General features: G+C 34.1%; 3 protein-coding genes and 2 long non-coding RNA genes across 7 annotated transcripts in view; 3 read left to right on the top strand and 2 right to left on the bottom strand.

Moving 5' to 3' along the window:
• Positions 1-679: 679 nt before the first annotated feature.
• LOC121234129 (protein TORNADO 2-like) lies at positions 680-2,764 on the bottom strand. The gene is made up of 2 exons (XM_041129947.1): positions 2,090-2,764; positions 680-1,348 (listed from the first exon to the last, which is right to left on the bottom strand). Exons 1-2 carry the CDS (start codon positions 2,585-2,587, stop codon positions 1,037-1,039), a joined length of 810 nt encoding a protein of 269 aa, XP_040985881.1. The 5' UTR covers positions 2,588-2,764; the 3' UTR covers positions 680-1,036.
• A 23,473-nt stretch (positions 2,765-26,237) lies between these two features.
• LOC121234130 lies at positions 26,238-50,132 on the bottom strand. Of its 3 annotated transcripts, none has more exons than XR_005934311.1 (5): positions 49,790-50,132; positions 48,008-48,111; positions 35,502-35,582; positions 31,369-31,425; positions 26,238-26,278 (listed from the first exon to the last, which is right to left on the bottom strand). It is a non-coding gene; the product is annotated as an uncharacterized LOC121234130 (long non-coding RNA). The 3 variants fall into 3 exon arrangements; XR_005934310.1 differs by lacking the exon at positions 26,238-26,278 and adding an exon at positions 30,042-30,366; XR_005934309.1 differs by lacking the exons at positions 26,238-26,278; positions 31,369-31,425 and having other exon boundaries at positions 35,327-35,582.
• On the top strand, positions 31,342-32,836 carry LOC121234131. The gene is made up of 3 exons (XR_005934312.1): positions 31,342-31,441; positions 32,148-32,152; positions 32,765-32,836. It is a non-coding gene; the product is annotated as an uncharacterized LOC121234131 (long non-coding RNA).
• A 9,785-nt stretch (positions 50,133-59,917) lies between the features above and the next one.
• Positions 59,918-65,381, top strand: LOC121235475 (28 kDa ribonucleoprotein, chloroplastic-like; the record flags this gene model as incomplete). Its single annotated transcript, XM_041131826.1, has 4 exons — positions 59,918-60,367; positions 60,504-60,602; positions 62,668-62,958; positions 64,950-65,381. Coding segments are annotated over 4 exons (948 nt in total), but the record flags the coding sequence as incomplete, so codon positions are not given.
• Positions 65,382-71,969: 6,588 nt separating this feature from the next.
• LOC121234132 (E3 ubiquitin-protein ligase Os04g0590900-like) overlaps positions 71,970-72,089 on the top strand; it is a 1,881-nt gene continuing 1,761 nt past the window's right edge. The window contains exon 1 of the mRNA XM_041129949.1: positions 71,970-72,089. This exon is cut by the window's right edge and continues 218 nt beyond it. The gene's annotated coding sequence lies outside the window, so the exon portion shown is untranslated.

The following is a 72,089-nucleotide window of genomic DNA, read 5'->3' on the forward strand; positions in this document are numbered from 1 at the left end:
TAATGGAACCTTGGAAAATCAAGATATTTTTTCCTTCCCTGTTTTTTCCGTCAACCCACCTTCAGCAGTGCTAGGTTTTAAAGCTAAAGGTACTAATGAGAGTATTAGTAGTGATTTATACATCTTTATATACAAAATCATCTTTTTTAAAGAATAATTTTGCATATAAAAAAAAATTCTTACATTAGTCTATACATCTTAGAATCAAATAATAATAAAATATTATTATTTTTTATTTGTTTCTTAAAATTATTTTTTTATATATATTTTACAATTAACATCCACTTTTATTATCAACTTAATACAAATTTTATGTATTAAAATCATCTTAATATAAATTCTACAAAGTTAATTTTAATGGGTAGGAAAGAGAAAAAAATAAAAAAATAATATTTCAAGAATAAATAGTATTTCTTTAAATTTAAAGAAGTACTATTTATAGTTATGCAAAAATTTAGAGATATATAGGTTAATGTAAATAAATTTAAAGACATTTTTTAAATTTAAAGATGAAGAAATCTGGTTGAAGTACTAATTCCTTGATAATGCCTCATGATCATGTTTTATGGACATCCAGCTCATGCGCGCTTAGTAAGCATGCATGATCCATCGCTTTATCTAGTTGTGTCACTCAGGTGATAACATGGTTTTCTTCTCTTTTTTTTGTGGCAAATTGTAATTGGAAATGGGAAAAGTTGAGAAATAAAAAGGAGTACTCCTGAAAAGTGAAAACCATCCATAAAAAGGATCGCCTCGCCCTTCCAACAGTAACCACGTTTGTACTTTTAACTTCAACAAAGCCATCTACTTTCAGCTTTCGGTGCCCTCCGCAAATCACGCACAGCTCTTGACAACTTTGTTCATTTTTCAACACTAATCATATCATCAAACCCAAGACAAGAAATGCAGCTAAATGACAAGAAAAGACGGAAAAAAATAAAATAAAATAAAATCGTGAAAACATCGAAAATGCCATTCAAGTAGTCGAGCTAATTAATTTATCAGTGCTACTCATCCATATTGTATTCGTCTGATCTCACACATAACCTTGCTTGTATCTGCGAAAGAGGTCCTCAGTTTTGGCGTTCCTGAAAGCACAACACCCTATCAAATACACACATATCAAAGCCACTAGAGTTATGAGCAATATAATATTTGCTCTCCTCCACTCTTTCCTTAGATTAGCCAATAATCCGGCTTTGCATGAATCACAGTTGTAGCAAAGTTGGGTCTGGTCGTTGTTCCATTGCACGCAATCCATGTCCGCTGCCATGGCAATGGGACTTATCCAGTAGGTTGGATTCACGAATGTGTACCCGCATTGGGTCGGTGGCTTACAGCATCCCGACTGTAAAGATCAAAAAGCAAAGGGGAATATAATAGAAGAGATAAAGATGAAGAATATTTTTGAAGAAAAACATAGTTTACACATGGTGCTTGACGTATCTCAACTGTTTAACTCTTTCAAGAAGTTAAGTAATATTCTCTGCTTATAAACCTAGCTAGTTTAAGATGGAGGTTAATTACCTTAATTAAGAATAATTTGATTAGGTAAATAAGACTATAAGAGGCCTTAATTGAAGGCAAATTTAAGGAGTAATGCCACAGTTTGGATATTAAAACCATCCAAATTCAACTCATTTCATCTCATCTTATCATTACAATTTTCATAAATTTTAACATAAAATATAATAAAAAATTCAACTTTTTCAAATCTTAAAATAATAATAATATTAAAAAAAATATTCTAATAATATTTTATTCAATTTTCAATTTTCTCATCTTATTATCCAAATCTCATCTTACTCCTCAAGGATCAAAATATTCAGAGTTTTCCAAATTATTGCGGAATTAATTTCATGAAGCATCGTTTAATTGCTAACAAAAACAGAAAAATACAAATTTATAGTCATTTGATCACATTCATTGTACATTAATTTTTCATTGAGCAACAACTTATAACTACGTACATCAATAACAAGTTCTATTAGATTTCAGCTTATTTCAATTTTACTACAAATTGTTCAAAGTTCTTTGGATTATAATTTATTCTAGTAGTAATTAGTATAAGAAGAGAGCTCAGTTTTACCTGTAATGGGTTAAGATGTGCATTAAAGAAATCCTGAGCCATGCTGTAACTCTGGTTCAACTCAGCACACATAGGTGTTGAACTAAGACAGTTCCTTATGCCTTCCCATTTATAAGAACTCCTAACCCTTCGACGAAGCCATCCTGAAAAGTCCTCGAGATGATATTCCAAGTAAGCCCGACTCGGTTCGAGGTGGCCGGAGCCCCTCATGGTGACCATGTAGATGAAAACCACCAAACAGGCAAGCAATATTATCAGAATAAGCATGGCGACGAGGTAGAATATAAGGAGCCATGGGACTCTCCAGACCCCTCCAACAAAGCCTGCTAGTGCCACAACCAAGATCAATATCCCGAGAATGATGACGGGCCATTGCAAGATTTTCACACAGGAATTGTCGGGTTCTGTGGCGAGCCAGATTCCCGCTCCAATGACTGGGATTGAAAGGAGCACGGCAACGAAGTTGATGGCTCCGATGACATTATTGCTTAATGCCATATTGGTCGGAGATTCCTTGCTTATTAGGAGATATTAATGTGAGTTTTGATTCTTTGTTGAAGATCTACTGATAAGGAACATGAAAGGACAGGGAAGAGAGAGAGAGAGAACCTAGCTTTATAATAAAGCTTCTGTCATCCACGCCCACCGCCACAGCTTTTTGTTGCTCTCACCTTGGATTCGTGAAAGCTACTCAGAGCACTCCTAACGAATCTTTTATAATATATTTTTCTTTAAAATATAAAGAAAGGCTCTTAAAATTGCCTTCTATTGAATCTTCTATTTTAAAAAAATTTTACATTTTGCTACAGGAACGCCGAGGAAGCTGTTCATGCTCGTAAACTTTTTTTATTCATTTCCCACAAATCTAGAGGAAGCCGCAAGTGTTGGAATATGCTTACCTGTTGATAATTTCACATATCGTCATATTGCTCTAGGCAAGTACTGTTGGAATGGTGATATTTGTAATAATGTGGATATCAATTATTTGTGGTGATATTTAATAATTTTTTTTTTGATAAGTGATATTTAATAAAATTGAGTCTTACATATCACTTATTTAATAAAATGACAATTATCAAGAATAGATATTCTCATAATATACTTTGAAGATATTTTCATGATATAATCTCATCTTTTATTTTTTGAATTAATTTATATTTTGGTTTAGCTTTTAAATTTAGATTAATTTAAAATAGTACATAATTATATGACATTGTATATAAAGAGATATTGTAAATATCAAAAGATATGAGGATATTATTAGTAGTTAGATAAAATATTTGAAATGAATAAAAAAGATTAAAAAGTATAATATTTAAATGATATGAAGAAAAAATAGATACGTTGATGTATGGTATGTTGTAAAAGTCAGTATGTAAAATAGAAAAAGTAGATTTTGGTAATATATTTTAAAGGATAGGATGAAGAAACCATTGGGAGTGCTCTTAGCAAAAACTGAAAATTTCAAAAGCATTGTGTTTAGAGGTGTAACCGGTCCGGTCTGGTCCGGTTTTGGATACAATTTAGGACCAAACCGGTATGTACCGGTTTTGTATTTTTCAAAACCGATTACGCTCCGGTTACTCTCATAAACTGGTACCTCTGGTTTTACCGGTTTCCTGTCTGGTCCGGTCTGATTTTTTCATTTTTTTGAAATGTAAAAAAAATATAATAAAGTATTACTTCTTATGATAAAATGTTATTAATAATTTAATATATATTATGTTTAAAGCATATGATCAATTAAATTTTCATCTTTAGATTAAACTTTTATTTTATAAATTATAATAATATTATCTTATATATAATTATATTAATAACATATAATCAAACAAATTACAAATGTTTATATTTAAGATTAAAATTTTTTGTTATAATTTATAAATTATAATATGAAATTATTTCATATGTGATATATAATTATATATTATATATAAAAATTTAATATATAATTACATATTATATATAAAACTTATATATATAAATATTTTGTATAATATATAACATTAATTTTTATATATATATTTTTTTCCAACCGGTCCGATCTGGTTGCGAGAACTATGGAACCCAAACCGGACCGGATTCGACCGGTTTTCATAATATAAGAACCGGTTTCGAACCGTACTGGTTCAAAATCGGACCAATCGATCCGGTTTGATCCGGGCCGGGCCGGTTTTCAGGTTTAAATTTACACCCCTAATTGTGTTCTTTAAATTATGAAAAATGCTCCTCTTGAGCCTACAGTTGAGTCCCAATTGGCTTCTGATATATTTTTTTTATTTTACTTAATGAGTAAGAAAGTATGTTTTTTAATGATATTGTGATTAGTTTTTTAAAAAATATTTAGGAGTATAAAAAAAATGAATGAAGAAAAATTTAAAAAAAAAAGGAACTTTTCTACCCTTATCAAAACCGGTCTCATGCTACACCCTACTGTTAAATTATATCTTCTACACATTGTTTTCTATGCACATCCTCGTCTGTTTGGTTAATAATAATATAATAGTTTTATTTGTTAATTTGATGCAAAAGAAATATATATATATATATTTATATATATATAATTGTTTCCATTTTAATTTATAAAGGGTATTATGATTCTTTATCTAGTGACTTTTCTTTCTGAAAAGCAATGCCTTGTAGGGCATGGAGGACGACAAAAGTGTTGGATTATATGTGGAGCCTGATTTTGTGAGCAAAAAATTGAGAGACAGAGAGTTTGCTTGACTGTCGCTCGATTATCGCTTGACCTAGCCCTCGAGCGAAGCTCAACATATGAGTTCGCTTGAGGTGTGCTTGACAGTGGACTCAAGCCAGACCCTAACAGTAGTGTTTGTTTGAGCTGCGCTCGACACACCGCTCGAGCCAATATTGATTGGTTGTTCGCTTGAGGCACTCTTGACAAGCCGCTCGAGCGAAGGACCCCATTTTTGTCAGATTAGAGTTTTCAGCACCGTTTACTATAAATATATAATATTTGACTTATTGTGTATGGTTTTCAACATATTTTCAGAGTGAACAATAATTAAGTGAGTGCATATTGTGTGAGATATAAAAAGTCCTAGATAGAGTGAGTTGAGATTGAGTGATTGCAATCTCATTTGATTGATAAGATTTATGCATATTTGTGGAAGTAAGCAAGTTGCCGAACCACGTAAATTGTGTGTTGTGTTTGCTTGATCGTGTGCTTATTTACTTTGGTTGTTATTGTTGGTGTGTGTATTTTGCACGACAAAAAAAGGGAAATGAAACTGCTTGCCAGTTAAAAATGTCATAAACAGAGAAGTTAGACGAAAACATGCATGAGTTATCCTATGAGTCAAAAGGAAAAAAAAATAATGACAATTGAGATAACCATGATGAAGCTAATGCGGATAGATATTGATTAAAAATGATAACAATGTGACACGGGGCAGAACTAGAATTATTTTGACGGCTAATTAATCTATAGAAACTAGGGATTGAGATTGAGAAAAGATGCAAAATAGATAAAACTCTAAAAAATGTTGATTAATGGTAAAATTAGAAATTATTTTTTAATCTCACAAGTCATGCTTAAATAGCTCCAAAATTTGAAATTAGGAGAATTTTTCAAAAATGAAAAATCTAAATTATTGCCTAAAAATTAAATACATAATTAAACAATAATCATGCCAAAAATTTGCCCAGAATTGAAATCAGAATCATTTCCAAAAATTTAAGCGAAATATTTTTTAAAATGACAAAAATGAATGTAACGAGATGATATTTGGGGGAAAAACAATCGGGATTGCAGAAATCCAAAAAAGATTTGGCGGGTTTTGCCATATTTGCACGAATTTATTTTTTTAAAAATAGTTCAACGCTAATAACGTAGATACTAGATTCAGATATCCCATATCAGTTTGGATTTTCATCACAATAATGATGCGATTATAAAAAAAAATGAAAAAAGAAAAAAAGAAAAGATGTTGACGAGATAATGATAATGATGAGATGATGATAATGGGTAGTGACATTTGATAAATATGAGTAAGATGATGAGATCGTAATGTTTGTGACATTGAAGATATGATGAAAATGATGTTGAAATTATGATGATTATAACAATGATAATAAGATGATGGAGGAGGAAAAATAGAAAGAAGGGGAGAGAAAGTAGTGTCGAAAGAGGAGATAATAGAGGAGGAAAATGAGGAGGAGAAAGAATAAGAGCAGAAGGAGTTGGTGGAGCAGACAATATGAGAAAGTGATAAGAGGAGGAGGAAACAAAGCAAGACAAAGAAATAGCAGGAGACGGGTAGATGTATGGGTGACCCGACACCTTGGTCTACTATGTGACGTAGAGTGTACTCCTTGCAAGATGATAGTAAAAGCCCTCGTGCCCTTTTCCCTCACTACTTTTTGTGCAATAATAAAAAAGTAAAATAAATTAATATATTTTTAAGGTGTAAAGGGGAAGGTTTACAAATAAACCTGAACGTAAGAGAGCACAGTCTATCTATACTCTACAGTAGAATAATGAGTAAAATAAACCTGTCATATCATAACAACTTCGATATAACTTCATCTTATAACATGTCATCCAATATCTTTATAAATAGTAAGAAAAACATCTAAGAAAAATAATATTATACAAAAGCAACTCATATCGCTAATAATAATTAAAAAAATTAATATAATATCAATAATAAATAGAAACAATCTAAAAATTTCACTAGCAAAGTTAGAGTAAATTCATTTCTGCATTACTCTAGCTTAATTGCGATCATAAAACTACATCTTCTACCTAACATGCAAGTTTAATTTATAGAGATTTTTAAGGCTACAATTTCTAAGGGTTATCCTATGACTAAAAGGAAAAACATAATGATAATGATAACAATAATGATGAAGCTAATGCACATGGTTTCGATGATTACGGCGTTGCTAAATAATAACAATGATGATGATGTGATGATAGTGAAAGCACGATAGCAAAATAATGATAATGAGTTATGAATATAATGATGAGATGAATATGATAAAAATATGTGACATGAACCATTAACCCAACAGGACAAGACACGACACGAAATTAACGGGCTGGGGTTTGATGTTAATGGGTCTGGATTAAAACGGGTTGACTCATTAAGATACGATTGCTTAACAGATTGCTAACGGGTCAACCCGCTTTGACCCATTATGACCTATTTATGAAGCAAAAATTACACTTATAACCTTATACCTAAAATCTAAAAAAATCCTAACACACACTTCAGTCTTTAGATTCATGCCGCCCCCTCACTCTTGGGCTCTCCCACCTCCCTCACCCCTCGATGACTCGGTCTCCCTCACTGACGCTAGACATAATTTAGATTAATTCTAGAAGCTAGTTTTAATAGATGATCAACACGGAAAATACAAGAGATTCGCCCAAAAATACAGTGACAACTCTGAAAATTATTGATTAATATTAAAATTCAAAATTATTTTATGAAGTCTACAAGTCGAACTTAAATAGCTGCAAAATTTGAAATTATGAAGATTTTTTCAAAAATAGAAAATCTAAATTATTTTATGACATAAATGAACAAATAAACAAGATTCTTACAAAAAATTTGGCCAAAATTGAAATCAGAATCACTTCCAAAACTTAAAACCTAATATTTACTAACAAGGTAAAAATGATCATAAATATATGATTTGATGAAAAATAACTAATATTGCCTTAGTCTAGGAAAATATTAAGCTTTTCATTCCATATTTGTACAAATTCATCTTCTTAAGGTAGTATTTCAATACAATCAACGTACAATTTGGATCTAGATGCCCCATATCAATTTGGGTTTGCACCACTCTCTCTCCTCTCTCTGTCTCAAACTCTCCAATCAAAACCCTATGTTAGGGATACAACAAAGGAAGTAAAACCTAAGGGAAAGATGAAGAACAAAGGCGAACTGAACTGGAGATAGCGATCGTGCAAAGTGAAGTGAAGTGAAGTAAAAAAAGGTTTAAGAAGAAATGGCACCGTATGATTCAATGAAGGGCAGCTGAGGAAGTGTCAATAAAACGTACTGTTTAGGCATGTAGTAGAGTATGTCGTTTATTACTAAGCGCTGCTACGCACCATTTTATTAAGTTGCTATCTATTGTTTTGGGTAAATGTTGTAATACGTAGTGTTTGGGATATACCAAGCGATGCGCTCTAGGTCAATCATTTACTTTCAGTGTTCTATAGGTCAATTTATCATTTCTACGTAGTCTATTACAAAGGGTGTGCGTCAACCTTAAGGGGAGGAAAAGGTACATAGGAGAATCTCTAAAATTTGTCAAGGTTTTGAATCTGTAAGGAGGTTGGGAATCCCTCGAAGCATTCCTATTATCAATATACGTGTGACCCTCTTAAGCTTTTCCACAAACACCTTCCATACATGACAATCACAGTAGGTTTCTAATAGTTGGTATCAATATCCACTGATCTTATGGTAGAAAATACAAGATCCAAACACCAACAGAACAAGGCATTTCAACAGTAGCTAGAGCATTAACAACAAGCTATACACAAAATGAAGGCTAATATGGAGCAATTAAATGATATGATGCGGACAATCATAGTATCTCAAAATCCTCATCAAAGGGAGGCTCACTATGAAGTTAATATGGATCAACAACCACCAAACCACGAAGGACCAATCTCAGAGGGGTGAGACTCGAGTTTCCTCACTTCCAAGGAGACAACCTAGCTACTTGGATCTTCAAGATGAACCAATACTTCAAATTCCATCAGATTCCCATGCCTCAATGCATGCTCATGGCCTCCTATTACAGGGACGAGGAGGCTCTTGTGTGGTACCAAGAATCTTTGGAGAGGGGCCATTTTCATGACTGGGACACCTTCTCCAGATCAATGCTTGTTCGTTTTGGACTAATGACTTATGACAATCCCATGGAAGCACTAACTTAATTGAAATAGAGAGTTTTGTCACTATGTACAAGGCACGGTTTGAGGCTCTTTCCAATCGGTTAAGAGGACTCTCAGATGTGCACAAGTGAGTTGCTTCCTCAGTGGGTGAAAATACAAAATTTGTCTTCCCATTAGAATGTTCAGTCCTGTCAATTTGAAAGACACATATGGGTTAGCAAAAATACAAGAGGAATACCTCAGTATAAAAAAATCCAGCAAGCCTATAATAGAGAAGACTAGTGAAGTAGTTTGAGGAAACTATTCTCATGGATCCTATTTAGGACAGGGAAACATCAACAAGTGGCAGAAATCTTAGGGACCTACAAGGAAGGTAATCTCCACTCAAATGGACGAGAAGCACAAGAAAGGGTTGTGCTAGCACTGTGAAGAAAAGTGGAGTCCCACCCATACATGCAAAAATTCTAGAATTTACCTTTTACAAGGTAGTGGAGACCTGTCTAAAGAGGAAGAAGGCAAACCAGGAGGAGATAATGCAAAACATGAGGTAGTGGCAGTGCTTATTGAACATGTAGAGGAACCAGAGATACCTTTGCTGCCATAGCAGGAATTCCCATTGTTAGAACCATGCAGCTAGTGGAAAACATTATGACTTGTGGCACGGGACTTGGAGTTGTGTTAATGCAATCGGGACAACCAAATTTCTATTTGAGCTAGGCACTATTGTTATCTACTTATGAGAATAAGCATTAAACTCTTGTGACAGTTGTACAAAAGTGGAGAACATATTTACTTGGCCAATTCTTTGTAGTATAGATAGACCAAAAAGCACTTAAGTTCCTACTGGAGCAATGGGTAGGCACTGAGGCTCAACAAAAATGGGTGTTCAAGTTAATGGGCTACAATTTCTCTATCGAATACAAAAGGGGGAAGGAGAATAGAGTGGCTGATGCACTCTCCCAAAAAGATGAAAGGTTACAAGGGGCTGCATGTTCTGCTATGATCTCATTTCCTACTCCTTTATGTGTTGAGGAGCGGAAACAGAGTTATCAAAATTCGAGTAAGCTAACTGAGCTGTTAGACTAACTCCAGCCCAACCAGGACAGTTCAAGGGGTTTCTCATTGAAACAAGGGTTGATTTAAAAAAAAAAAGGCGGATTGTGTTGGCTGAAGATTTTGACTTTAAGGGAAAAATGTTGTTGTATGTTTATAATAACCCTCAAGTTAGTCATTATGGGTACTTGAAGACATATTAGAGAGCTAAACGTGATTTCTAATGGAGGGGAATAAAGAGGGACATCAAACGATTGGTGAAGGAATGTGATACGTGTCAGGCCATGAAATATGAAACTACACATCCAACGGGGCTGCTCCAGCCCCTACCTATTCCCAATCACCTAATATATTACTTGATTTTGTGAAAGGGTTACCAGTATCAAAGGGATTTAGAGTAATTTTTGTGGTAATCGATCGTCTTACCAAGTATGGTCATTTCATGACCTCCATCCCTATGCTGCCTAGGTTTGTGTTGTCAGATAAGGACCCAATTTGTCGAATACAATTTGGAAGGCCATATTCCACTCTCAAGGATCCTCCCTTGACTTCAATTAAGCTTATCATCTCCGATCGGATGGCCAAACTGAAGCCCTAAGTAAGTGTGTGGAAGGTTATTTAAGGTGCTACACAGGGTCTAAGCTTAAGGTCTGGTCTCAGTGGCTCCCTATAGCCGAGTGGTGGTATAAAACTACCTATCACAGGACCACTAAGATGACCCCCTTCGAAGCTGTCTACAGCTACCCACCACCCACCCTCCTATCATATATTCTTGGTATAATTTCTAATGAGGCAGCAGACCAAGTCCTATGCAACAAGGATCAAATAATTTACTTACTAAACAAAGTTTGATAAAGGGTCAACATAGAATGAAACATTATGTAAATAAGCAGTGAACAAAGAGAGTTTGAGAAATGAGACTTGGTTTACCTGAAACTCCGGTCTTACTGACAAAAATGCCTAGCTCTGAACGCAATCTGAAGCTATCCCCAGGTACTACAAACCTTTCCAAGTTGAAGAGAGAATTGGATCAATTGCTTATCGCTTGAAGAGACAGGGCACTAACTGATGTGCTCGTGAAATGGTGTGGAATTCCTAAGGAAGAGAGTAGCCGGGAGATACCATGGAGACTTCAAGCCCTTTATCATCACCTTATGGGCAATGTGCTTTGAAGAGAGGGTGTTTGTTAGGGATCTAGTAGAGGAAGTAAAACCTATGGGGAAGATGAAGAACAGAGGTGAACTAAACTGGAGATAGGGATAGTGCAAAGTGAAGTGAAGTAAAGAAAGGTTGAAGAAGAAACGACATCGTATGATTCAGTGAAGGGCAGCTGAGCAAGTGTTAATAAAACGTACCGTTTAGGCATGTAATGGAGTCTATCGTTTCGTCCTAAGTGGTGCTACGCACCGTTTTATTAAGCTGCCATCTATTGTTTTGGGTAAATGTTGTAATATGAAGCATTTGATATTGAATATACCAAATGATGTGTTTTGGGTCAGTCATTTACTTTCAGTGTTTTGTAGGTCAGTTTATCGTTTCTACGTTCTCTGTTATAAAGGGTGTGCGTCAACCTTAAGGGGAGGAAAAGGTATAAAGGAGAATCTTTGGAATTTGTCAAGGTTTCGAATCTGTAAGGTGGTTGGGAATCTCTCATTTCTCTTCTTCTCCTCCTCCTCTAAGCCAACTTGTGAGTTCTCTCTATTGTCGTGGGTCACCATTCATGGCCAAGGCATGGTCTACGACGGTAAGATTTGGGCATGGGTGTCTTCGACCCAAGACCACGGTTGTTGCCATGGATCTGTAAGTTAGAGACTGTGCACATGGGCCATAAAGATCTACCCACATATGTTTGAAGATCTGTGCACACTCTTTATAACCCATGACCTCGTCCGTGGCCCATGAGTCTATGGATTTGCGCGATTGTTATTTGGTTTTGTTTATATGTTTGGTTTGATATGTAATTTTGTAAGTTCGTCTTTATTTTTTGTTGGATTTGTGACATTTTCCTTATTTGTAAGTTTGTTTTGTTTTTTGTTTGGATTTGTAAGATCTAACTTTGCTTTGTATGATTTTGTTAGACCTTTTTTTTAAATGTAATGTTTGACAGGACCATCGGATGGTGATGGCGCCAATCCACTACTCGACATCCGGAATTGGGGGTGGCGTTGGGGCCTAAGGGCCCATCTCACCAACTCCCCCCTCCTCGATACATGTGGGGATGGCAGTCAGGGACGAATTTCACCTGTTTGGGTGGTGTGGGTAGCACCGTAATGAGAGTGGATGCTTTTGTAAAATGATAGTAAAAGCCTCTATGCCTATTTCTCTCTCTAATTTTTATGCAACAAAATAAAAACAAACATAATTGTATTGTTGTTAGGATGCAAATGACTCTTACATTACATTTAGAAGGGAATAATTAACACTACAATGTCTACGTGTTATCCTATTAATAAAAGGATAAGAAAACTTAATGAAATTGATGAAACTAATGAGGAAGGCCTCCATGATAAGCATATGAGAAAATGATGATCTTATAAAAAGACAATTCGATGATAATGATTATGGTTAATAATGTAATGAAATGGATAATGATGATTATGAAGATGATGTGATGAGATCATGCTGATATGAAGAGGTGATAAGATGATGGTGATATGAAATGATTATCAAACGATGGTGATATGAAATGATGAGCTAAGCTGGGCAAAGAGCTATAGATGACCTGATACCATGGCATACTATGCAGTCAAGAGTAGGGCTGTTGGGGGGCCTACATTTGACCCTCTTGACCCTAAATAACTGTGTGCATATATATATATATATAAATATAGTATCATATACATATATAATATATATGTAAATATATATATAATATATAATATAAATCATAGTATCATATATAATAATAAAGCAAATCCTAACTATAAAAATCACATTTTCTCTCTCTGTAACGCTCGTCCTTGTGGTGAAACTTTTTATAAAATGATTTGAGAAAAGATGACGGGAATTACCGTTCAATTTAAAACTTTTTGTTTCCATACCCAGGATGCAAGACTCTACGTTATAAAATAAATGTGCTTTGAGAATAAAATAGATTTACAGCGGAAATAATTAATCTTACAATAAAATAAAAGGTCTCTCATGCAATTAAAACTCTCATGCCTAGACTTCTGTGCTCTTCCCCATGAACCGTGTCCATCCTGATGCGTCCTGCTCATTCAGTCCCTGTGGGGGAGGGGCATACATAAAAACTAAAATAAGTCGATGACTTGTAAGCATTACTTCATACAGTTAAAATATAATGACATAGGTTTTCATTCATGTGTTCATCATACCATACATACTATACGTACATGCATGTGTACGTTCGTTTGAAAACATCACTGGACGGAGTTTTTCTTTAAAAATGGACTTTCTCTTCGTAAAACGTTTCTCCTGTCAGTGCTTTCATTTCTTAAAGAATGCTAAGCATTCATACATTTATATATTCTTTCTTATCACTTTCATTAGCCAGTACACACTGTTACGCCCCGTGTGTTGGGGTTAGTGGTCTTTCTTTAGACCTGGACTCCGCCCTTGGCCACGGGTTGGGAATCCCTTTTCAGTCAGGGGCAGCAATGGGTGCACTACCAATAGTACTTACCTAGCATTGCAATCTGCCCATTCATTAGTACCATTTTCATTCATTCATGTGGTCATTATGTATTTTCATACATTAAACGTTTAGTCCTTTCTTTCAGTTTAGTCCTTTCTTTTTCAGTCCTTTTCATTTAACAGTTCATTTATGAAAAAATGTCATTTAAAAGCATGGGCTTAAACATCGTCTTTCATGGCATCCATAAAAATCAGTTCATAGGAAACCTTTAAAACACTTTCTTCCCGTCTTTCAAAGCATCAGTTAAAGCTGGAGGCATATGCCTCGACATGTCTTTTCTTTTCTTAGAAAATACATACAATAGATACTGCGAATAGTCATCCATTCACATGCATACAATTAATACTTTTGGGTGCGCAAAAAGGGGCTGCCAAGGAGGGGCCTTACATACATATACCTTTGAATACTTATACTTAGCATATTTTTCATGAAACATCTTTCGTGTCGTTTCGTAAGGGAAAAGCATTTCATTTTCATTTCTTGTATTTTAGAAAACTCTAGAAGAGTATGAGCATAATACTTACTTGGACTTCATGCTGCTTTCATATCATGCAGTCCATTCATGTGCGTGTCAGATGGCAACTTACATGCATACACACAACCTTGGCGTCATTCTTTTTCTAATGCATAAGCAACTTAAACTAGAAATAGAGCTACACATCACTTGGACCACTCTCCTTCTATCCTGTGCTCTTACGTGCCCTTTGCTATGCTAAAATTTTTGGGATCTACTTACGGTTACTACCTCTTCCAAACTCGACATTCTACTTCGAGTGCTCATCCCTTAAGGTGAACCCATAATTTACTTTAGGATTAAGACACTAAAACCTTCGTCTTACTCTTCCTGTTGACCACATTTCGATATATAATTCCGACCAACGGAATCACGCATCCTAATTCTGGACAATACACCCGTCACTGCCTCATGCACCTTAGCTTACATCAATCCTCATTTCCATCCATACACACCACACGGCTCTAAGCCAACTCCGAGGCTTAAGCACCGTGTAACCGTACTTATGACAGATTACCCATTATATATAGTGAATCCGTTCGGCACATGTATCTTACCTGATTACACATGTATATTACCCCTTCATCACCTAAGACCAACATATAACACGTTGATCACCTACTTGTGTAAACAGGCACCATACCCGGATACCAACCTTCTCTTAACCCAGCTCGCATGACTCTTCATGCTACCTGTCCCTTTTGACAGTTCATCCCAACACTCAACATGACAAGACTTTGTTCACAACCATGCCTTATGTCACATCATATAGCTCGAGATTACTCCCAAGCTACACCGTGACCGTGTCATGTCACCTGACGTTCCACTATGCCATCTCTACACCAACTCTTAACTCATCGTGAGTACGGTCCCTCGTGTACTCCTGTCACATCGTGACATCTCGTCACGTTCCTGCTACGCCATTCATACACTAACTCCTCACCCATCACAAGCACGACTGTTAGTAACCATGTCACTTCGTGACATTCCCTAGTCATGCTTCCGCTGCGCACTCTTACACTTGTTTTGCTACTTCACACATACTCCCAGCTGTAAGTCAATCATGGTGAAACTTGTCACCTCAGACTACAGGCCATATCATAGCTACTTCGAGATACTATTCCACAGTTCCTAACACTACACACCACGCTCTACGCCCATCAACTACACAACTATCCTTATCTTTGTGACAGGCCACACGATGTGTTGCTGCACCTCATGGAGTACACTCCATATGTACTCCCTTCACATTACACTACACCATACAGAGTATACTCTGCTTGTACTCTTCCCATTCCACAATATACCAGGAATGTATATTTTACATATACTCTCCTTATGTCACACTACGCCACGAGAGTACACACTCTCTTCCTAATCCACACAACGCCACGCCACCATTACAGTACAATCCACAACACTACACAGCACACTTCTCAACTACGCCCGACACTTCACCACACAGAATCCCAACACTTCATTACATAGCACATCATAATACAGTGAACTCCACAATATTAACAGCATAGTCCACAACCTAACCAACCACCAACTAATAGATAACATAAATAACAAGGGAGAGAGGGTTATACCATCATCGGGGTTAACCCGTGCATTGTTCACTTACTGTCACGGTTGATGACATTGGAAGGGTCGTATGTGGTGGCTAAACTGCTATGCGTGGGGTTCACGGATGGAGGGAAGGAGCTCGTCAGCATGAGGGGACGCCGGTGGTGGTGGCGGTGAGGCCAGGCGGCGCGTTGGGCTGGAGGAGGGAAGAATCGGGTGAGAGGGAGAACGGGAGGAGAGAGAGAGAGGAGGGAAAAGTGAGGGAGAAAGAGAGAGGGTCTGGATTTTAATCCTGATCCATTCGTCTTGAGATCTTCAAAACGATCTAACGGTGGGCTTTAAAACACTGATTTGAAAATGCATAAACATTAACTTATTTAAAAGCACTGAGGGGAATTAAAGTAAAATATTATTTAAACTAAACTTTAATTTATAAAATAATATTCCTTCATCATTAATAAAATGATGAAGTCTTATTTAATATATTTAAAAGAATAAACCATTTAATTAATTAAAACTTTCAACATAATTTAAATCTCATAATATTTTAAATAATTGAAATCATTTTAATAATAATATTACAATGATTTCTTACAGTTATAATATTTTTGGAGCTCTTCAAAAATATTATAATTGTCTTATTTAAAATCAAGTTTAGTTCAGTAACATTGAAAATATCTCATATAAGTATTTTTAGTGCATTTAAAATACTAGGTGTACTTTAGAAATTGCATAATATCTTTGAAAACACGCCATCGAAGTTCAACACGCATAACGAGACTCGCAGTCTCTAGAGAGAATGGGGGACTGTTACATAATTTTCGTCCTCGAAATTTGCTTACGTCAGAAAGAATGAGCATACGTAAGAAGGAAGGAGCGGGGTGTTACACTCTTTCCCCCTCTCTCTCTCCTCTCATTTCTCTCCTTCCCAATTGTCCCCTTCCTCTTCTCTTAGCTTTTCCCCTACCCTTCTAGGTTTCACATATCTATGGCCACATCCTATCTTCTTTCTCATTTTCTCTTCTCCTCTAAGCCGATTTTTGAGTTCTCTCTGTTGTCATGGGTCACGACTCACTATCCATCCACAATCTACAACAATAAGACAAGGTCATGGGTCTCTATGCCTCAAGATCACAATCGCCACACCGTGAGTGACTTGTCTGTGAGTTTAATAATTCACAGTCACAACCATGGCGACTTTAGTCCATAAAGATCTACCCACAGATCTCTAGAGATCAACTTATCTCTTTATGACCCATGACCACGTCCCTGGCCCATGGGTCTGTGCAGAGATGGTCTATGTACAGGTCGTCACAAATTTGTGTAATTATTACTTGGTTTTGTTTATACGTTTGGTTGATCTATAATTTTGTAAGTTTGTTTTGCTTTTTTGTTGGATTTATGAGATTGTTTTGATATGATGTTTGTTTAGTTTTTGTTTGTAACTTTATTTTGGTTTTTGTTTGTATTTGTAAAATCTGTGAATTTGCTTTGTGCGATTTTGTTAAACTTTTTGTAAAAAATATTGTGTTGGACAATGTGACTAGACTGTGGTGGCACCAATCGACCGCATGACATTTGGACTGGGAGACTTGCCGAAGGAGGTGGGGCTCGAGGCTCGAGAGGCCAACTCATCTCTTGTCCCAGTCCATGCAGGGAAAGGGGTAGGGCCTGAATGCCACCCATCAAGATGGTGTGAGTAACACCACTAATGGAGAGTGGATGCTTTTTCAAAATAATAGTAAAAACCCTTATACTTATTTCTCTCTCTAATTTTTGTGCAATAACAATAAAATAAACATAATCATATTGTTTTTAGTCTATAAAGAAGTAGTAGGTTTTCATACTTTGCGACGTGCTTCAATTGCAAACAATTAGAAGGAAGGTATTTAGCATATCCCATCTGCACAAAAATGTAAGAGAGAACTTAGTCTATGCATACTTTTGGTTAGCCAGGATAAAACCACCAAGAATGATAATTATAGAGAATCCGAATAACAATACAAATATTTTACGATACTTGTTTTAATTTTTTAAAAAATGGATATCTATTGGAAAATGCAATGAAGAGTAGATCAAACCTGTCATTTCATAACCACCTCGAGATAACTTTATCTCTTTTGCAATAAATTAAGAATAAATTAATGAAAACAATAATATACAACAAAAAAAAAATATCACTACCAACAACAATATAAAAATAAAAAATGAATACGGTATTTCAAACAAATTAAAACAGGGCACAAATATCATTGTCAAATTTTGAAAAATATATTCATTTGTTCATTGTAATCCTATGTACTACATTTTTTTTTTTCTAAAGACTCAAGTTTTTTATAAGGGCATTATAATGACAATGATGAAACTAATGAGAATGGTCTCGATAATAATGATATGAGATGGTAATGATTATGGATAATGATGTAACGCGAATGATGGTCATTAAGATGGGGATGTGATGAGATCGTGATGACATAAAAAGATGATGAAATGATAAATAATGAGCTAAGCCCAAGCAAACTGGTAGGGATTACACGACACCTTGATCGATGGAGAGTAGGGCCTTGGGTCGGCTTGAGTGAAAGTCGGGCCTAAAATTTAAATACATATATATTTAAATATATAATAATAATAATAATAATAATAATAATAATAATAATATAAATCATAATATCATCATATATACTAAAAACGATATCCTAACTATAAAAACCATTTTCTCTCTTCTCATTTCTATTCTTCCCAACCGCCATCCTCCCTTCATTTTCTCCTCTTCTCCCCCATCTCCAGTTTGCCCAACCTTCCAAGCTTTCCACACCTTAGTTGCAACCATCCTCTCTTCTCTCTCATTTCTCATCTCCTATTCTCCTCCTCTAAGTCGACTTCTTAGTTCTCTCCGTTGTCGTAGGTCTCTACCCCAAGACCTTTGTTGTTGCTTTGGATATGTAGATTAAAGACCAACAACTACGATCATGGGTGACAGGTCTACAAGTTTAATGTCCAATTGATGCGACCATGGGCCATAAAGATCTACTGTTGATCTCTTTATGACCCAAGTCCGCATCCGTGGCCCGTGGGTCTGTGCGGAGATGGTCTGTGCTATTCACATCAGTGTGATTATTATTCGATTTTGTTTGTTTGTTTGTTTAGTTTGATATGTTAATTTGTTTTAGGCTTTGTTTGCATTTATAAAATCTATAACTTTACTTTGTACACTTTGTTAGACTTTTTTTTTTTTTTTTTTATGTAAAAAATGTTGGGTTGGACAGCATGGTGGGATGGTGGTGGCGCCAATACGCCGCCCGGTAAACCACCTGTATAAGGTTTTCATACTTTGTTAAGAATGTAAGTGCTTACATTGCAAAAAGTGAGAATGCAAGTATTTAGCTTCTCACAAGAATGTAAAAGGCAACATTGCCCATATACACTTGTGGTTAGCAAGGTAAATCACTAATAATTATAATAATAGAGAAAGTGAATAACAATACAAATATTTTACAATACTTATTCTAATTTTTTAAAAATAGATCAATTAGATTGAAGCAATAAATAGCAGATCGAACCTATAATTTTATAACTTCCAGAAAACTTCATCTCACAACCTGTCAAGCTGTCATCACAAAATCTTTTGCAAACACACATTAAGAATAAATTAACAAAATAAATACTCAAGTTTTTTTTATAGGCGCATTATAATGACAATGATAAAACTAAAGAGGATGGCCTCGAAAATACTGATATGAGATGATAATGATTATAGATAATGACGAAACGAGATTGATCATAATGGTCATGAAGATGGGGATGTGATCAGATCATGATAATATGAAAAGATTATGAGATGATAAATGATGAGTTAAGTCGAGCAAACCGGTAAGGATGACACAACAACTTGCCCAAGTAAGGCCTTGAGTCGACTTAGTTGAAAGTCGGGCCCTAAATATAAATAAATAAATATATAAATGTAAATATATAATAATAATAATAATAATAATAATATAAATCATAGTATCATTATATGTACCAAAAAAAGATATCCTAACTACAAAAACCACTCCCTCTCTCTCTTCTTATTTCTATCCTTTCGACCGCCATCCTACCTTCATTTTCTCCTCTTACCCCCATCCTCACTTTCCCCTACCTTCAAAGCTTTCCACACCTCAGTTGCCACTATCCTCTCTTCTCTCTCCTTTCACATCTCTTATTATCCTCCTCCTCAAAGTCGACTTCTTACTTCTCTTCGTTATCGTGGGTCTCTACGACTCAAGACCTTTGTTGTTACTTTGGATCTATAAGTTAGAGACCAGCAACCGCAATCATGGGTGACGGGTCTACAAGTTTAATGCCCAATAGATGTGACCATGGGCCATAAAGATCTACCGCATATCTCTTTATGAACCAGGTCCACGTCTGTGGCATGTGGGTCTGTGCTATTCACATATCAGTGCGATTATTACTTGATTTCGTTTGTTTGTTTAGTTTGATCAGTAATTTTGTATGTTTGTTTTTGGCTTTTATTCGATTTGCGATATTTTTAAGATTTGTAAGTTTGTTTAGTTTGATCTATTACTTTGTTTTAGCTTTTGTTTGCATTTATAAAATCTATAACTTTACTTTGTGTGATTTGTTAGATTTTTTTTTTCTTTTTGTTTGTAAAAAATGTTGGGTTGGAAAGGGTGGTCAGACGGTGGTGGTGCCAATTCGCCGCCCAATAAAGAACTACTATAAGGTTTCCATACTTTGTTAAGAATGTAAGTGATTCTATTGAAAAAAGTAAAAATGCAGGTATTTAGCCTCTCACATGAATGTAAAAGGTAACATTGCCCATATATACTTGTGGTTAGCAGGGTAAACAACTAATAATTATAATAATAGAGCATGTGAGAATAACAATACAAATATTTTACAACACTTATTCTATTTAAAAAAAATAGATCTAGTAGATTAAAGCAATAAATAGTAGATCGAACTTCCAATTTTATAAGAACTTCGAGATAACTTCATCGGACAACCTGTCATCACAAAATCTTTTGCAAACACACATTAAGAATAAATTTACAAAAACAATAATATACAACACCAACAACAAAAAATTTCACTAACAATACCTAGATAGATAATCATGGTTATAAAGATGGGGATGTGATGAAATCATGATATATGAAAAGATGATGAGATCATAAATTATATGCTAAACCGAGCAAACCAGTAGGTATGACATGACACCTTGAACTATGGAGAGTAGGGCCTTGGGTCGGCTCAAGTGAAAGTCGGGGCCTAAATATAAATAAATATATATGTAACTATATAATAAAAATAACAGTAATATAAATCAAAGTATCATCATTTATACTAAAAAACGATATGCTAACTATAAAAACGATTTTCACTCCCTCATCCCATTTCTATCATTCTTAGCCGCCATCCTCCTTTCATTTTCTCATTTTCTCCCCCATCTTCACTTTCCCCTACCTTCGAAACTTTCCACACCTCAGTTGTCACCATCCTCTCTTCCCTCTCCTTTCTCATCTCCTATTCTCTTCCTCCTATAAGTCGACTTCTTAGTTCTCTCCGTTGTCGTTGCTTTGGATTTGTAAGTTAGAGACCAACAACTGCAATCATGGGTGACGGGTCTACAAGTTTAATGTCCAATAGATGCGACCAAGGGCTATAAAGATCTACTGCTGATCTCTTTATGACCCAAGTCTGCGTCTGTGGCCTAGGGGTATGCGCAGAGATGGTCTGTGCTATTCACAGATCGGTGCGATTATTACTTGATTTTGTTTGTTATCTAGTTTGATCAGTAATTTTGTAAGTTTGTTTTGGCTTTTATTGGATTTGTGACATTTTTTTAATCTGTAAGTTTGTTTAGTTTGATCTGTTACTTTGTTTTTGCTTTTAATTGCATTTATAAAATCTATAACTTTACTTTGAGTGATTTATTGGTCGCTTTTATTTTATTTTTTGTAAAATGTTGGGTTGGATAAGGTGACAGACGGTGGTGGCACCAATCCACCATCGGTAAACCACAGCTTAAGGTTTTCATACTTTGTTAAGAAAGTGAGTACTTCCATTGCAAAAAGTGAGAATGCAAGTATTTAGCCTCTCATATGCACAAGAATGTAAAAGGCAACATTGCCCATTTATACTTGTGGTTAGCAGGGTAAACAACTAATAATTATAATAATAGAGAATGTGAAAATAACAATACAAATATTTTACAGCACTTTTATTTTTTTAAAAATAGATCTAGTAGATTAAAGGAATAAATAGTAGATCGAACCTGTAATTTTATAAGAACTTCGAGATAACTTCATCACACAACCTGTCATCACAAAATCTTTTGCAAACACACATTAAGAATAAATTTACAAAAACAATAATATACAACACCAACAACAAAAAATTTCACTAACAATACCTAGATAGATAATGATGGTTATGAAGATGAGGATGTGATGCGATCATAATGATATATGAAAGGATGATGAGATCATAAATGATAAGCTAAACTGAGCAAACCAATTGGTATGACACGACACCTTAACTGATGGAGAGTAGGGCCTTGGTTCAGCTTAGGTGAAAGTCGGGGCCTAAATTTAAATAAATATATATGTAAATATGTAATAAAAATAACAGTAATATAAATCATAGTATCATCATATATACTATAAAACGATATCCTAACCATAAAAACCATTTTCACTCTCTCTTCTCATCTTTATCCTTCTGAGCCACCATCCTCCATTCATTCTCTCATTTTCTCCCCTATCTTCACTTTTCCCTACCTTCCAAGCATTCCACACCTCAGTTGCCACCTTCATCTCTTCTCTCTCCTTTCTCATATCCTATTCTCCTCCTCCTCTAAGTCAACTTCTTAGGTCTCTCTGTTGCCGTGGGTTGTAGTTAGAGACCAACTACATCGATCATGGGCAACGTGTCTACAAGTTTAATGTCCAATAGATGCGACCATGCGCCATAAAGATCTACCGCTAATCTCTTTATAACCCAAGTTTGTGTACATGGCCCATGGGTCTGTGCTACTCACAGATTGGTGAGAATATTGAATGATTTTGTTTGTTTGTTTGGGTTGATCAGTAATTTTGCATGTTTGTTTTGGCTTTTATTGGATTTGTGACATTTTTCTGATATGTAAGTTTGTTTAGTTTGATCTGTTACTTTGTTTTATTTTTTGGTTGCATTTATAAAATCGATAACTTTACTTTGTGTGATTTGTTAGATTTTTTTTTTTTTTGTTTGTAAAAAAAGTTGGGTTGGACAGGGTGGTCGAATGTTGGTGGCACCAATCCGCTGCCTGGTAAACCACCAGTTTAAAGCTTTTGTACTTTGTTAAGTATTGCAAAAGGTGAGAATGCAGGTATTTAGCCTCTCATTTGCACAAAAATATAAAAGGCAACATTGCCGATATATACTTGTGGTTAGTAGGGTAAACCACTAATAATTATAATAATAAAGAATGTGAATAACAAAAAAAAATTTTACAATACTTAATTTTTTTAAAAATAGATCTATTGGATTGAGGCAATAAATAGAAAGATCGAACCAGTAATTTTATAAAAACTTCGAGATAACTGCATCTCACAACCTATCATCACAAAATCTTTTGCAAACACACATTACGAATAAATTAACAAAAACAATGATATACAACACCAAACAAAAGTATCACTAACAATACCAAGATGGACCACGATGGTTATGAAAATGGGGATGTGATAAGATCATGATGACATGAAAAGATAATGAGATGATAAATAATGAGCTAAGCCGAGCAAAGTAGTATCGATGGCACGAAACCTTGACCAATGGAGAGTGGGGCCTTGGGTCGGCTCAGGTGAAAATCAGGCCTTAAATATAGACAAATAAATATATATATATATATGTAAATATGCAATAATAATAACAATAATATAAATCATAGTATCATCATATATACTAAAAAATGATATTATAACTAGAAAAATGATTCTATCTCTGTTCTCATCTCTATCCTTCCGAGCCACCATCTTCACTTTCCCCTACCTTCCAAGCTTTCCACACCTTAGTTTCCACCATCCTCTCTTCTCTCTCCATTCTCATCTCCTATTTTTCTCATCTAAGTCAACTTCGTAGTTCTCTCTGTTATCATGGGTCTCTACGACCCAAGACCTTTGCTGTTCCTTTGGATCTATAAGTTAGAGACTGTCAACTTCGATCATGGGTGACGGGTCTACAAGTTTAATGTCCAATAAATGCAACCATGCGCCATAAAGATCTACCGCTGATCTCTTTATGACCTAGGTTCGCGTCCGTGGCCCTTGGGTCTATGCAGAGATGGTATGTGCTATTCACAAATCGATGCGATTATTACTTGATTTTGTTTGTTGTTTAGTTTGATCAGTAATTTTGTATTTTTTTTTTGGCTTTTGTTGGATTTGTGACAGTTTTTTTATTTGTAAATTTGTTTAGATTGATATCTTACTTTGTTTTAGCTTTTGATTGCATTTATAAAATCTATAACTTTACTTTGTGTGATTTATTGGTCTTCTTATTTTTTTTTCTTTTAAATGTTGAGTTGGAGAAGGTGGACAGACGGTGGTGGCGCCAATCCACACGGGTAAACCATAGTTTAAGGTTTTCATACTTTGTTAAGAAAGTGAGTGCTTCCAATGCAAAAAGTGAGAATGAAAGCATTTAGCCTCTCATCTGCACAAGATTGTAAAAGGCAATATTGCCCATATATAGTTGCGGTTAGCACGATAAACTACTAATAATTATAATAAAAGAGAAAGTGAATAATAATACAAATATTTTACAATACTTATTTTATTTTTTTTAAGAATAGATCTATAAGATTGAAGCACTAAATAGTAGATCGGACCAATAATTTTACAATGATTTCAAGACAACTTCATCTCACAACCTATTATCACAAAATCATTTGCAAACACATATTAAGAATAAATTAACAAAAACAATAATATAAAACACCAACAACAAAAAATTTCATTAACAATACCAAGATAGATCATCATACTTATGAAGATGGGGATGAGATGAGATCATGATGATATAAAAAAATGATGAGATGATAAATGATGAGCTAACCCGAGCAAACCAATAGGTATGACACGACACCTTGACTGATAGAGAGTAGGGCCATGGGCCGGCTCAGGTGAATGTCGGGACCTAAATATAAATATATATACATATATATGTAAATATATAATAATAATAACAACAATATAAATCATAGTATCATCATAATTACTAAAAAAATGATATCCTAACTATAAAAACCATTTTCACTCCCTCGTCTCATTTCTATCCTTCCAAGCCACCATCCTCCATTCATTCTCTCCTTTTCTTCTTCAGTTTCCCCCACCTTCCAAGCTTTCCACACCTCAGTTGCCACTACTCTCTCATCTCTCTCCTATTCTCCTCCTCCTCTAAGTTGGCTTTTTAGTTCTCTCCGTTCTTGTGGGTCCTTACGACCCAAGACCTTTGATGTTGCTTTGGATTGATAAGTTAGAGGCCAACAACTGCAACCCAAGACCTTTGTTGTTGCTTTAAAGTCTAATAGATACGACCATGGGTCGTAAAGATCTACCGCTCATCTCTTCTTGAACCAAGTCTGCATCCATGGCTCGTGGGTCTATGCAGAGATGATCTGTGCCATTCACAAATCGGTGCGATTATTACGTTATTTTGTTTGTTGTCTAGTTTGATCAATAACTTTGTATGTTTGTTTTGGCTTTTATAGGATTTGTGACATTTTTTTTATCTGCAAGTTTGTTTAGTTTGATTTGTTACTTTGTTTTAGCTTTTGTTTGCATTTATCAAATCTATATCTTTACTTTGTGTGATTAGTTGGACCTTTTTTTTTTTTTTTGTAAAAAATGTTGGGTTGGACAAGGTGGTTGGACGGTAGTGGCGATAATCTGCCATCGATAAACCACCAGTATAAGGTTTTCGTACTTTGCTAAGAAAGTGACAGCTTCCATTGCAAAAAATGAGATATTTAGCCTCTCATTTGCACAAGAATGTAAAAGTAAACATTAACCATATATACTTGTGGATAGCAGGATAAGCCACTAATAATTATAATAATAGAGAAAGTGTATAACAACACAAATATTTTACAATACTTATTTTAATTTTTTAAAAATAGATCTATAAGATTGAAGCACTAAATATTAGATCGAACCTATAATTTTATAACGACTTCAAGGTAACTTCATCTCACAACCTGTCATAACAAAATCTTTTGCAACCACACAATAAGAATAAATTAACAAAAACAATAACATAAAACACCGACAACAAAAAATTTCACTAACAAAACTGAGATAGATCATGATGGTCATGAAGATGGGGATGTGATGAGATCATGATGATATAAAAGGATGATGAAATGATAAATGATGAGCTAACCCGAGCAAAGCAGTAGGGATGACACGAAACCTTGGCCGAGGGAGAGTAGGGCCACGGGTCGGCTCGGGTGAAAGTCGGGACCTAAATATAAATAAATATATATATATGTAATATTTAATAATAATAACAACAATATAAATCATAGTATCATCATATATACAAAAACAAACGATATACTAACTATAAAAACCACTTTCACTCCCTCATCTCATTTCTATACTTCCGAACCGCCATCCTCCCTTCATTTTCTCCTTTTCTCCCCTTTCATCACTTTCCCCTACCTTCCAAGCATTCCACACCTCAGTTGCCACCATCCTCTCTTCTCTCTCCTTTCTCATCTCCTATTCTACTCCTCCTCTGTGTCGACTTCTTAGTTCTCTCCGTTGTCCTCCCTCATTTTCTCCAAACTGCCCTCCCTTCATTTTCTCCTTTTCTCCCCTTTCATCATTTTTCCCAACCTTCCAAGCTTTCCACACCTCAATTGCCACTACCCTCCCATCTCTCTCTCTAAGTTGGCTTTTTAGTTCTCTCTGTTGTCGTGGGTCTTTACGACCCAAGACCTTTGCCGTTGCATTTGATCGATAAGTTTGAGGCCAACAACTGCGACCCAAGACCTTTGTTGTTGCTTTAAAGTCCAATAGATGTAACCATGGGTTGTAAAGATCTACCGCTCATCTCTTCCTGACCCAAGTCTGCATCTGTGGCCCGTGGGTCTATACAAAGATGATCTGTGCCATTCATAGATCGGTGTGTTATTACGTTATTTTGTTTGTTGTCTAGTTTGATCAGTAATTTTGTATTTTTGTTTTGGCTTTTATAGGATTTGTGACATTTTTTTGATCTGTAAGTTTGTTTAGTTTGATCTGTTACTTTGTTTTAGCTTTTGTTTGCATTTATCAAATCCATATCTTTACTTTGTGTGATTAGTTGGACATTTTTTTTTTTTGTAAAAACTGTTGGGTTGGACAAGGTGGTCGGGCGATGGTGGTGACAATCCACCATCAATAAACCACCAGTATAAGGTTTTCATACTTTGCTAAGAAAGTGATAGCTTCCATTGCAAAAAAATGAGATATTTAGCCTCTCATCTGCACAAGAATGTAAAAGGCAACATTAACCATATATGCTTGTGGATAGCAAGATAAACCACTAATAATTATAATAATAGAGAAAGTAAATAACAATACAAATATTTTACAATACTTATTTTAATTTTTGAAAAATAGATCTATAAGATTGAAACGCTAAATAGTAGATCGAACCTATAAATTTACAACGATTTCGAGATAACTTCATCTCACAACCTGTCATCAAAAAATCTTTTGCAACCACGCATGGAGAATAAATTAACAAAAACAATAATATAAAACACCAAAAAAAAAAAAACATTCACTAAAAACATCGAGATAGATCATGATGGTTATCAAGATGGGGAAGTTATGAGATCATGATGATAAGAAAAGATGATAAATGATGAGCTAACCCTGGCAAACCAATAGGTATGGCACGACATGTTGATCGATGGAGAGTAGGGCCATGGGTAGGCTCAGGCGAAAGTCGGGACCTAAATATAAATAAACATATATATATATGTAAATTTTTACTAATAATAACAACTATATAAATCATAGTATCATCATATATACTAAAAAACGATATCCTAACTATAAAAACTAATTTCACTCCCTCGTCTCATTTCTATCCTTTCGAGCCACCAACCTCCCTTCATTTTCTCCTTTTCTCCCCTATCTTTACTTTCCCCTACCTTCCAAGCTTTCCACACTTCAGTTGCCACCGTCCTCTCTTCTCTCTCCTTGCTCATCTCTTATTCTCCTCCTCTAAGTCGGCTTCATAGTTCTCTCCGTTGTTGTGGGTCTCAACGACCCAAGACCTTTGATGTTGCTTTGGATCTACAAGTTAGAGACCAACAATTGCGATGATGGGTGACGAGTCTACAAGTTTAAACCATGGGTGATAAAGATCTACCGCTCATCTCTTTTTGACCCAGGTCCGCATTGGTGTCCCATTGGTCTATGTAGAGATGGTCAGTGCTATTCACAAATCGGTGCTTTTATTACTTGATTTTGTCTGTTGTCTAGTTTGATCTGTAATTTTGTACGTTTGTATTGGCTTTTATTGGATTTGTGACATATTTTTAGCTTTTGATTTGTTACAATGTTTTAGCTTTTGTTTGCATTTATAAAATCAATAACTTTACTTTGTGTGATCTGTTGGATATTTTTTTTTGTAAAAATTGTTGGGTTGGAAAAGGTGCTCAGACAGTGGTGGCGCCAATCCACCGTCTGTAAACCACCAGTACAAGGTTTTCATACTTTGTTAAGAAGGTCTTCAATTACAAAAAATGAGATATTTAGCCTCTCATTTGCACAAAAATGTAAAAGGCAACATTGCCCCATATACTTGTGGATAGGATAAACCACTAATAATTATAATAATAGAGAGAGCGAATAACAATACAAATATTTTACAATACTTATTTAATTTTTTAAAAATAGATTTATAAGATTGAAGCACTAAATAGTAGATCGAACCTGTAATTTTATAACGACATCGAGATAACTTCATCTCACAACCTGTCATCACAAAATCTTTTGCAACCACACAATAAGAATAAATTAACAATAACAATAATATAACTGCCTACAACAAAAAATTTCACAAACAATACCGAAATAGATCATGATGGTTATGAAGATGGAGATGTGACGAGATCATGATGATATGGAAAGATGATGAGATGATAAATGATGACCTAACCCGAGCAAAGCAGTAGGAATGACACGAAACCTTGACCGATGGAGAGTAAGGCCATGGGTCAGCTCGGGTGAAAGTCGGATCCTAAATATAAATAAATTTACATATATATGTAAATATTTAAAAATAATAACAACAATATAAATCATAGTATCATCATATATACTACAAAATGATATCTCACTATAAAAATCATTTTCACTCCCTCGTCACATTTCTATCCTTCCGAGCCGCCATCCTCCCTTCATTTTCTCCTTTTCTCCCATATCTTCTCTTTCCCCTACCTTACAAGCTCTCCACACCTCAGTTGCCACCATCCTCTCTTCCCTCTCCTATCTCCTATTCTCCTCATCCTCTACGTCGGCTTCTTAGTTCTCACCGTTGTCGTGAGTCTCAACGACCCAAGACCTTTCATGTTACTTTGGATCTATAAGTTAGAGACCAACAACTACAATCATGGGTGATGGATCTACAAGATTATTGTCCAATAGATGCGACCATGGGCCAAAAAGATCTACCCTCATCTCTTTTTGACCCGTATCTGCATCCGTGGCAAGTGGGTCAATACAGAGATAGTCGGTGCGATTATTACTTGATTTTGTTTGATATCTAATTTTATCATTAATTCTGTATGTTTGTTTTGGCTTTTATTGGATTTGTGACATTTTTTTTATCTGTAAGTAGTTTGATCTGTTACTTTGTTTTAGCTTTTGTTTGCATTTATAAAATCTATAACTTTACTTTGTGAGATTTGTTGGACATTTTTTTTTTCGTAAAAAATGTTGGGTTGGACAAGGTGGTTGGATGGTGGTGGCGCCAATCCGCCGTCAGTAAACCACCAGTAATAGGTTTTCATACTTTGTTAAGAAAGTGAGTGCTTCCATTGCAAAAAGTTAGATATTTAGCCTTCATCTGCACAAGAATGTAAAAGGCAACATTGCCTATATAAACTTGTGGATAGCAGGATTAACCACTAATAATTTTAATAATAGAGAAAGTGAATAACAATACAAATATTTTACAATACTTATTTAATTTTTTTTTAAAATAGATTTATAAGATTGAAGCACTAAATAGTAGATCGAACCTGTAATTTTATAACGACATCGAGATAACTTCATCTCACAACCTGTCATCACAAAATCTTTTGCAACCACACAATAAGAATAAATTAACAATAACAATAATATAAACGTCTACAACAAAAAATGTAACAAACAATACCGAGATAGATCATGATGGTTATGAAGATGGAGATGTAATGAGATCATGATGATATGAAAATATGATGAGATGATAAATGATGACCTAACCCGAGCAAAGCACTAGGGATGACACGAAACCTTGACCGATGGAGAGTAGGGCCATGGGTCAGCTCGGGTGAAAGTCGGGTCCTAAATATAAATAAATTTACATATATATGTAAATATTTAAAAATAATAACAATAATATAAATCATAGTATCATCATATATACTACAAAATGATATCTCACTATAAAAACCATTTTCACTCCCTCGTCTCATTTCTATCCTTCCGAGCCGCCATACTCCATTTTCTCCTTTTCTCACCTGTCTTCTCTTTCCCCTACCTTACAAGCTTTCCACACCTCAGTTGCCACCGTCCTCTCTTCCCTCTCCTTTCTCATCTCTTATTCTCCTCCTCCTCTACATCGGCTTCTTATTTCTCTCCGTTGTCGTGAGTCTCAACAACCCAAGACCTTTCATGTTGCTTTGGATCTATAAGTTAGAGACCAACAACTACGATCATGGGTGACGGGTCTACAAGTTTATTGTCCAATAGATGCGACCATGGGCCAAAAAGATCTACCGCTCATCTCTTTTTGACCAATGTGCATCTGTGGCCAGTGGGTCAATACAGAGATAGTCGGTGCGATTATTACTTGATTTTATTTGATTTCTAGTTTTATCAGTAATTTTGTATGTTTGTTTTGGCTTTTATTGGATTTGTGACGTTTTTTTCTCTGTAAGTAGTTTGATCTGTTACTTTGTTTTAGTTTTTGCTTGCATTTATAAAATCTATAACTCTACTTTGTGAGATTTGTTGGACATTTTTTTTCGTAAAAAATGTTGGGTTGGACAAGCTGGTTGGATGGTGGTGGCGCCAATCCGCCGACAATAAACCACCAGTATAAGATTTTCATACTTTGTTAAGAAGGTGAGTGCTTCCATTGCAAAAAATGAGATATTTAGCCTGTCATTTGTACAAGAATGTAAAAGGCAACATTGCCCATACATACTTGTGGATAGCAGGATAAACCACTAATAATTATAATAATAGAGAGAGTGAATAACAATACAAATATTTTACAATACCTATTGTAATTTTTTGTAAAAATAGATTTATAAGATTGAAGCACTAAATAGTAGATCGAACCTGTAATTTTATAACGACATCGAGATAACTTCATCTCACAACCTGTCATCACAAAATCTTTTGCAACCACACAGTAAGAATAAATTAACAATAACAATAATATAAATGCCTACAACAAAACATTTCACAAACAATACCGAGATAGATCATGATGATGTTTAAAGATAATGAGTTGATAAATGATGAAACCTAAGCAAATCAGTAGGTATGACACGACAAGTTGACCGATGGAGAGTAAGGCCATGGGTTCGGCTCAGGTGATTGTCGGGACCTATATATAATTATATATATGTAAATATAAAATAATAATAACAACAATATAAATCATAGTATCATCATATATACTAAAAAAGGATATCCGAACTATAAAAACCATTTTCACTCCATCGTCTAATTTCTATCCACTCCATCGTATAATTTCTATCCTTCCGAGCAGCTATCATCCCTTCATTTTCACCATTTCTCCCTTATCTTCACTTTCCCCAACATTCCAAGCTTTCCACACCTCAGTTGCCACCATCCTCGCTTCACTCTCCCTTCTCATCTCCTATTCTCCTCCTCCTCTAAGTCGTCTTCTTAGTTCTCTCTGTTGTCGTGGGTCTCTACGACCCAAGACCTTTGATGTTGCTTTGGATCTATAAGTTAGAGACCAACAACTACGATCATGGGTGACGGGTCTACAAGTTTAATGTCCAATAGATGCGACCATGGGGCATAAAGATATACCGCTCTACTCTTTATGACCCAGGTTTGCATTCGTGGCTAGTGGGTTTATACAGAGATGGTCTGTGCTATTCACAGATCGGAGCAATTATTACTTGATTTTGTTTGTTGTCTAGTTTGATCAGTAATTTTGTATGTTTGTTTGGGCTTTTACTAGATTTGTGACATTTTTTTTAATCTGTAAGTTTGTTTAGTTTGATCTGTTACTTTGTTTTAGCTTTTGTTTCCTTTCATAAAATCTGTAACTTTACTATGTGTGATTTGATGGACATTTTTTCTTTTGTATAAAATGTTTGGTTGGACATGGTGGTCAAACGGTGGTGGCGCCAATCCGCCATCGGTAAACCACCAGTATAAGATTTTCCTACTTTGTTAAGAAAGTGAGTGCTTCCATTGCAAAAAGTTAGATATTTAGCCTCTTATCTGCACAAGAATGTAAAAGTCAACATTGCCTATATATACTTGTGGATAGCAAGATAAATCACTAATAATTATAATAATAGAGAAAGTGAATAACATTACAAATATTTTACAATACTTATTTTAATTTTTTAAGAATAGATCTATAAGATTGAAGCACTAAATGGTAAGATTGAACCTGTAATTTTTGAACCACTTCGAGATAACTTCATACAACCTGTCATCACAAAATCTTCTACAACCACACATTAAGAATAAATTAACAAAAACAATAATATAAAACACCAACAACAAAAAAATTCACTAACAATGCCAAGATAGATCAAGATGATATGAAAAGATGATGAGATGATAAATGATGAACTAACCTGAGCAAACTAGTAGGTATGACGCAACATCTTGACCGATGGAGAGTAGGGCCATGGGTCAACTCGGGTGAAAGTCGGGACCTAAGTATAAATAAATATATATATTTAAATATATAATAATAAAAACAACAATATAGATCATAGTATCATCATATATACTAAAAACCGATATCCTAACTATAAAAGCCATTTTCACTCCCTCGACTCATTTCTATCCTTTCAAGCCGTCATTTTCTCATTTTCTCCCATATCTTCACTTTCCCCTACCTTCCAAGCTTTCCACGCCCAGTTGCCACTGTCCTCTCTTCTCCTTCCTTTTTCACCTCCTATTCCCTCCTCCTGTAAGTTGGCTTCTTACTTATATCCATTGTCGTGGGTCTCTACATCCCAAGATCTTTGATGTTGCTTTGGATCTGTAAGTTAGAGACCAACAACTGCAATCAGGGGTGACAAGTTTACAAGTTTAATGTCCAATAGATGCGACCATTGGCCATAAAAATCTTCCACTCATCACTTTTTGAACTAGGTCTGCTGCATCTGTGGCCCGTGTGTCTATACAAGGATGATATGTGTTATTCACAGATTGGTACTATTATTACTTGACTTTGTTTGTTGTCTATTTTGATCAGTAATTTTGTATGTTTGTTTTGACTTTTATTGGATCTGTGACATTTTTTTTTATCTGTAAGTTTGTTTAGTTTGATTTGTTACATTGTTTTAACTTTTGTTTGCTTTTAAAAAATCTATAACTTTACTTTGTGTGATTTGATGCACATTTTTTTATTTTTGTATAAAATGTTGGATTAGACATAGGGGTCGGACGCTTGTGGCGAATCCGCCGTCGGTAAACCACCAGTATAAGGTTTTCATACTTTGTTAAGAAAGTGAGTGCTTCCATTGTAAAAGGTCAAATATTTAGCCTCTCATCTGCGCAAGAATGTAAAAGGCAACATTGCCCATATAACTTGTGGAAAGTAGGATAAACCACTAATAATTATAATAATAGAGAAAGTGCATAACAATTCAAATATTTTACAATACTTATTTGAATTTTTTTAAAAATAGATCTATAAAATTGAAGCACTAAATTGTAGATCGAACCTAGAATTTTCTAACCACTTCGAGATAACTTCATCATACATCCTGTCATCAAAAAATCTTTTGCAACCACACATTAAGAATAAATTAACAAAAACAATAATATAAAACACCAACAACAAAAAATTTCACTAACAATATCGAGATAAATCATGATGGATATGAAGATGGGAGTGTGATCAGATCAAATGATGAGCTAACCAGAGCAAACCAGTAGGTTTGACGCGACACCTTAATCGATGGAGAGTAGGGCCATGGGTCGGCTCGAGTGAAAGTCAGGACCTAAGTATAAATAAATATATAATAATGTAAATATATAATAATAAAAATAACAATATAAATCACAGTATCATCATATATACTAAAAAACGATATCCTAACTATAAAAACCATTTTCACCTCATCTCATTTTTATCCTTTCAAGCCACCATTTTCTCATTTTCACCCCTATCTTAACTTTCCCCTACCTTCCAAGCTTTCCACACCCCAATTGCCACCCTCCTCTATTCCCTCTCCTTTCTCATCTCCTTTTCTCCTCCTCCTCTACGTCGGCTTCCTAGTTCTCTCCGTTATCGTGGGTCTCAACGACCAAAGACCTTTGATGTTGCTTTGGGTCTTTATGTTAGAGACACACAACTACGGTCATGGGTGACGGGTCTACAAGTTTAGTGTCAATTTGATGCGACCATGGGCCATAAAGATCTACCTCTCATCTCTTTTGGACCCAGGTCTGCATTTGTGGCCTGGGGGTCTATACAGACATGATACGTGCTATTCACTGATCGATGCAAATATTACTTGATTTTGTTTGTTGCACAGTTTAAACAGTAATATTGTATGTTTTTTTTGGCTTTTACTGGATTTGTGACCTTTTTTTTATCTGTAAGTTTGTTTAGTTTCATCTATTACTTTGTAAAGCTTTTGTTTGCTTTTATAAAATCTATAACTTTACTTTGTGTGATTTGTTGGACTTTTTTTTTTTTTGTATAAAATGTTGGGTTGGATACGGTGGTCGGACGATGGTGGCGCCAATTCGCCGTCGATAAACCACCAGTATAAGGTTTTCATACTTTGTTATGAAAGTGAATGATTCCAATGCAAAAAGTTAGATATTTAGCCTCTCATCTGACAAGAATATAAAAGGCAACATTGCCCCATATATACTTGTGGATAGCAGGATAAACAACTAATAATTACAATAATAGAGAAAGTGAATAACAATACAAATATTTTACAATACTTATTTTAAGTTTTTAAGAATAGATCTATAAGATTGAAGCACTAAGTTGTAGATCGAACCTGTAATTTTTAGCCACTTTGAGATAATCTCATCATATAACCTATCATCAGAAAATCTTTTGCAACCACACATTAAGAATAAATTAACAAAAATAATAATATAAAACACCAACAACAAAAAATTTCGCTAACAATACCGAGATAGATCTTGATGGTTATGAAGATGGGATGTGATGAGATCATGATGATGTGAAAAGATGATGAGATGATAAATAATGAGCTAACCTGAGCAAACCAATAGGTATGACATGACACCTTGACCGATGTAGAGTAGGGCCATGCGTCGGCTCGGGTGAAAGTCAGGACCTAACTAAAAAACGATATCCTAACTATGTATACTAACTAAAAAACATATTATATATATGTAAATATATAATAATAATAACAACAATATAAATAATTGTATCATCATATATACTAAAAAATGATATCCTAACTATAAAAACCATTTTCACTCCCTCGTCTCATTTCTATCCTTCCGAGCAGCCATCCTCCCTTCATTTTCTCCCCTATCTTCACTTTCGCCTACCTTCCAAGCTTTCCACACCTCAGTTGCCACCATCCTCTCTTCTCTCTCCATTCTCATCTCCTAACTTCCTCCTCCTATAAGTCAGCTTCTTAGTTCTCTCCATTGCCGTGGATCTCTAAGACCTAAGTCCTTTGTTGTTGCTTTGGATCCGTAAGATAGAGAGACCAACAACTACGATCATGGGTGACGGGTCTACAAGTTTCATGTCCAATAGATGCGACCCTCGGCCATAAAGATCTACCGCTCATCTATTTATGACCCAGGTCTGCAACCGTGGCAAGTGAGTCTATACAAAGATGGTATCTACTATTCACAGATTGGTGCGATTATTACCTGATTTTGTTTTTTGTCTAATTTGATCAATATTTTTGCATGTTTGTTTTGGCTTTTGTTGGATTTGTGACATTTTTTTTATCTGTAAGTTTGTTTAGTTTGATCTGTTACTTTACTTTAGCTTTTGTTTAAACTTATAAAATCTATAACATTACTTTGTGTGATTTGATGGACATTTTTCCTTTTTATAAAAAATGTGGAGTTGGACAAGGTGGTCAGACGGTGGTGGTGCCAATCCGCCGTAGATAAATCCCGAGTATAAGGTTTTCGTACTTTGTTAAGAAAGTGAGTGCTTCCATTGCAAAAGGTCTTATATTTAGCCTCTCATCTGTACAAGAATGTAAAAGACAACATTGCCCATATATATTGGTAGATAGCAGGATAAACTACTAATAATTATACTAATAGAGAAAGTGAATAACAATACAAATATTTTACAATACTAATTTTAATTTTTTAAAAATAGATCTATAAGATTAAAGCACTAAATTGTAGATCAAACCTGTAATTTTATAACCACTTTGAGATAACTTCATCATACAACTTGTCATCACAAAATCTTTTGAAACCACACATTAAGAATAAATTAACAAAAACGATAATATAAAACACCAACAACAAAAAATTTCACAAACAATACCGAGATAGAACTTGAAGGTTATGAAGATGGGGATGTGATGAGATCATGATGAGCTAACCCGAGCAAAGCAGTAGGTATGACACAACACCTTGACTAATGTAGAGTAGGGACATGGGTCGGGTGAAAGTCGAGACCTAAATATATGTGTAAATATATAATAATAATAACAACAATACAAATCATAGTATCAACATATATACTAAAAAACGATATCATAACTATAAAAGCCATTTTCACTCCCTTATCTCATTTCTATCCTTTCGAGCTACCATCCTCCCTTCATTTTCTCCCCTATCTTAACTTTTGCCTACCTTCCAAGCTTTCCACACCTCAGTTGCCACCGTCCTCTCTTCTCTCTCCTTTCTAATGTCCTATTCTCCTCCTCTTTTAAGTCAGCTTCTTAGTTCTCTCCATTGTCATGGGTCTCTAAGACCCAAGACCTTTATTGTTGCTTTGGATCTATAAGTTAGAGACCAACAACTACTATCATGGGTGACGGGTCTACAAGTTTAATGTTTAAAAGATGCGACCATGGGCCATAAAAATCTACAGCTCATCTCTTTATGACCCAAGTTTGTATTCGTGGCAAGTGGGTCTATACAAAGATGGTCTGTGAAATTCACAAAACGATGCGATTATTACTTGATTTTGTTTGTTGTCTAGTTTGATCAGTAATTTTGTATGTTTGTTTTGGCTTTTTTTGGATTTATGACATTTTTTTGATTTGTAAGTTTGTTTAGTTTGATCTGTTACATTGTTTTAGCTTTTGTTTGCATTTATAAAATCTATAACTTTACTTTGTGTGATCTGTTGGACATTTTTTGCTTTTGAAAAAAATGTTGGGTTGGACAAGGTGGTTGGACGGTGGTGGCGCCAATCCGGCATCGATAAATCACCAATATAAGGTTTTCATACTTTGTTAAGAAAGTGAGTGCTTCCATAGCAAAAAGTGAGATATTTAGCCTCTCATCTGCACAAGAATGTAAAAGGTAACATTGCCCATATATACTTGTGGATAGCAGGATAAACCACTAATAATTATACAAATAGAGAAAGTGAATAACAATACAAATATTTTATAATACTTATTTTAATTTTTAAAAACTAGACCTATAAAATTAAAGCACTAAATAGTAGATTGAACATGTAATTGTATAACTACTTCGAGATAACCTCATCTCACAACCAGACATCACAAAATGTTTTGCAACCACCACACATTAAGAATAAATTAACAAAAAAAATAATATAAAACACCAACAACAAAAAATTTCACTATCAATACCGAGATAGATCCTGATGGTTATGAAGATGGGGATGTAATGAGATCATGATGATATAAAAAAATGATGAGATGATAAATGATGAGCTAACCCGAGCAAACCAGTAGGTATGTCACGGCACCTTGACCGATGTAGAGTAGGGCCATGGGTCGGGTGAAAGTCGGGACCTGAATATATATATATATATATATATTTGTAAATATATAATAATAATAATAACAATATAAATCATAGTATCATCATTTATACTAAAAAACAATATCCTAACTATAAAAACTATTTTCACTCCCTCGTCTCATTTCTATCTTTTCGAGCCGCCATCCTCCCTTCATTTTCTCCTTTTCACCCCTATCTTCACCTTCGCCTACCTTCCAAGCTTTCCACACCTCAGTTGCCACCATCCTCTCTTCTCTCTCCTTTTTCATCTCATATTCTCCTCCTCCTCTGTATCAGCTTCTTAGTTCTCTCCATTGTCATGGGTCTCTACATCCCAAGACCTTTGATGTTGCTTTAGATCTGTAAGTTAGAGACCAACAACTACGATCATGGGTGACGAATCTACAAGTTTAATGTCCAATAGATGCGACCATGGACCATAAAGATCTACCGCTCATCTCTTTATGACCCAGGTCTGCAACCGAGGCTAGTGGGTCTATACAGAGATGGTCTGTGCTATTCACAGATCGGAGCAATTATTACTTAATTTTGTTTGTTGTCTAGTTTGATCAGTAATTTTGTATGTTTGTTTTGGCTTTTGTTGGATTTGTGACATTTTTTTTATTTGTAAGTTTGTTTAGTTTGATCTGTTACTTTGTTTTAGCTTTTGTCTGCATTTATGAAATCTATAACTTTACTTTGTGTGATTTGTTGGACATTTTTTGTTTTTGTAAATAATGTTAGGTTGGACAAGGTGGTCAGACAGTGGTGGCGCCAATCCGCTGTCAATAAATCACCAGTATAAGGTTTTCATACTTTGCTAAGAAAGTGAGTGCTTCTATTGCAAAAAGTGAGATATTTAGTTTCTCATCTGCACAAGAATGTAAGAGGCAACATTGCCCATATATACTTGTGGATAGCAGGATAAACCATTAATAATTATACTAATAGAGAAAGTGAATAACAATACAAATATTTTATTATACTTATTTTAATTTTACAAAAATAGATCTATAAGATTAAAGCACTAAATAGTAGATCAAACCTGTAATTGTATAACCACTTCGAGATAACTTCATCTCACAACCTGTTATCACAAAATATTTTGCAACCATCACACATTAAGAATAAATTAACAAAAACAATAATATAAAACACCAACAACAAAAAATTTCACTAACAATACCGAGATAGATCCTGATGGTTATGAAAATGGGGATGTGATGAGATCCTGATGATATGAAAATATAATGAGATGATAAATGATGAGCTAACTCGAGCAAACCAGTAGGTATGACACGAGACCTTGACCGATGGAAAGTAGAGCCATGGGTCGGCCCGGGTGAAAGTCGTGACCTAAATATAAATAAATATATATATGTAAATATATAATAATAATAACGACAATAATAATAATAACAACAATATAAATCATAGTATCATCATATATGCCAAAAACGATATCCTGACTATAAAAACCATTATCACTGCCTCGTCTCATTTCTATCTTTCCGAGCCGCCATCCTCCCTTCATTTTCTCCTTTTCTCCCCTATCTTCACTTTCCCCTACCTCCAAGCTTTCCACACCTCAGTTGCCACCGTCCTCTCTTCTCTCTCCTTTCTCATCTCCTATTCTCCTCCTCCTCTATTACTTCCCTCCGTTGTCGTTTGTCTCTACGGCCCAAGACCTTTGATGTTGCTTTGGATCTGTAAGTTAGAGACCAACAACTGCGATCATGGGTGACGGGTCTACAAGTTTAATGTCCAATAGATGCGACCATGGGCCATAAAGATCTACCGCTCATCTCTTTTTTACCCAAGTCCGCATCCGTGGCCCGTGGTTCTATGAAAGAGGGTTTGTGCTATTTACAGATCAGTGCGATTATTACTTGATTTTGCGTTGTCTAGTTTGATCAATAATTTTGTATGTTTGTTTTGGCTTTTATTGGATTTGACATTTTTTTTTATCTGTAAGTTTGTTTAGTTTGATCTGTTACATTGTTTTAACTTTTGTTTGCATTTATAAAATCTATAACTTAGTGTGATTTATTGGACATTTTTTTTTTTCTTTGTAAAAAATGTTGGGTTGGACAATGTGGTCAAATGGTTGTGGTGCCAATCCAACATCAGTAAACCACCCATATAAGGTTTTCATACTTTGTTAAGATAGTGAGTGCTTCCATTGCAAAAAGTTAGATATCTAGCCCCTTATCTGCACAAGAATGTAAAAGGCAACATTGCCCATATATATTTGCAGATAGGAGGATAAACCACTAATAATTATAATAATAGAGAAATTGAATTACAATACAAATATTTTACAATACTCATTTTAATTTTTTAAAAATAGATCTATAAGATTGAAGCACTAAATAGTAGATCGAACTTGTAAATTTAGAACGACTTCAAGATAACTTCATCTCACAACCTATCATCACAAAATCTTTTGCAACCATCACACATTAAGAATAAATTAACAAAAATAATAATATAAAACACCAACAACAAAAAATTTCACTAACAATACCGAGATAGATCATGATGGTTATGAAGACGAAGATGTGATGAGATCATGATCATATGAAAAGATGATGAGATGATAAATGATGAGCTTACCCGAGCAAACCAGTAGGTATGACACGACACCTTGACCAATGGAGAGTAGGGTCATGGGTCGACTCGGGACTTAACAGTAAGTCTCACATTGCTTAAGTATGACTATTATATTGCATTGGCCTTCGATATATTGGTTGGCCTAGGAGGCCAAATTAATCCAAAATATAACTCTAATAAGTTTCTATTTGTTTTAAATGTATAAATTTCAATTTATATTTATATTTTTCAATTTCAATTTCAATTTTTTTAAATGTATAAATTGAAATTATATTATAATCTGAGTCTAAAAGAAATTTAGACATTGGGTTGAGCTGGGGGCGGGACCGAGTGCAATTTCAACCCCACCCCGCCCCGCCCTGCACTATGCGGGTAGCACCCCTACCTTAGTTTACTCACAAGAGGATAGAAGAAGCCCCCCATGCCCTTTTCATCTCACAACTTTTTGTGCAAGAATAAAAGTCAAATAAATTGGTACCATGCTTATGATGTATAAAGGGGAAGGTACTCGCACCTTATCACATTCTTCCATTCCGGAAAGGAAGAGGACACAATCAATGTATACTCGTGGTTAGTAGAGTAAACCTCCAATAATGACTATAATAAAGAGAACGCTAATAATATATAAATATATAAGTAATATACAATAAAGAAACTTTAATCCTAAAGGTTAAGCAAATTCTGGTGAAGTAATAAAAGCCATTTTTCAAGAACAACTCAAATGTAATATAAGAAACATGAACAAAGTAATTTTGCAATATCTCTCACATTGAGAAAGAATATAATGTGCATTCAAGTCTCCCACCAACTTCACATGCAATTAGAAGACATATATATCACATAAGAAATAGAGAGAAAATGAATAGGAGCATTCAATTAGTACAGGCCTAATCTAAAGATAAGCATACTTTTATTTTGGTATGCTAAGAAAGGCATCATTATAAATTTGGCTCCAGGAAGATTTTATTGGAATTTTCATTGTTTCAGTATCATTTTGGCAGAGAGAGAGAGTGTGAGTTTTTATGTCCAGTGAACTCGCTAAGATTACATTTAAGAAAAGAAATTATAAAGCTTAGCAGCAATAACTTATAAGTGGGTTTTAATAAACATAATCTTATACAACCTTTCAACTTAGTATTTCTCTTCTTTTTTATTTATTTCCTTTGCAATACCTTTTTTTTGCATCTCTAGTTCGCCCATTTTAGCTTGTCTTTTTAGAGGCCAATGAATGCATATTTCAACTTAAGTTTCTCTTCCGTATCACTCTAATGGGAAAAATAATACTGAGCTTTTGGTTTTTATGCTGTTAGCTTAATGCATTTCAGTATCCTCATTTCCGGTGCTTCTCGCCGAAGTTGATTCACCTTTTGCCTAGGTTCCTTTTTCTATTTGGTTCTTGTTTAGTCTGTGTTGATTATGGAGTACGTTAGAAAGTTCAAGGTGGAAGCAAAATCTTTTGTTTTCTCGTGGGAAGGGGGTAGTACTATACGTATCACTGAACGTAGTAGAAGATTGGTTACATCTATCGTAGTAAGAAGGGCTTTGGCTACATGGGTGGTCCAAATGGTGGAGGAAGGGTTAGCCTCTCGTCGAAGGGACTCTTTCTTTAGGCAAAAGAGGATGGGAAATGGAGTTCTTGCCATTCAAAGACACGTAAATGCCAGGGGGTGCTTCTTGCACTTGGCAGAACTCGGGTTTGAGAAGAAGAGGGGATCGGTGATGATTCCTGAAGGCTTGAAGGGCAATGGCTGGGAGGACTTCGCTTATAATCTGGGTAACTCGCAGACCACCATTCTAGAAGCATCCATATTGCTGGTTTGCAGGATTCCATACTGGAGGAAGAGAGTTTTCCTCCTTCTAACGGAGCTTCATATGCAGAGGCACTGAGTTTGCAGGCAAGGAGTGTTTCTAACACTGTGGCTGACAGGTATCAGGCTATAGGTGAAAGGATGGGTAGCGTAGGAAATCTTTTTAGCAGACCTATCGCTGTCAAAGGTGATACGGGAGCCTTTGTTGCAGGTCCTATGTTGGGCAATGTTGAAGGAGTGTTGTGGAAGGTCAGAGGCCATCTGTCAGGTCTTTCAGAAGAAATATCCACTCTTATGAATAAAGTGGATTGGGGCTTAAGTGTGATAATGGGCAAGGGTGGGAAAGAGGCCGATGGGAAGCCTGCAAGCTATGATAAGGCTGGGAAAGAGGCCGCTGGATTGGGTTTGCGCAGGAAAGAGGCTTGTGTTGGATTGGGCCCGCAAGCTCTACCTTATGAAGAGGCCTACGTTGGGCCCGCGATGCCCATCTGGTGGCCTAAGACAAAATCTCGGGCCCGAGCCTCCTCCTCAAGCTCGAGTTTCCCTAGCTCGCCGGTACCCTCGCCGGCACCACAGAATTTGCCGCCGGTCATCATCGACCCTACCGGCACTGTCACCGTCATCCCTTCCGTCACTGACAGCGTGCGACTAACTGGCACGATTTCGACGGGATCGACAGGGCTGGGTCTAAGTGATGCCGCCGACTGCTCTCTGGACACCAGAGGTTTGTCGTTGTCACAGAATGGGTCGACCTGCCTAGTCGCACCCTTGGGTTACATCCTTGACACTATCTCGGCTCGAGAGGTAGAGTCTTTGAACCCTGTGGTCGAAGCCCATGCTGGTCAGAACCCAATCGAAGCCCATGCGGTTTTGTTGGAGATGGTTGCTGAGCCGCCGGCACCCTCTGGGTTGGTTGCTTCTTCGGATCAGGTTCTTTCTTCGAGATTGGAGATGGTAGAAGAGCCCTGTGTACTCGAAAATGCTGGCTCCTTGGTTCTGTTTACTGTTAATAGGGATGGGGAGGATGATCCTACTCCACTCTACTCCTTTCATCCCAATGTGTCTGATTGGGTTATCCAGAGAGCGATGGGCATTAAGCATATGGTAGGAATTTCTTATGGGGATTTGGAAGCTGAATTTATGGCCCTACTTACCGCTGTAGAGGCTGTGAATGCCCAATCCAACTCTGATCAATCGTTGGCTTCCGCTAAAAAAATGGAAAGAGAACTCAAAAGGCTAGATTGGGCAATAAAAGAGGATGGATGTGAGAAGAGCTATACTCGGGAGCGTAGTAAGGGGCGGGGTAAAATGGTTGTCCCATGAAGCCAAAAATATTATCTTGGAACGTGAGGGGGCTGCATGATCCTAATAAGCAGCTCCAAGTTCGAAACTTACTTCGCCAATGGAAAGGGGACATCATTTGTTTACAAGAGACTAAGTTGGAAGTTATTACTAGACAAGTAGTTCACAGCTTATGGAGAGGTCAACATGTTGGGTGGTCTTACCTATCATCAAAAGGAGCATCTGGGGGAGTTCTTATTATGTTTGACACAAGGGTGGTGGAAAGGGTGGAGGAGTGTGTGGGTGATTTCTCGGTTGCATACTCCTTTGTTAATCTAGAAGATGGTTTCAAATGGGCTTTCGCTGGTGTGTACGGCCCAAACATTGATTCAGAGAGAAGATTTTTGTGGGACGAATTGGCGGGAGTCGTCAGTTGGTGGGAGCTTCCAAGTTGCATTGGGGGGACTTTAATATATCTCGCTTTCCAAGCAAAAGGTCGGGAGCTTCTCACATCACTCCAGCCATAAGAGATTTTTCTGATTTCATTTCAAAACAGGAGCTCATGGACATTCCACTATCAGGAGGCACGTTTACCTGGTCCAACAACCGTGATTGTCCTTCTTGGTCGAGGATCGATAGATTTTTTCTTACCCCCGATTGGGAGTCACACTTCTCGGATGTAACTCAAAGAAGATTACCTCGCTTATGCTCTGATCACTTCTCCATCATCTTGGATTGTAAGGCATCCAATGGGACAGAAGATATTTTAAATTTGAGCATATGTGGCTTAAAACTGACGGTTTTGTAGACAGGGTCAAACATTGGTGGACTTCCTATAGTTTTCAAAGCTCTCACAGCTTCATTATGGCTAAAAAGTTGAAAGCGCTGAAACGGGATCTAAAGCAGTGGAATGAACAAATTTTTGGCAATGTATTTCAGCAGAAGTGCTCTCTTATGGAGGAACTACAGGGTCTGGAAGGCAAGGAGGAGGCCAGTACCCTTTCCGAACTTGATAAAATTCGCAAGAGACAGGTAGTTGTTGATCTTGAAATGATTACTCTGATGGAAGAGATTTCATGGAGACAGAATTCAAGAGTACTCTGGCTTAAGGAGGGGGATAAATGCACGAAATTCTTCCATAGGATGGCTAACTCTCACAGGAGGAACAATGTTATTGACACATTGATGGTAGATGGGGCAGCTTCTTCGGATCAGACGGTTATCAAAAACAACATTGTACAATACTATCATCAACTCTTTACTGAACAGCATAATTAGAGACCGAGAGTGGATGATTTGTCTTTTTCCTCATTAGACCAGCAGAGTGCAGGGTGGTTAGAAAGGCCATTTACACAAGAGGAAGTAAGCAAAGTTATTAGAGGTATGGCAAGTGATAAGGCTCCCGGTCCGGACGGGTTTTCTTTGGGTTTCTTTCAAGTTTGTTGGGACGTGGTCAAGGAAGATATTATGCAAGTTTTTCAGGAATTTCATTCTAATGCTAGATTTGAAAAGAGTCTCGATGCCACATTTTTAGCCCTCATTCCTAAAAAGGTAGGGTCTAGGAATGTGAGAGACTACCCTCCCATTAGTCTTGTGAATGGGATGTACAAGATTCTATCCAAAGTTTTAGCTAATAGACTAAGTGAGCCTTGTTTGTTTTCGAAAAACATCTCATCTCATCTGACCTCATCATTACAACTTTCTCAAATCTCCACAAAAAATAAAATAAAAAATTCAACTTTTTCAAATCTCAAAACAAAAATAATATTAAAAAATATATTCTAACATTATTTTATTCAACTTTTTAACTTTAATCTCATCTCATCTCATCTCATCTCTGAAAATAAACGGGCCCTAAGCTCGATGGTGGAAAAACTAATCTTGAAGCCGCAAAATGCTTTTGTCAATGGTAGACAAATTCTTGACTCGGTACTTATAGCAAATGAAGTCTTGGATGGCCGTTTGAAGTCTAGAGAACCCAAGCTACTTTGTAAGTCAGACATGGAGAAAGCATATGATCATGTTAATTGGAAGTTCCTTCTCTACTTACTTGGAAGATGTGGTTTTGGAAGAAAATGACATAAATGGATAGAATTTTGTATCTCCTCAGCGCGCTTCTCTATCTTGGTAAATGGATCACCGATGGGTTTCTTCAACTCCTCTCGTGGCCTGAGACAGGGAGATCTGCTTTCTCTTCTTTTCTTATTTGTCATGGAAGCTCTCAGTAAGATAATTGAGGGCCTGGTGGATGGTGGGTTACTCCATGATTTTTCGGTGGGGAATGGCGATCTCAACATTTCTCACTTGTTATTTGCCGATGACACGCTTATCTTTTGTGGTGCACACCTTGGTCAAGTCCAAGACTTGAGAGCGCTACTCCTTTGTTTTGCAATTGTGTCAGGTTTGAGCATTAACCTCGCAAAATCAGAAATAGTGCCAGCGGGGGCTGCCCCAGATGTGGAGATTTTAGCTTCTACCTTGGGATGCAAGATATTTTCGCTTCCTATGAAGTATCTTGGCTTACCCTTGGGAGCCTCTTTTAAATCTGAAAGGATTTGGAATGATGTAGTTGAAAGGGTAGAACGCAGATTGGCTGCCTAGAAGAGGCTATACTTGTCGAAAGGTGGTAGGTTGACTTTGATTAAAAACACTCTTTCTAACCTACCCACCTATTTTTTGTCTTTGTTCTCGCTCCCCACAAAAGTGGCTAATCGCATTGAGAAGCTACAAAGGGATTTCTTATGGAGTGGATTAGGGGAAGAGTTCAAATTCCACCTAGTTAATTGGTCAACAGTTTGTATACCAATCTAAGGGAGAGGGTTGGGGATCCGCCACTTAATGAAATTTAATCAAGATCTTTTGGGTAAGTGGTTGTGGAGGTACCAAAATGAAAGGGTGGCCTTATGGAAGTCTATTATAGATTCTCAGTTTGGGAAAGCTTGGGAAGGATGGTGCTCGAATGAGGTATGAGGCCCTTATGGTGTGGGTTTGTAGAAAAACATAAGGCGCCTGTGGAAGACCTTTCGAGGACATGAACATTTTGTTGTAGGTGATGGTTCGCGTGTCCGTTTTTGGTTTGATATATGGTGTGGTAACCATTGTCTATGAGATACCTTCCCTGCCATCTTTGCGCTTGCTAGAGCAAAGGACGCATTGTTTGCCGACCTTCTGGTTTTCTCAAACGGCACCCCTCAATGGAATATTGATTTCATTACGACACCCCATGATTGGGAGTTGGAGTCTATTATGGAGTTCTTTGCGGCATTATATTCCACAAATATTCCAGGGAGCTCTGGAGATAAGATGCATTGGAACCATTCTAAAAAAGGTATTTTCTCTGTCAGTTCTTTTTACTAAAAGCTCACGAACTCCGGAAGGTCTATGTTCTAGTGGAAGAGTATATGGAAGACGAAAGCTCCTTCAAAAGCAGCATTCTTTGTCTGGACAACATCTTTGGACAAGATTCTCACCACAGATAATTTGAGGAAACGACGGGTTATTGTCCTAAATTGGTGTTGTATGTGTAAGAAGCATGGGGAGTCGGTTGATCATCTGCTTTTACACTACGAGGTGGCCAAGGTTTTATGGGAAGATTTTTTCTTAAGAGTCGGATTGTCTTGGGTTATGCCTAATAGATTGGTGGATTTCCTCGGGAGAGGACTATACGGAGACTCTCAGGTAGCGGCAATTTGGAGATTGGTACCAATATGTATGTGTTGGTGTATTTGGAAGGAGAGAAATGCTAGATGCTTTGAAGATCAAGAGAGAACAATAGATGAGCTTAAAGTTTTCTTTTTTAAGTCATTATTCATATGGGCGGGGGCTATAGTTGGTAATGGACTTAGTGTCTATGATCTTCTTCTTTCTATTGTAACCCCTAGCTAGGCATTTTTTATGTATACTTCCTGTGTACCTGGGCTTTGCCTATTTCTATGAATACAATATCTTTGATTACCTATCAAAAAAATAAACATAATCTTGTTAAAGCATATATACTTGAGTTTTTACCGCATAAAGATTAGTTATATAAAGCACATAGTGAACCATTCAATAACAGAGCAAGAACAAATTAATTAAAATGCTATTACCCCCATAGTTAGCTAACACTTTGCCAAAAGCACTGTTTCTTCATCTTGCTTTCCAAAATCAATTGTAGCTGCAAATAGGTTCTGGAAGAAGGATGTAGAAATCCCTGATATTGCATGAAAAATATATATGTAAATAGAGTTAATCTCATATATCATTGTAAAAAAGAACACCAACACCCACAAAGGAGGCACCAAAGGCACACATGCACAGGGTTTTAAAACCCACCTTCTATCTCCTAAAGAAAGAATTAATATATTTATATACCCACACTCTGCACTCTCACTGATGACAAAAAGTTCTCTTTGATCTTTATTTGCCTTACAATGATGGCAACGGACATAGTCCAAAACACAACACCTAGTTGCATCTTAATGTGGCTGCAAGCAATCCAAAGTTCCTTAAGAAATGGATTAACATAGTCGAATCCAAGAGACTTTAGTGATAGTTATCAGGGAAGACGTTAGGCAATTATGATGATAAAATGAGGCAACTAAAGTGTACTTTGGACTAATTCAAAAGATCTTCCCCTAAAGAATATTAGCTTGGCAATAACATATAATTTGTACTTCTAAATCATATGATAGTATGATAGTTAAAACTTTATGTGTTGAATTGAATACAAGAAAATAAAGTCAAGGACAATTGAACTTTAGGAAACATCATTGAAAGAAGATGAACTAAAATAATATGAACAAATGAACAATATTCTAGTAACTCTATAAAGCATTAGGAACGATCATTGAAAAAATCACATACACACACGCATCATAACAAAGCCTTTATTCTCAGTAATCTAACATAAGTCTTGGTTTATTTGAAGTTTTTCAAGCCTTGGTTCATGCAAATTCCAAGTAACATGAGTTTGAATAATATTCAAACCCATAGTCATTGTTCCCAGTAATCTAACTCCCTAGTACTGCAGGGACAGGCCTCTAACAATGTATATGTCAGATAGAAACAAAAATAAAGTTCATAGGCAGAGTTCATGATAAATCCACGTGTAAAAAAATTGGTAAACAGATTAAATACAACAGTTAAACAAAGCATTCAGCTTTTGATAGTGATAGAAGTTCGTTTCTCCAGCATACCAAACCATTCACAGTGATTTAGTACAGCTATAATTAACCTTTGACTCAATTAACTTTGTTGTCCATTCAAACATTCATCCAAATTTCAGCATTTAACCAATACCCCTAAATTCATAGCAAACATGGATCTCAGAATTGAACGGGTTCATCCAAGTTACATCATAGAGTAGAAATACGAAGCAGCAAAAAAAAAAAAAAAAAAGATATATACTTCTATTTTCCTTTCTTCACACCCTAAAAGATTATATAACTCAAGGTAGAAAGATAAACTGATGAATAATGTAACTAGTAGCTCTACATATCATTAGGAAGGTTCGTTGCCAAAGTCACAACGCACTCACACATCATAACAAAGCCCTTGCTCTCAGTAATCTGACATAATTTTTGGTTACATTTATAGATTTCCAAGTTTTGGTTCATGCAAAGTCTGAGGAATATAAGTTTGAATAGTATTCCAACTCAAAGCCTTTGCTCTCAGTAATTTAATTCCTTAGTACAGCAGGTATAATGGCAAACTACTCATCTTAACAAAAAAGACTTATATTGAATAGATAAGAACATATTGTGTTCAATGAGACAAAAATAACAACAAAGCTTAATCATTCAGGAGAAAATTAAGCTCCAGCTATGTGAAAGCTAGGGTCCAGCTATTTAATCTTCTATAAATATATAGTCTAGTTTTTTAACAAATACCTTAATATTGGAAGACTGGATTTCCTTTCTTGGTTTAGAAGTCCTAGACTTGACCTTAACTCATCTCTGTTCAGTATCTAGTAGGGCTTCGTCAATTAAGGATCTTAGCCTTTGCAACGTGTACAGAAAACTTAAAAATAAAAGAGTCAGATGAAAGGGGAAAAAAAAAGTAGCTGAATCAAAATGAATATAAACAAAAAAAATCATAGATGCATTGATTATGCAATTCTTTGTTTATAACTAGGTACCACTCAAGACTGCAATTTGCAGTTTTTGAAGGTGATTCTCTAAAGAACAAAAGAAAATTTTAATTTTTAACTAATAAAAAACATAGAGAGAGAGAGAGAGAGAGAGAGAGAGAGAGAGAGAACAACCCATCAGGCATCAACCCAAACAAGAAATTGGTTGAAAAAATCCTTAATAGCGTCCTCTCCATGTAAATGAAACATGAAAACTTTCTTGTTTAAACAAGAAAAGCAATAAAAAAAACAACCATTGTACCTCAACAACAAACAAAAAAGGAACTAGCTAGAGATATTTCATAATAGAGAATCACCAAACATGAATCAAATTCTGATAATTGGTTCTTATGATTTTTTTAAAACCCCTATAAAAAGTCATAGCAGTACAATCAGGAATGACATCATCTACAACATTCTAGTACATAAAGGCCCAATACTTAAAATGATAATCCCATCAATACGAGGCAAACGGGTGGTACAACATAGCTTAGGATTGCTGAACTCTGCAGGCAATATATTGGTTAACTACCACATTTTCAGCATCAACTTTTCTATTAATCCAGAACAAAGCAAATATTCTGATAAAATAGCTTGAGTTGAACGAATAAGAAAGTCTTACGTAATTGAAATATGCAGTCACCATAAAAGCACGACTACCATATGGAAAATAACTTACCAAATGAGGCAAAAATGACTTTGTTGCAAAGAAGCTTACCAAACTGATCGGGGGGAAAGAAAAAATTAAAACAATGGTTGCTTTCATTTCACATAAGAACACAAAGGTTGCGGGGGTGGCCGAGGAAAGGAACTATGGCAAATCACTGATGCCAAAATAACCCTCCTATTACTTTCACTTACAACGTTGTACGCAATTTCAGTAACAAGCATGATGGAAGCCACTGAAGCATGGTTGTTTCACACTCTTAACCGGATAACCAACAGTGGCCAAATCACGCACATGATGTCCAATAATCTCGATGTGCGTACCACTGCATGATAGCTGAGGACCTGGTAGGATCACAAAGAAACATTCAAAATCGTATGGACTCAACGGAATACGTTGTCATTGAAGGGCGCGGTTGGGCTGAACATTCCTAGCCAAGATGATGAGCCAAACCAGAAAAGAATTAAAAGTGGATTTGCATTAGAACCGAAAATCAAAATTACCCCGTGGAGAATTATAAACATATATGAATCGATTTTCACTAGAAAGATCGGGGGAAAAGAAAAAGTAAAACAATGCAGTCATTGTTTCAGATACGAATTTATTTGAAGAATAGAGAAAAAAACTAAACTAAAGAAACATTGCAAATCGTTAATGGTAAAAATTCCCACCTATCACCTTCACTTACATATAACCCGCAGAGGCCTTGGAGACCAACGATCGCAGTGGGTCTGCCTTGTCGTGAGAAATCTTTGAGGTGCTCCTCTGTGCCGGATGGCTGAGGACCTGGTGAGATCACAAAGAAACATTAAAATCGGGTAGACTCAACGGAATCCGTTCATAAACAAGAGCGTGGGCTGAATACTCTTAACTAAGAGGAAAAACCAGACAAGAAAAACCTAACTAGCAATAGAACAAGAAGCATATGCCCAATCCAAAAGCGAGAAGAGAAAAGGACGAGCATATTGTAAATCTTTAACGTCCCCGAGCAGACAAAACGAAGGAGAGAAAAAGGCGTGCATACCCTCAATATTAATTCGTGCTGGAGTTCGTCTAATTTCAAAGATTCTCACGACTCAGCTCAGACTAATAAACTCACCGCTACCATTGAAAACTATCGAGAGGCAATGCTTAGAACCAGAAGTACACCGATTGAGCAAAATCGAGGGCAAAGAGACAGGTGGAAGAAGAATAAAGTGGAATTTTACCTCTCTCTCTCTCTCTCTCTCTCTCGCTCTCTCCATTCAAAATCTTCAAATAAAATCTTTAACGTTCAAATTTGAAAATGGAGAAAAAAGAACGTTTGTCTTTCCACCATCTTAAAAATGGTGTTTTACCATCGCCGGAATGCCATGTGTTTTATTTTTAAAAATATTTTAAAATAGAAACTGAACAACGGAAAGAATGGCTACATTTCTCCTTCTTTTCTTTTTCGTCTTCTAAATTGATTGAAAAAATTCACATTTGGAAAAATAAAAATAAAAAGATAAAAGTGTTTGGTTTATTTTATTCTTTTTATTTTATGTTTAACGAAAATTAAGAAACATAAAACTGTGGCTTTGTGCCTGTGGATTCAATATCAAACTCTCCTCCTTATTTTGATGGTAATAATTAGAAGATCGTACGGGAGTTTTTATGTTTAGATTAACGCGCTTGCTTTAACTTTTAACTAAGGTTACGTTTGGTAGTGAGAATATTTGAAAAATATTGAGAATATTTATGAATAGTAATAAAAAAATAGTAAAAAAGTAATAATAGAATAATAAATAATAAAAAAATAGATAAAAAGTAATAATAAAATAAAGAATAGTAGTGAGAGTACTTGAAGTACTCTTGATATCCAAACTTAGCCTAATTCTATAGACATAAGGATTACTTGAAAGAGCATAAATAACACAATTCTATATTTTATGGCCATTTCACAAGAAAATTTTATTTGAATCTTTTTTTATTGGTAATTTTATTTGAATCTTTAATCGCGAGAATTTCAAAGAATGGTAGAAAATCATAAAAGTCACACACACTGACATAAAAGTACAAAAATAATTAAAAATTATAAGTTTATTGAAACGTAGATAAATTTCATGCTCAATTAAATGATGTTGATGATTCAAGTTTTAATGATGCTGAAAATTAAGCTTAAGCTTTTTCTACTCTTATTCTCATTTCATCGGTTTTATAGTTTATAATTATTTTTTGAAACTTTGTTTTATATTTGCAGCGATATGTTGTGGCCACAAAAAGGCATGTTTGTCATAACACAGTGAATAAAAAGCTCAACACAACCCAAGGAATCTAAAGCTCATATATTCCAGTTCTAAATACTTCAAAAATGTTCATAAATCAAGATAATTAATAACTAAATACATCCAAACATGTTTGTAAATTGAGATAATGAGAAATTGAAATTATATGTCAAGTTCCATTAGTCACCAGTAAGTGTTGGACAAGCTTCCTGCGGAAGTAAAAAAAACATTAATAAGTAATATCAACTATAATTATGGTCTAAACACTAGAAAAGCATACCTTAAAAATGATGCTAGCTTGAGTACGTTCTAGTACATATGCATGTAGCATTTATCATCTTATAACTGATTCACTTGCTTGGAAGGTTGGAAGAACCGACAGAAATTAAAAGTTAGTGCCAAATTGCAAAATGTTACATTAGTAACAAGAAGAAAGTATTAAACTTTTTGCCAAAAAAAAAAAAAAAAAGTATTAAACTCTTTTTCTGTTTATGTCATTAGGGTCTTCAGCTCTTTTCTTCTTTGAATGTAATCTTTTTACAACCTTTTAACCGTAGAAACTCTTCGCCATGCTTGTGGCCTCTCATTATCTCTTACAATATTTAGATTAAAGACAATTTTATCATTGTCTGCAATCCCATTAGTCATAATTCTTGGTTTCAAGTGCCTTGGTACGCACATGAAGTCATGACAAATATCTTTGGTCTCAAGTAAATGCTCCACCTTGTTCATGTAATGCATTTCTCGATATAAGTGGTGCTACGTCACAAAACAACCTCATAAGAAGATCATGCCTCTGTGTATTGAGATTGTCATGGAGATCATCGTAACTACTCTTAATATCAATGTATTTGCACTCGAAGACATTTCTCCATTGATCCAAAATATACTTAGATAGTAGTGATGTGACACTCCTACGAAGTTTAAACATGAAAAATGCATGCTTACATAACAGTTATGGCGTGATGGAGTTCCGCGTCAGCATTAATTATTGAATAAAAAAAGAGAACGTGAAAACGTGATGCTTTGGATGATAAAGGGTGGAGCTATAACTTGATGAAGGTGGTGGTATAATTACATGCAGATTTATTGAGTTCTTTTAGTTATCTATACAATTTGAATTACCCTTTTTCTATATTGCATAATCTGAGGAAGTGACTTTTTTTTTTCTTTGTTCAATCTTTGAAGACCCAGAAATGAAAATCTTTGAAAAACAACAAGTATTGTAAATGTGCAAAAGGTCATGAAGTCAAGATTGTATATGTCTGTAAAATTGTTTATTTTTTAAGTTTTTAATCTTTACACTTTTACTTTTTTAGAATTTCTTTTTAGATTAAAATAGAGAATGAATGTATATGTCCGTAAAATTATTTGTTTTTTAGGTTTTTATTCTAGAAAATGAAGGAGAAAAGAATAGAGAATGGTTGTATATGTCTGTAAAATTGTTTGTTTTTTAGGGTTTTAATCTTTACGCTTTTACTTTTTATATATTTTTATATCTGCTTTTTTAGTTTTTCTTAGATTTTTAGTTTTTTTTAAAGAATTTTTAGGTATCTATTTTTTTATTCTTTTTAGATTTTTTTAAAAGAATTTTAGGTATCTGTTTTTTTTATTTTGTTTTTAGATTTTTTAGGTATTTGTTCACACAGTCATACTTATTTTAGCACTTTCAGTTCCAGACTTTCAGTGTGCCATTTTTGTTTTTCATTAAAATTTTGTTGCCCATGAAATATTGCAGGAAAAAAAAAAGGCTAAGATCCTAAATATTGCGTATGAAAAATTTCAAGAGTAATTTTACATACAATCGTAAAGTGCGTAAATGTCGCATAATCGTTTTGAAACAAAATGAGGTCTATTATTAAAAAATTAATTTTTTTCACGTGGGTTCCATGTTTTGTTCATTTTTTTCAAAACGATTACACGACGGTTACATAATTCACGATTGTAAATATTTTTTCTCTTTACAATTTTGCCATAAAAAAATGGTAGGTATTGAAAATGTCAGGTAGAGAAATGGAGGAAAGCACACCCCCTTGATCAGCCAAAATTATTTTTCCAAATGCGGGCGGATTGAAGGAGGGATATTTGATGAGCTCTTAAACATAATTAAATCTGTTTAGTAAAAAAGAGTTAAATTTGAATTCTAAACTCAGTTTTAGCCATTTAAAACTGGATTTAGCCATTTTTTATCAGCGAGTACGCTAAAATAATAATAATAATAAAACCTTTAAACTGAATATAATGAGAGAACATTTTCCCCTCCTCTTTTCATTCTTCCCATACCAAGAATAGTACGAAGTTATTCGTTAGACAAGCTGTAGGTTTATCTTCATGTGTATACATGTAAATGACCCTTCATAATTTAGATTCTGTTCGACGAGAACATTTGGAGTTGTGGTCTCAATATATAGGAAAATGCATGGGCCACTGTCCTCAAAGTGACCGACATACTGTTATTTATTTTTATTCAATTTTTAAGGAAGTGTTTAAAGAAGTTCAAAACATATTGAAAAAGAAAGAAAAGTACAATTTGCACTATCAAGACAATGTAGGGAACACCATTCTTGGTGGCCTAGCATTGTTCAAATATATGTGCACATTCCCGTTTCCTTGTTTTGTATTTGAGAATATCTGGAGTTAAATCTGCTGCTTACATTTTAAAAAAATTATTGGATATATTCAGAAAAACTTGTCTGGTAGGAAATAAATAAGTTAAGGGGGCTGAGACTGCACACGGGGAAGGTTTCTGAGTATGGATGTAAAAAAAACCGGAAAATCGGTTGAACTTGACGAGCAGGCTGGAACCGAAGGTTTTGGCACAAATTTGGTTTAATTTGTAAACGATCCAGTACGATATCAGTTCTTAAGAACCTAAATCCGTGCAGTACAGGTATATATATATTTATAATTTTTTTATATTATATATAATTTTTTTATATTGTATTATATATTATATATTAAATTGCTAATTAATATAACAAAAAATTCTAATTTTATTAGTCAAGTCTATCAATCTTATAACATAAAATCAATATAAGATGTTATATAATATAAAATTTTAATTTTAAACATATACATTAATATAAACTTACTTTTGAGATATATTATATATTTTTGACATAATAAATTATAATATATATTCTTTTTACAAATACATTTTTACACATTTAATCATATATACTCATATAAAAAGTCTAGAACTTATAAAAATTATAGTTAAATTCAATATTACGCTAGTCTGTATTAATTATAATAAAATAATGTATGTATACTATAATATAAATAAAATAATAGTTTAGTATATGTAATTATCATATTATTATTAACATAGATAATCTGTAAAATCAGAGAAACCGGACTATATCGAATCGAAATCTAAAAAATCAAAAGTTTCGATTTCGGTAATAAATCGATCCGATATCAGATTTTAAATTTTCAAAATTGATATACCGGTTTGTTTCAAAAGATGTACAGAATCAGACTAATTACATCCCTATATCTAAGCACCAATACGAATCAAAATCTAATTGTCATTCCATATATGTACAACTTCATTGCTCATTCTATATCGTACTCTTAACCCAACTTTATTAAGTAAATTTCAATTAGCCACTAACCGGTACTGAATTAGTGAATGATTTGGAAAAGAGTTTGTCACGTACATTCATTTTATATGTTTTTTTTTTTTTACGTATTTTATTGATATGATTGGTTAAAATAATTATTTTATATTAAAAATATATCATAGCCAATTATATTAATAAAATACATAAAAAAAAATATGTAAAAATAATTACACAAAGTTTTTGTTTTGAAAAAACACAACGTTGGCCCATCTCCACTAATCTTCCCTAAGTAATTTGCATATAGAATTCTAGAAAAAATTTATTTGCAACTCGGTGATTGGGAGGATTAATCTTTTATATAACTTATATATATAATTCGATTTATAAGAAAAATTTAAACTTTTGAGTTCTATAAAAAAAATCTTGTATATCTACTGTGTCGATGACATGTCATTTGGATTAACTTGCAAACAAAACGACTCTTACTATTTAAAAATAATAATATACAATCGATACAATCTTCTTGAAAAAAAGGTACAACCACAGTATTACTTCTCATGCAAAGCTACAACATAATTATTATTAAAAAATATTTTTTTTTCACTTTAATCCATTCACATCATCACACAATTAACAATTAAAAAATATATGAAATTATTATTTTTAATCATGATTATGTTAAAATTGCCTAGGCTACATTTGGATAGCCAAAATACCTCAACACTTTTTAAATATTCTCGTACTATTAGAAATACTCCACATGCTAAACGCAATAAACAATTTTCATACCAAAATTTTTTCAAAAATTACTATATAATATTAATTACTATTAACTATAAATAAAAAATAAAATCACTATATCACTATTAAATATAAATAAAAAATAAAATCACTATAATATTTATCACTATTAAATATAAATAAAAAATAAGATTACTATAATATATAAATAAAAAATAAGATTACTATAATATTTATCACTATTATATATATAAAAATAAAATCATTATAATATTTATCACTATTATATATAAATAAAAAATAAAATCACTGTAATATTTATCACTATTATATATAAATAAAAAATAAAATCATTATAATATTTATCACGATTATATATAAATAAAAAATAAAATCACTATAAGATTTATCACTATTAAATATAAATAAAAAATAAAATTACTATAATATTTATCACTATTAAATATAAATAAAAAATAAAATACTATGATATTTATCATTGTTAAATATAAATAAAAAATAAAATCACTATGATATTTATCACTATTAAATATATATAAAAAATAAAATCACTATAATATATAAATAAAAAATAAAATTACTATAATATTTATCACTATTATATATAAATAAAAAATAAAATCACTATAATATTTATCACTTTTAAATATAACTAAAAAATAAAATCACTATAATATATAAATAAAAAATAAAATTACTATAATATTTATCACTATTATATATATAAAAATAAAATCATTATAATATTTATCACTATTATATATAAATAAAAAATAAAATCACTATAATATTGATCACTATTATATATAAATAAAAGATAAAATCACTATAATATTTATCATTATTAAATATAAATAAAAAAATAAAATCACTATTATATATAAATAAAAAATAAAATTACTATAATATTTATCACTATTATATATATAAAAATAAAATCATTATAATATTTATCACTATTATATATATAAAAATAAAATCATTATAATATTTATCACGATTATATATAAATAAAAAATAAAATCACTATAAGATTTATCACTATTAAATATAAATAAAAAATAAAATTACTATAATATTTATCACTATTAAATATAAATAAAAAATAAAATCACTATGATATTTATCATTGTTAAATATAAATAAAAAATAAAATTACTATGATATTTATCACTGTTAAATATATATAAAAAATAAAATCACTATAATATATAAATAAAAAATAAAATTACTATAATATTTATCACTATTATATATAAATAAAAAATAAAATCACTATAATATTTATCACTATTAAATATAACTAAAAAATAAAATCACTATAATATATAAATAAAAAATAAAATTACTATAATATTTATCACTATTATATATATAAAAATAAAATCATTATAATATTTATCACTATTATATATAAATAAAAAATAAAATCACTATAATATTGATCACTATTATATATAAATAAAAGATAAAATCACTATAATATTTATCATTATTAAATATAAATAAAAAAATAAAATCACTATTATATATAAATAAAAAATAAAATTACTATAATATTTATCACTATTATATATATATAAATAAAATCATTATAATATTTATCACTATTATATATAAAAAAATAAAATCATTATAATATTTATCACGATTATATATAAATAAAAAATAAAATCACTATAAGATTTATCACTATTAAATATAAATAAAAAATAAAATTACTATAATATTTATCACTATTAAATATAAATAAAAAATAAAATCACTATGAAATTTATCATTGTTAAATATAAATAAAAAATAAAATCACTATGATATTTATCACTATTAAATATATATAAAAAATAAAATCACTATAATATATAATTAAAAAATAAAATTACTATAATATTTATCACTATTATATATAAATAAAAAATAAAATCACTATAATATTTATCACTATTAAATATAAATAAAAAATAAAATCACTATAATATATAAATAAAAAATAAAATTACTATAATATTTATCACTATTATATATATAAAAATAAAATCATTATAATATTTATCACTATTATATATAAATAAAAAATAAAATTACTATAATATTTATCACTATTATATATAAATAAAAGATAAAATCACTATAATATTTATCATTATTAAATATAAATAAAAAAATAAAATCACTATTATATATAAATAAAAAATAAAATTACTATAATATTTATCACTATTATATATATAAAAATAAAATCATTATAATATTTATCACTATTATATATAAATTAAAAATAAAATTATTATAATATTTATCACTATTATATATAAATTAAAAATAAAATCATTATAATATTTATCAGTATTATATATAAAAATAAAATAAAATCACTACAATATTTATTAATATTATAAAATTACTATAATATTTATTACTAAAAATAAAATTATTATAATATTTATGAAACCCACACCTTTTCTAACTAACTATCTAAAAGTTAATAACTCAACATATTTCATATATTCAAATAATTTAAAATACTCTCAATGAAGCCCACAAATTCATTCTAATTTCTATTCATAATTATTCACAAATATTTTTAACACTTTTCAATATTCTCGCTACCCGTAGTGTAAAAATTGTAATTCTATCGTTTCTCTAAAAAAGAAAATAAGCAGAGACTCGAGGAAGCACCATTTTATCCATCTCGGATAAAGTCCTCCTTTTCCATCCCTCTACTTCGCGACAGAAAATCAATGGCGGCAATTGAAGCTGCACTTCCTATCTTCTCAGTCTGCTCTTCTTCTTTTAAACTCCCTTTTTCCTCTAACAAAGTACTCTGCAAAAAACTCCGTAATTTTACTCCTATCCCCATTCTTTTTCCCAATTATCCGCTTTCTCCTCTCCCACTCGTCGTCAACAAACCCTCAAGAAACAACCTCTGCTTTGAACTATGTTCTGCGCTGCAGGAAGTCGTGTTAGAAGAGGAAGCAGAGCAAGCCGAGGGATCCAACCCGAAGAGCAAGCTTTACCTGGTCAATCTTCCCTGGTCTCTCTCTGCTACGGACATCAAGAACCTCCTGGGCCAGTGCGGAACTGTAAAGGACATTGAGGTTCTAAAATCTTCTTTCATTTTAGTGTCACTTCGAATATCAAATGGGTTTGAATATTTTCTAGTTCGAACTTTTGGATTTTGATACAATGTAAATTTGATTAATGGGTTTTCATTCCACGTATTGGAAAGTGTAGATAATAAAGCAGAAAAATGGGAAGAGCAGAGGCTTTGCCTTCGTGACAATGGCGTCTGCTGAAGAAGCACAGGCTGTGATTGATAAGTTTAACTCTTATGTAAGTTGTTTTGGTATATATTCCATCTACCAATATATATGCATACACACATATATTTGTTCTGTTTGCTCTTTATTTTATAGTTGATATGTGTACTCTGTCATATATTTTGACATAAATTTAATTACTGCAGAAGCCTGTTCTTCTCCTCCTCCTCCTCCTTCTTCTTAAATAAGTAGTTGAACCTCATTAATAGTCAAAAAGATATTTTTTCAAGTGCACGGGGAGTATGCACGGTATACTCGTGATTAGGAAAGGAGAGTAATAAAAGTTCGGATAACTAGAAATGGAAAATCCTGAATTGGATCCCAAATTGACGAGGAAAAACAAAATTCTGCAGTCATACAATTTTTAAAAGTTTATAAAGAAAACATCCTTGACTTCTACAACCGTCTTCTCACAATCCACGAAAGTCCTGTCATTCCCCTTCCCTTCATATGCACCATATGACACTAAACGGGATCAGCTTCCATAAGAGAGAGCTATCAAACCTGCCTCTCCAACATGCCTAGAGGTCTAACACTCTACACCCTATCCCAATTGAGCTTGAATAACTCAAAAAATAGTGTTCTGCAAAGCACTGGGCACCTCTTAGGTGGTTGATTATCTTCCTGCTCCTCTTAGTCACGCGACACCAATTTACTATTCTAATTTGTCTCTGTTTGGACAGTCATGTGCCTTCCAGATAAACTCAACATCACACTGGTAAAAGCCATTCGAAAAAGTTAAATGATCTGCCTCTGAAGCTTTCTTTTCTTCGTTTTTTGATAGGTAAAGATTTTTTAGAATGCACAAAAGCACAACCCAAGTACATGGGGTAAAAAATTGAAACACTAGGGGAAGAAAAAGATACAAGAAAGTCATGTAGATTCTGCCCATTAGGCACAGTCCACATGAGAAGAGTATTAATAAAAAAATGTTAGGCTCCTCCAATATTCATCCGTGATCTTCAAACATTATGTTATTCATTTCCTTCCAAACGCACCGAGGCATGTAGGAACCCATCTTCCATACTCTTTTGATGCCTCTAAAGCTTTCTAAGCCAAAGAATACAAAAAAATCCAGATAAACTACCGTTAAATCCATATCATCACACCACACATCAGGCTATAACCAACCCCATTCACACCCATACATCCACGGCAACCTCCAATAACTCTCACTTTCTGAAGCATAACACCCTGACCACTTCCCTAACAAAACTTGATTAAAAAAGCTACGGTTCCTAACCCCCAAACTACCCTGGGAAACATAACCCCCAAATCTGAAATTTTAAATGATGTGTACGTGCCCTTAAATATGTGTTGATTGCTTTATTTTAATGTGGGTCCAATTCATCTGTTCAAATAAGTTTCTGTTTAGTAGTAACTCTGGGAATGTGATTTATATATTAAAAGGTTGTTCTTTTGGAACTATATTATCTAGTTTTTTCAGTTCAATTTTCTTGCATAACTAGCAATGAAAGGAAAATTAATTTCTCGAGAATGCTTACCTTGATAACTGAGAGAGAGAAGGGAGAGAGTCACATATCCCAAGTGCCACCACATTGGTGTAGCCACATGAATGCTACTTGGCTGCTACTTTTACTCTAGACAACATATTTTTCAGACCATTATCGTTTTGTTGTTTACTTATCTTTAATATTCCTCCATCTTTGTTGGTCGCTCATCTTTTCCTTCTAGTGCCTTTACTTGAATCAGATTGCACCCTTGACTGTAGTCTATCATCGTTGTTTCTCATGGCCATAAATGTACGTTTTATGCAGTCTGGAGGCTTAGTTTGAAATCAAGTGAGATAGTTCAAAGATTTTGCTACAGATGTGGCACATGTACAGATCAATTTGAACTCATCCAAACTGGTTGTTTCTTTGTAATTGGGGGAAATGAACTAAAATGAGTCACTCGATGGTTTAATCAAAATATTTTCTTTACATTATATATGCCAGTATCCAATATTTGTGGAGATATATGATCGCAAAGACTAAAAATGAGCTAATGACCATGTTTCCTTCTGATTTTACTTGCATATGGGAAAATCTCTGTTAACTCAAACTTTTATGGTGCAGGAAATATCGGGTCGGAAAATAAGGATAGAGTTGTCAAAGAGATTCAAGAAGCCTTCTCCTCCACGTCTTGAAGCTCCCGCTGCTGGAGAGACACGCCATAAAATTTATGTGTCAAATCTTGCATGGAAAGCAAGATCTACTCATCTTAGAGATTTGTTCTCTGAAAACTTCAAACCAGTTTCAGCCAGGGTTGTCTTTGATGCCCCTTTAGGGAGATCTGCCGGTTATGGCTTTGTCTCTTTCGCTACACAGGAGGAAGCAGAGGCTGCAATTTCCGCTTTGGATGGGAAGGTGAGAAAGAAAATGATTCGTGTTGTTGACTTTTTTACTTTGTTCTATAATCTTTCTCTACTTAAGTTTGGATGACATGTCCCTTTAGATTACCAGGTTGGATGGTTTGTGGTTGTTTCGGTTAATTGGGTAATATTAAATTATATCTACACAATAATTTCTGGTGTAACTTTATTTTAGTACTTTGTGTGTGTAGAAGTTCTCCATAGATTTATTCTTATATTCATTGGGCTTGGGATTTCTTTAGGTTAAGCCTCGCCATATATGAGGTTAAAAGCTCTTAGGTTGGTTGCTTTAACATAATATCAGAGCCCATTTTGGTTCTTTTTTAACTTTATGGGCCAGAATGGTTCTTTTTTGTTTTAGTTTTGTTATGCTATCAGGCTGTTTGTCCATGTTTCTCTTTAAATTGGGAAGATGTGAGAGGAGTCATTAAGGAATTCTCCATTTTATTTCTTGCTGTGGGTTTATGTTGAGTCTTTCCACCTCCAGGAAAGACTCAACATAAATGAATGATGTAAAAGTATAAATAAATTATTTTCTAATTTGTGTAATTCATGGAGGGAAAGAATGTATACATTCAAGTATTGTAGACAATGATCTAAGCCTTTGTGATCTGATCTGCATTCCATTTTTAATCAATAATTTCCTTTTTTGGCATTTTCTCTTTGTGGTGGTTTTGACTTTTGTGTATGTGTTTTTGGGATTTTTTTCTCTGGGGTGCCGATCCCCCCGCGCGCGCGCGGGGGGGGGGGGGGGGGGGGGGGGGGGGGGGGGGGGGGGGGGGGGGGCTTGTGTTATATGCTTCCAAAAAAGGCAGATTTCTTTAATAGTCATTTGCCAAAATTTCTTTTCCAGAATAAAAGTTTTTTCATTCTTGCTTTTAAATGTTGGAGGTTTTCAGTGACTAAGATTATGAAATTGGTTCATAGCCTCTGATGGAAACAATAACAATCAGAAAGTATGAAGGAGTGGCAAAAAATTGGAGCTTAGAGAGTTATGATTAGAACATCGGCAATAAGGGTTTATCAAAGGGAGTTTTGAGTTGATATCTGAAGGAACTTAGGGTTTACAAATTTAATGGCTGGTTTGTTCCAATTACTAATCTATGATCAGTTTTAACCATCATTGTTCTTGATTTGTGTGCTCATAGGAACTTGAATTGATCACTTCTTTCTGTTGGTGCCATAGGATTAATTTCTTCCTTTCTAGTCTTCTTGCTTCCATGTACCTGTTCTTCCTTTGCTTGGGAAAACAACACATTGAAAATTACATCCATATCTATGTATTTCCCTTATTTTTACAGGTACTGGGGATGAGGGTCCACAATTTTATTACTGATAACCTAGTAAATTACATACCTACCCTTGGCCTTGCTGGTTGCCATCTCCTTCTACAGAAAGAGTTACTGCTTACAGAGGGATATGGTAGATATTGTGCTTCTTAGTGATGTAGTTTAGCAAAAGAAATTGCATTTATACATAAAGTAATTGAGAAAATTGATAATTCGTGTTTGGGTCTACAGACTAATGGCTGGTTTGTAGAGGGTTTGAATTAACAATACATGCTTAGTCTTAACCATAATGGTGCTCGATTTGTGTGATTGTAGGAACTTGACTTAGTAGGGGCAATGGGTTTAGTATTATAGCTTTCCTGTTGGGTTTAGAAAAACCTAAGCCTGTTGACTGTGTCTAGTGGGAGGGAGGAGGGTCAACAATTGTGTCGTCCACATATCCATCCGTAGTGACTTAGAAAGACATGCACTTTGAGCTTTGCAAGTTCCTTTCTGCATCTATGAATCTTATTCTTCTGGCTTGAACTTATTCATTGAAGAACATCATTCCATCAGCGATGGAGTGAGGGAGGGACGGAGATTTTATTTGTCATCTGAGCATATGTTTATTTCCCCGCCGAATTATCATCCGAAGTTATCTTTGCAAATGAATCTGGAATCATACTAATACGTGAGTCCTTCATGACTCCTCTTGCAGGAACTGATGGGCAGACCACTTCGTCTGAAATTCAGTGAAAAGAATGTTAATGAAGCTGGAATTGAAAAGGAAGAAGACTTATCTGAGGGTCAACAGGAAGAGCTGTAGATCCATAGACATCCTTTCGTCATCTTTATGCTTGGGTTACTTGTTTAGAGTAACCTGGCTGAGCTCCAATATTTGGCTGTACTGCCCGTGAAAGTGATGGAAGGTCTTATCTTTGGTCTGTATATTTTCCGCCTTCATGATTCTTTTCTATTATAATTTTGAGTACTGTATAGTAACAGTTACCTTTTTCATCATTTTTTCCCACCCGTATCTTCTTGATCGTGTCAGTGTTCTAACATACAATTCCTGCTTTATTCCAGATTTATAGGTAGAAATTTATTTTTTCTACTATTATTGCTCAAAGAAAGCTCTTTTCTGGTGTTACATGTTGATATTATTCTCTGAGTACGTTTTTAGCAATGTTTGGTGTTATGAAGATTGTGAGATCGCTGTTAGACTTAAGTCATTATGTTTAATTCTCTTCATGTATGGATGGCAGCGTACCATCTTTTTTGGTCCGACAGCTTTATAGGTTTCATTTAATTGTGTTCTTTTTCCTCGTCCCGTCTCTATAGTTTGATGTTTTCTATTATATACATCCTGGGAGCTCTTTATTTCAATAGGATAATATTTGTACGTTTTACTAAATAAAATTTGCGGCATGCATTATTACAGGTTCTTCACTATACCAGAAGAATAAGACGTTTGAGATTAAACCAATTCCAATGTTTTGATCCATTTTTTGTTTATTATATTATTTACTTTCTTAATGGTTTTTTTACTTGTAAGTTACTTTAGGTATGCTTTCTCATATGCATATATGTGGTTTTTGGCTGTCTTGTAGATTGATTTCTTGTATGTTTGACTTATTCTCATGAGTCATGAGATTGTTCATTTGTTCTGTACTTTATTTTTTGTTGCCTCAAAATAAGATTGACTATTTCTTGGTATTTCTTTCTTCAATCTGATTACATTTAGTAGCACGAGTGGTGTTGTGGATTGAAATTCTTGTCATATCTTCTTTAAATTAACATCATAAGAACAAGACAACATAAGATGGTTAGTTTCTCAACAGATCAGTTTTCTTCGTTTGATGATGGTGAGATTATTTTTTATTTTATTGATAGATTCCCTATAAATCTTATCCAACTCTAAGGTTTAAAGTGGGAGAGGGACATAAGAAACGAGTCTTATAATTTTGATTATTATCCATATGAATTCAAACAAAATAAATTTTCAATTAATGTTGTGTAATATATTTCATATATCTTTTTATATTGGCACAAGTTGTTTGAGAACAAAGTTTCGACTAATCTCGGAGTTGCAAAGATTTTTGTTAAGGAGTTTCTTGCAAGTGCACGTTGGGTAATAGGCCTGTGCAAAATACCCGTTGGGCCGCACAACCTGCACAATCCAAATGAGTCGAACCCGCTAAAGTCGGGTTGAGTAAATGTCGGTTTCGACATCCATCCAATCCGACTAATATCAAACGGAACCCGACTCAAAATCTATTGTAGTGAAAAAGCGAAGCCCCTCTCTATTTTCTCGCTTCCGTTACTCTCTGCTGGGTCTGGATTGTGAGAAAAGTTAGGAATCAAGGTGTTGATCATGAGGCTGTTCTTGAGGTTGTTACTCCTCTCGTAGAGCTTGAACCCTTGTTGCTTCTTTTGTGCAGTCTTGATGGGAGGTATGCTATGGTTCTTGGAGTCAGATCTAGCACCTTTGAGCCGTCGTCCATGATGACAAAATGCGACCCTCGCCACAGCAAGCTGACAGATTCCTGCCAGATTGTAAACCAACGATCCACTCCTTTGGCCCTCTTAAAAAAATTCGGTGTATTATATACTTAAAATATTTGTTTTATATTTATTTTTGAGACTTTCATTCGCTTTTCTCCTCGGACTCAAGCTTTTTAAAGCTATGCATCGTAGTGGAGTGAAAAAGCAACAAATGATAACTGAGTACAAATTTCTGATTTTGGGCTGGAGAACTTTTTGGTATCTATTTGGGTTTTTGGGCTGTTTATTTTGTGTTATGAAGAATCAAGAATGGGATTGCTTCAGGTCGCACTTCTATTTCATCAGATCTTGTAAGTTTTTTTCTTTTTGGCATTTAGGAAATATTTTTATGTTTCCTGATTTATGTTGGTTTTATCTGTGTTTGTTTAGTGGGAAAATGGAGGAAAGCATGATGACAATGATGTTAAAATTGTATTATTTTTTTTCTTTTTCGTAATCTCAAAGAAGATGACTTCAAATCAATTGTTGAGTCGAGGAGGAAAGGCCGAATAATCCCAACATCTTGGAGGAGGAATGAGGAAGTTTGGGCAGAGTTTGCAGACAGAGATGACGGTTATGGCCCGACCCGAATCGATCGGGTCGGACCGGGTTGGGTTGGCGCCTTTTGATAAAAGTTTCGGGTCGGATCGGGTCCAAACTTGGCTTGGACACATCGGGTTGCAGGCCTATCGGGTAATTTAAGGTTTATGCATCAATCACCATTGAGTAATCCTAGGGGTACACAGGCCTACATTTATTTCTCTCACTATAAGCCTCAAGTTTTTTCATCCATCAAACTTTTTTTTTTCATTGTTAAGAAAATTATATATATTATATATGGTTTTTTTTAAGGCCATTGTAACGGTCACATATGATCTTCAGATTTGCCTCTTAAATGTTTATCCACTTCATCTGTTAGTATTAATAACCTTTTAAGTGGTTAGTTGGTGAATGATAGTTCTTGGCCACAATATGGTGACAATGTACTTGTAGTGAGGAAATGTATTCTAATACCGTATCATATGCTTGTTTGGACACACATATAATTCTAATTTTTCTATAAAATTTTCATAATTTCACTTTAAAACATCACCCAAACACAAAATACTTTTCAATTTTAAATTTTAAACTTTTTATCTAATCATTACCTAATCATTATTTAAACATAAAAATTAATACGATTTTTACAAAATTTCAAAACAAAAATAATATAAAAAATAATTTTTAAATTTTATAATATTTTTATTTCTCATTTCTCAAAAACCAATAAAATATATGCGCTATTCACAAAATTTTAAGATACTCAAGTGCCGAACTATGCCCTGTCATTTTATTTTATATACTGTTCCTGAAACTTTCTTGGCTATGTAAAGCATATGCGAGAGGAGAAGCATCTCTAACACCATCTACCAGTCCAACAAAAACTAGATCAAAGAAGGGAAAAAAAAAGTCTAGTCAAGCTGTTGATCACTGGTAAAAATGGTCTCAAAACTTTCATTAGCAAAAACACATTATCTGGACCACTGCCGCCCTTGGACCAGTGCCTTCATGTGTCCATTTTAGACTGTATTCGAGTTCATCCAAGTTCCAACTTTTGTAACCGGAAGGAAGTGATTACCACTGGCTTGTTTTCTCGTAATAAGGGTAATTAGTTTTAAAATGTATAAATTTCATTTAAAAAATAGTTGCATGTACAAATTATTTTTCCAGATCAAATTGGTAGGTTGGAGATGCAGTTGATATGAATAGGTGGTTGGGAGGGGTAATATTAGGGTTTTGTTTGTGGGCATTGAATGGAGCGGAGCTGTCACAAATTCATGGTCGGGAGGTATGACTGTTTAAATTGATATGAGCTGCTGTCATTTCGATATAAATTATTGATCGCCATTACTTTAGAAGGGCTGGTGTTTATGATATCTCTCTATCAGAAAATGTGGGGATATTATGTCTCCAGTGACATAATTTCTTGATGTTCAATTCGGACAAATAGGCAAACTGACAAACTAGCCTATTTAGGACACTCTTTGTTTCTTTTTTTAGTATTAATATATCTACCTATAATTTTAGTTATATTTTTATTTATAAGACTCTTTATTTTAACATTCTATTTTTTAATTTTAAATTTTATGATTTTTAATGTAACAATAACTGATATGTGAATAAATAAATTTTTTATAAGTTTTTTTTAAGTATATTTAATATTTTCATTTTTATTAATCCCTGGGTAAGGAGAAAATTACAGGAAATCTAGGAATTGGCCTAACTGGTGAGATTGTGTGCAGCAAAAATTGACATTTCTATAAACTTTATAAGCTGAGAAATCTAAGACACATAATCGACGAAGATGGGTGATGTATTAGGGATAGCATAATGCTAGTAAACATGTGTGGAAGGATGCCTGAGGCGTAAAGACAATGAATTTTCGCTAGTTACTAAAATCATTAGCTGGAAAATTTCAAAAGGTGGGGACAGACACCGATGCCTATTATAGGTATAATTCATTGATTTGTAAAAGCTAATTGAAATTTTAGTGATAATTACCTGTCCCCCTCTGGTGGGTATTGCATGTGATCTGGTTTTGTCAGGATTTTGTCTCCATGCCATTTTTCCTTTAGTCAGTTCACTAAAATAGGTGTATTTGATCTTGGGATATTCTTAAAAACGACTTCTTGTTTATGGAGTATCCAACTGCTCCCTAAATAATATAGCTGTGATTTACTTGTATTATTTTGTTCTATTCAGTTTTGTTCTTTACTGTTGTTTGTGGCGAAGAGCGACAGAACCTGAACATCAAGGTTTAAGCCTTCGAGTTTTTTGCTGTTGGATATTCCACATCACTCTGTTACAGCTGAGAAATAAACCTGCAAGGGGCAGCTCCGAAAGACTAAACCAACAAGCAAACAAACAAATATGTTTCATCTTAGCCACATATTTACCATAAACCTTCCTAATTGTTTTTATTTATTTTTATGTTCGGAAACTTCTCCAAGGCAATGCCGTTCAGATCCTGGTCTTGTACACTGCACCCTCAAAAGTTTTCCTATATAAAACTGATTAAATCGATAGCTTTTCTCCAGAGATATGACCCCAAAAGATTGTTTACACCTACGAAGTGTTAAACCTTAGACTTTGAATGGAGTGATACCCAAAATCAAGGCTGGCCAACACCTTGGGATTATGAACCTTCCTAATTGTAACACTAATCAATTTGGTGATTTCTTTTTCTTTTTTTGCAGAACATACATTTGAGAGATATGGTGAATATATCTACGATTTCTCTATTTTTTTTTTTTAAAGAGACGGCATATTTGTGAATGTTAGAATCCACAACTTCATCCTTCCCTTTGATACCAGTCAACTGATTGGTGTTTCCTTTTGATTGCAAATCCATATTTTCAGAAAAGAAAAAATATATCATAGTCACATTCTTCACCAAGAAAGTAATATGCCATTAAAGCCTTTGAAATACGTTTTTTTATTTGACTCTCTCTCTCTATATATGTGTATATATATATATAAATATATTGTATATTTTATAAATCAGATTCATTTTGAGTTGATTGGAATCTTATGCTTCTCTCAAAAGCAACTAGATATTCTTTGGTGTAGGGGAAATGTTAGCCAAGCAGTCATTGGCAAAAGCATATTAAAGGAAGAGAAAGAAAATGGGTTCACATTCTGATGTTCCCTGTCTTAGAAAATTGTCTGGGAGAATGGACCAAGTTTGAAGATTTAGGTGAGGTCCTTGTGGTAAGTCCTCCTTTAATCTGTAATCAATTGTTATAATGAAAGAAGTCATGTGTAGTATTGGCGTGTCTTTGGAGATTGAAAGCGTAAAAGTATTGAGGAATTGCTTTGTTAGAGAAAGTACCACTCTTATATTTGACAAAATTACTATCCTTAAAAGTTTTTTGCTACAGCCTCTCTGAAAAGAAAGCATTCTATTGGAGACTTGGGTTAGCAATATAATGACAGAACATTATGGTATTCGTGTAGGCTTGATATTAATATCTTCTTGTCTTAGCTTCGTTAAGTTCAGATGAAATGAGATGATATGAGATGTTTTAATAAAAATTAAATAAAATATTATTATAATTTTTTGTTTTGAATTTGAAAAAATTTAATTATTTATTATATTTTGTGAAAAAGTTTGAGAGAGTTATAATGATGTGATGAGATGAGATATGATGGTTTAATTTTGTGTAACTAAACCACCACTTTCATGAGATTAGATTCCTTGCTTTATGATTGAGTTTGGTTGCTGGCTTAATGTTAATTTGGAACCAACTATCAATGAAAGAAAAAAAAATAAAAATTTATCTGCAAATCTATTTCTTGACACACTCAATATATTATTGATGTAAATTAAGATATTTCACATCAACTAACATAAAAAAATTCGTATTTTGTCTTTTGTTTTTGTGATGGTAATAAATCTCATAATAAATAGTATATCTATACATTGAGTTGTAAATAATATAATTCTAAGGAAAAAAGAAGAAGACATAATTGCAAGGTAAAGTGGCCAACAAAACCTATGCTCCATCAAGCAAAATCTATTGGCCATAAACTGATCAGGCCAAGACAGTTGCAATTGGATGCATCGAGAAGACAATAGATCATTACATTTTCTTGAATAACAATGTCAAAAGTGTTGTCAATATATTCTTTCCAAATCTTTTGCAATTTTTTTTTCTCTCTCTCATAAATACGACATACTTTAGTTTTGCTTAGTATATGTATGAGAGAGAAGCTTTGCTGATAGAACATATACTCGAGGTTCCCAAAAAAAAAAAAGAAAAAAAGAGAGAAAAAAGAAACACTTATTTGGATAGACAGTTCAGATGAGATAAGATGAGATGAGATGTTTTGTTAAAAGTTAAATAAAATATTGTTAAATATAATTTTTTAATATAATTTTTATTTTAATATTAAAAAGTTTAATTATTTATTAAATTTTTATATAAAAATTTTGAGAATTTAGAGTAGTCTTCTTCACTCAGTTTGTATGGTACAAAGATGCAAGTCAATGTAAGCTTTCTACAGTTTATACGCGTAAAATATTTTTGAGATTCTCACTTTAACTGGCTTGAAAAATAAAAAAGAAAAAAAACAATTGATTTTGATTACTTTAATGACTCGCCCAACCGCCAACAACACCTTAGTCAACAAACCATTATCTCGAAAGCAGAGAGCCAAATGAAAGAAAAAGAGATCATGAACAAGAAAAAGAAAGAAAAAGAAAAAGAAAAAGAAGAAGAAGAAAAAGAAGACCTTCGAGCTCTCCCTAATGTTGCGGTCCTTGTTTTCTATC

This window comes from Juglans microcarpa x Juglans regia, chromosome 6D, assembly GCF_004785595.1.
Source record: "Juglans microcarpa x Juglans regia isolate MS1-56 chromosome 6D, Jm3101_v1.0, whole genome shotgun sequence".
Classification (NCBI taxonomy): Eukaryota; Viridiplantae; Streptophyta; class Magnoliopsida; order Fagales; family Juglandaceae; genus Juglans; species Juglans microcarpa x Juglans regia.

Bases quoted from the DNA above. Each gene is read 5' to 3' on its own strand.
- LOC121234129 (XM_041129947.1), bottom strand. From the start codon at position 2,587: ATGGCATTAAGCAATAATGTCATCGGAGCCATCAACTTCGTTGCCGTG. The intron at 1,349-2,089 runs GTAAAACTGAGC...TGATCTTTACAG, and splicing joins CACATCTTAACCCATTACAG to TCGGGATGCTGTAAGCCACC.